The 72,089-nt window shown below is 44.5% G+C and overlaps 1 protein-coding gene across 1 annotated transcript; it reads left to right on the top strand.

The window, feature by feature from the left end:
• The first annotated feature begins 32,083 nt into the window (after window positions 1-32,083).
• Window positions 32,084-55,313, top strand: LOC142803769 (mitochondrial sodium/calcium exchanger protein-like). The gene is made up of 16 exons (XM_075889730.1): window positions 32,084-32,269; window positions 33,393-33,545; window positions 40,911-40,963; window positions 41,436-41,494; window positions 41,896-41,997; window positions 43,051-43,218; window positions 43,656-43,796; window positions 45,906-45,992; window positions 46,554-46,682; window positions 47,124-47,314; window positions 48,857-48,989; window positions 49,798-49,997; window positions 50,972-51,047; window positions 51,869-51,949; window positions 52,439-52,503; window positions 53,097-55,313. Exons 1-16 carry the CDS (start codon window positions 32,231-32,233, stop codon window positions 53,274-53,276), a joined length of 1,857 nt encoding a protein of 618 aa, XP_075745845.1. The 5' UTR covers window positions 32,084-32,230; the 3' UTR covers window positions 53,277-55,313.
• Window positions 55,314-72,089: the final 16,776 nt, after the last annotated feature.

Genomic DNA, 72,089 nt, shown 5'->3' with positions numbered 1-72,089 from the left:
TTCAAGCTCGCTACTCTTTCGAACAGGTCCAACCAATCTTCAACATCCTCGTACGAGTCGCCGTGGAAAACTGGCGGCTGGTGCGGTTGGCTAATGAATACTTGTGCCGGTGTTACCTGGCTAGTCATAGTGGTGGCATCCATCGTTTGAATTCCCCTTGCTGTGAAGTGAAGAGGACCGAACTCAGGTGAGTCACCTCGAAGACGGCGACTTGCCCTCTGGTGTACAGGAGTCACTTCCACGGGGTTGATACGCTGGTCGTCGGGGCTACGCTGTCTTGAGCTCGCGGGGCTTCGATTCATAACCCAGCACTTCCACCAGAAATGTAGCGATGCTGACGCCGACAGGTTAAAAAAACAAGCGAACTTGTGCCCACGATTCTAAAAACTATGGTCGTCAAGTTCGAGTAGCCGAGGGGCACAGATCCGACTATCTTCCTCTTCCTCGTTGTTGGAGCGTAGGAACGCGTGGTGCATGCCAGCCGGGCCGGGTCTTGCTGGTGCTGGTGCCACGATGATTGTGGCGGGCTACTTGAATGTGGCGAACCTCTCACAGCAATATGCAGGATGCAACCGCTTCAACTGTGCGGCTCTATCACCACGCTGTCCGCACGGTTCTCGTTCACCCCTCACTGTCATACTCTTGTACCGAACGTCCTCGTCGCGGACGCCAGTTTTGTTAAAAGCTGCCACTCTAGCGTCGCCAGCACGAAGTCGGCGACGGGAATGACAGCAGGTTGGTTCGTTTCGTACGCAAGCAGAGACAGTGATGAGATCAGAGACGTGAGAAAACAAAACAAACTTTACTCTAGTGATATTGCAGCACACGGGATCTAGTACAACACTAAAATACAACTAACAAAATACATCAACACTTGATACAACAAAAAAACATATAAAAACAATAAATCAGCTTACGCGAGAGAACTATTACAAACTACACAAACTAACAACAATAGGACTACGGAGGAGAAAGTTCGAAGATATAAACAGGTGAAGGCATACGTGTGATGACTGGCAGCGTTGCGTCCCCGACGATCGGATGCAAGAAGTCGAAAAGAGTTCTAGCACGACTGCGATGTCGGCGTTGTTGCAACGCTGGTGGCTCCGGGAGGCTAGTGCTTGCAGGTGACTTCGAGCAGGTTGAGCTAACTCGAGGCGAAGTCCCGATGTCTACGTTGCAGACGTTAATATCGCGTCACTACTAGACGAATAGCTAAGTTTAGGTGGCCAGCCGATACAGCGCCACACTAAAAACCTCTAGAAGAGATGCTTGTTGATCTGTTTCTACACCATGTTGGTCAGCGACTAGTCTGCCTAGCAGGGCAAAATCCTGCGCTTAAATCCCCCTCGTGTCTCCTCACTCCCTTCCTTGGGGACAAGAGACCTATACATGGGTCCAATCATGCGCGTTTATTTGATGAAAACTACGCCCCAAAAATATTTTGACCCCACCCCTTTTTAATTGGGAGAGGGCCCTCAACTAGCGAGAGTGACAACCTGTTGGGTTGTTGTCATACGGCTTGGCCCCCAGAGGGTTTCCCACGCTTTTCCCCGTGGGAAACGGTCAGACTGTTTGGCTCTCAGCCGGTGCGTCCCGCAGCCTAATCCTTGTTCGGGGTACATCGCGGCCTTCCACGACCTTGCAGACGCCGCCGCAGTTACAAAAGGATCAATCGTCGACGGTGACGTTCCAAGAAGAGCATCCCATTCTGCACTTCTCGGCTCCCTTTCATGCGCCCGCCGTTCCCACGGTCAGTGGGGAAGTACGGCGCCCGTTAATTGCCGTGACGCGGGGCCGCCAAAAATGGCCGTCCGTGACAGTCGATTTTTATTGGGCAATTGTGTTTTTTAGCGGCAGAAGTAACAAGAAAATTATGTATCACGATTCAATTATTAGAACTGTACAGACTTCGATGCAATGCTTACTTAGGTGAACCTAAGTTGCCCTGCTAGTGTCTATACAATTCTCCCCATAAATCAATTTGCGCGGAAATAACGGCAGGGCTGCTTCGACATTCCGGAGAAGGTCGAAGCACACCATACTCCCAACGTTTACGACACCAACGAGCTTTTGGAGAGAGCCTTCGCCAGTGCCGACCTCAAGGATCAACAACAGCTGATGTTGAGGGCAGTGGACGCTGCAAGACATTGTGGAATCGGGAAGCCTCATAAAAGTTCATTTCGCAAGATAAACATGCTTATTGGAGAGAAAGCCATAGGTGTGTTGTTGAGTGACCCCTTGAGTGAAACACATTAGGGCAATAACGCTGAACGAGAACTGTTACTTAGTATTTGATGGCGTCATGTTTTAATGTGCTCATGTAGCTTCATAATGAAGCCCCGTATCAAATTTTTCATATTACCATGAGGTCAGAAAATGGCATCTCCCATCACCAGAGGTGCGCTGATCACGAAGGTCATGCATGTAACACCACGTAAGATGCAGCAAGCTTCGGGTGGGGACTAACAATGCAAACAAATGCAAATACAAGGTAGGTTAAGGCTTGTGTCTCACGCAGTAGTTAATATTATCCGAGAAGTCTATTCTCCTATTGTATATAACTTGAGGCAATGCCAAGCGTGTTTTAGGCTTTCGACTTAAAGCGTTACTGAGTGTAACATTCTGCTGAACTTTTCTTTCCATACCTTCCTGCAACCAACATGTGGGGTAGCGAACCGGAAGTGGGCTTCTCTATGTAACCTTCTTCGCATTTTGTTTATTCCTATTCTCCGTCGCTTTGTGAAGGTGCGTGCATAACGTCTTACGACGTCCTTCAGAAAGGCGCTGGCCGCAATGCGGGCCGAAGAAAACAAGGCATACACGAGATAAAATGGAAGATAGGCATGCGAAGTGAACAAAGAAATGCAGAAGATGATATGCTTTCGAAATAGGCCCGCCTCAGCCGAGGTGTCCTAGTTATTTTGTTTGGTCTCACATCACTATCGCGTGGTGGGCCGTTACGTGGGGTACGGGACCGTGTTTGGCAAGTGTCTGTTTTATAACCTCACATTTCCGCTGTAAAAAAAGGTCTGGGTGTGCATGTGCGTGCACGCAGATCCCCCCATCTGTTTGTGCGAAGAGCAATGGATGACCTTGCGATGGAGCCCTGGAAGGGAAACGAACAGAAGGCTGGACAACAAGAGTGCATGGTTGGGTGTGGCGGAAAGTTCTCAGCCTGCAGTTTCCCACCGTCGGCTCATTGCGATTACCATAAATAAACCAGAGAGTGGTGGCTTGTAGGCGTCACCCAGAGCCTCATTGCGCATCAAACATGCACTTCGTGGTTATTGTTAGTGTTTCTTAAAGGAGGTGAGACGCCACCTTTTAGCTTCAAAAACATGAGCAATAGGCATCGTTATGTTATAAGGCAAGGTTGTAGATTTACTTGGGATAAAGTGAACAGCATTCGTACACTTGTAATCCACTTTATACAAAAAATGTATCGAGCTATAAAAGTATTCTTCACTGATTTATACAGAAAATAGACTTGTTTTTAATGATCAAGTGTTCTTCTTTGTTAGTAATTAGCACTTGCCTATCATTCACAGTAATAGGTGTGCAGCACTATAGGGGGCCAGGCTGTCGTATGCTGTCGTCGTCGCCTGGTGTAGTGCAAGCGAAACGACATACGGCATAGCCAGCTGTAACATATTGACCGTGTCCTTGCGCCAAGGAGAAGTCAGCTTCCTTCTGTTCTTCGAGCCGCTTCATCATTGCATACACTGCGGGGATCACTGCTATGGCTGGGGAAGCACGACAACACAGACCCCACATAAAAATTCAAAGCCGATGCAAACAAGAAATAGACAGAAAAACAAAGGCATAGAAAAGGAGTAGGGAAAACATTTCGGACAAATAGAAAGGAAGAGACAAGCAGGAACAGAGAAAAAATGAAGAGAGGAGGGAAGTAAAAGAAAAACTGGAGCACCCTTAAGGTTCATTTTGAACAATGTAACGCGATAGCGATATCCTGTCCTAGTGTGCAGTTCAACCACTTAGTGCATACGTTTAATTGTACGGTGTTACTTGAGAAGTTTAACCTGTGGATCACTACAATGTTATTGATAACGTTGAAACTGTCTTGTATCAGTGAATCTTTCACATATGGCTGCATTCTCTGTAACCGGTACCATGCCTTAAACCACGAGCAAGTAAACGCAGGAAATCTTTTCTAACTTGCTATGCACCCACTACGTGGTCCTATAAGGAAATACGCGCACAAACGTGTGTGCTTTTCGTAATAAGTAGTCGGCTTTAAACCACGCAGTCAGTATGATAATCCCGTGTTCTGACGCCCCATGGCAACGTACGCTTGTATCACACTATACCAATGCAATATTACATGTATTGTGAAGCCTTTGTACCGGACGCATATGTTTGTAAAGCAGGAACGTTAGTTTCACTGCCCTTCAGGAGGATGTTATTTGAGCAGCATTTCAAAGCAGGCCCGTGGCTGTGTGGTGCTTGCCAGGCGAAACGGTCCGTGTTATATACTCACTCAGACCCAGTAATTTCTATGTTTATTTTATATGCATCTTGCTCGGTTTTTAGGTCACACGATGCTGTATATTGCTGTAGGGTCTGGCGGATCATGTATGTAGACTCAACGAAGCAGAGAGGAACAATTTTTGGCACCCCTTCGTCCACACCGATGCCTGTTCCAACAATGTCGCAACACGTGGTGATGGAACTTCCCGGCCAATGGTTCCGCCCATTTGTCTCGTGGCGAAGAGATCACGCGAGCGTCGAGTTGCCCTTTGGATTCGGTATGAGACGTAGGCATGTCGTTCGCTCGGAGCATGAAAGGCGGAAGTTCAAGGGGCGTCACCACGTGCAGAAGTGTGAATGGGCGCGAAAACGATGTGAAGCTGCAGCCTCAGAACCTGCTATCCGCAGCCGCTGGATTCCATCTCTACAGTTTTGGAAGGGTTCTGGCTGTTTCTTTTATCACATTGTTAGCTTTAGATGAGTGCCCTATATTGCATCTCATAGATGTGTCCGCTCTGGAATTTGCAAAAAAGCTTGGCTGCATAACCAAGGCATGTGTAATTATCTTTTAAGAAGATTTTTTTTCGAATTATATACCTGAGAATAGCAGTCATTGATGTAGAAGAGACGTAAAGACGTGAAAGAAAACGAGGACAATTGGGAGGCTGTTGTGTATAGCACTGCCTTAGTGAGCACGCTAAAACAACTTTGGGTGTCTAAGAAATATTTCGATGCCCATGGAAGCACCTATAGCTACATTTCGAATGGCAAGCGTCGCTTGAAATTGTGAACGGATTGTGTGTGAATTGTGTGTGAAGAACTGCGGAAACTAAAAACACGGGGCGAAGAAGGAACACAGAGAAGGGCACGAATTCGTCACGTTCTTTTAAGCTTGCGCTGTTGGTGCCATCATGAATTACCAACTTGCACAACAAGCTTCACTGAGGTATCTATGCGTACGCATAAAAAAATGTAAAGGGTCTTCTTCGAGGCTTTTTTGCTATGTGGCTTAGTGCAGAAACCCTTCTGCTGCAGTGGCATTGACCTCAGGTAAGCTGCCGGATTACAAGAAGCCACTAGTAAGGTCTGCATTAGTTGCCCTTCACCGGCGCACAGTAAAGACCCACGAGAACTATACGTCTATCAGACGTTGACGGTGAACGCGTGACGGGACTTCGTATCGCCTGCCTGAGCCCCAGTGTAGCTGGCGTACATCGAATTCCGGGGTCTAAACCACGCCTCAGAGTACTCAAGCGTGGTACAGGCTGCATGGAGTCTACCAAAATAGGTACGTCCTTATGGTGCACTTAGCGGGACCTTTACTTGCTTTTAACTTACTGCTCGCCTAAGCAGCACTGCTTAATTGCCAAATGCACTTCACCACTGTCACAGTAGCGATCGATCAATGGCACAAACTGTCAGGCTAATAAGGATCGTGTTGTAATAAATTCAAATTAGTGCTCAAGCAGGATGTTCACAAAAAAGATGCGGCAGACAAGTACAGAAGCGTCTGTACTTGTCTTTCTTGTCTTATTGTGTCCATCCTCATCTGCTCTAATTTTACCTTATTACGCATCGTACCTAGTAAAGCGTTCCATCACCATGTGCGTAGTATTCCGGCAATGTGCATCTGATGTCGTGAAATGTCTTTTTCACCTGCGAAGAGTATTGCAAATTTCTAATGGGTTACATAGAAGTGGGCCAATGTCGTGAACATCAACAAAAAGGTTTATGTAGTCTAAGTGGCAAAGCATTATACATTTACATTACAATTATTTCTAATAGCATCCCCTATACATTACTTGGCGTTATTGTGTGGCGATTTGCGTTATATTGTATCTACCAAATTAAAAACAAACCCTTAAAATTACCGTTTCGTTCATTCAAAGCACAATAGAAGCAGACAAAACGACTTCTTAAATACTCTTCGGTAGAAATGTCTGAAAGCTGTATGTACCGAAAAAAAAATGTACGAGATTATGTAGGAGACACTTGTTGAAAAAGCAGTGAGACGAAGCTTTGGCAAACGTTCTTCCCTGGCTCCAACGCCATAAAGGGCGCAGGGAGGCATTGTGCCGACATTTTTTTTTTTACATATCTCTGCTGCCCTGACAATTCTGTTGGTGCCTATAGTCAAATAATATGTGCCTTTTGTGATTGTCACATACTGCATAAACACCATATTCCAAGCGCTGTTGCAATAATATTTGATCTTCTGTCAAAGCTGATTTCGGGTAGGGTTATTAAAATGTCCCGCAGCTTTCCTTGATATAAGGGTCTTTTTCATTGTTTAGTTGCACTGAATTTCTCTCTCCCGTTAAGTAGACTTACCCCGAGAGGGTTCACGGATGTGATGAGCCTTTCTGGGAACAAAGCTGGTGCTGTGTCAGGTATGATGATCATGACGACGATGATGATGATGATGATGGTGATGATAGCTTATCTGGCTTTTGGGGCCGAAAGAACGATATGAATATCAGCTAGGCTGATATTGTCTCTGTGTCGTCGTTTTGTTCTCGCGCTATAACTATCGTAATGCCATACCAACTAGCCCAAGCTGCCACACTTCTATGTAGTGAAGTATTTCTTGAATGTTGGCCAGACGGCTATTTAACATGCACCTGTACTTGAAGGTGAATATACACCTGCGACTACAGCCTCACTAGCACGACCACGTGTAACTGGCGACTACGGAGCGACTCAAGACGACTGGTGTTCACACCGGCGCACGTGTGATTTATACCGCTCCTCCACACAAAATTCATGTCTGTCCGCATATTGCTATGGTTCACTCTCTTATAGACCCGTAAGATATGGTGACGCCCACTAACTGCGCAAGTGATCGGTCCGGAGGTTTGCGACAGTCGAGCGACTTAGCCAAAGCAGTCGCTTTGTGACCAAAGCGGCCGTTTGGGAACATTCGCGGAAGCCCAAGCAAAAGCAAGATGGCGACTCACACAGTCGTTTGCGTCATCGGGGCAACAGGTACTCGCTTCTTTTGTATGTAACTACAGAGATAAGCATACGCATGATCAGTAATTTTTCACTTGTTAGTGCATAGAAAATTTATGCACAGGAAAAGAAAAAGCACTGAGGCATTATTGAAAAGCTAATCCACTTGGTAAAGCTGCTCAACAAGACTTCGCAGACAGTCTAAAGCTGTTAACCTTCAGCACTCACCTGCTAGAATACTCCGAAAACGTTTCCGTCAGAAATAAAGTAAACAAAAACTGCAAATTTCAACGAGACAACATAAACAAAGACAATCCATACCAATTATACTGCTGCTGGAGCATCCTTACATACAAAAAAAAGTAATGCAGTATCAACGCATACCACGTAAGAGCAGAATATGAACGTAAGCTTGATTGCTTCTAAGCTTTCTATAACATTAAAGGAAGATCCTTTGCCGTCATCACGTGTCATTGGGTGGGCAAAATACTTTTCATCCTTTTTTTTTCTAACATACGTATCAAGAGGCAATATCATTACTTTGCAGTACTATAGGATACTGCGAACAATATAGAAGTGTGGCCTTCACTATTATTTTAACTTCTTTCCGCCTATACTTGGAAAGACCTCATTAATCAACGTCTCTCTAATCTCCGGTGTGACACGAGGAGGGTAATGCTTCTCAGTAAATCACCTCCGCACAGGATGGCGCTGTTATTTCTTCCATTGCCTTTTTTTTTTTCATTCGTGAGATAGGAGCCGATGTCTTTCCACTTTATGCGTCAATTCTCACCGAATAATTCTCAGCTTTAAAGAAAAGACGACCTGTGTCTTTACACACAATTAGCAGTTTGTACCAAAAGGACATCTTGAGAACTTACACGCAACTTGAGCTAGGTATTCCGAGACAAGGACGAAAGGCCAAAAAAACAATAAGGAAAAAAACGAGCTCTAATTTTCAAACAATATTGACGACGAACCGTTCAAAAATTATCACGATAGCTTTCCTGATATTAATATCAGATGAGCAGCCTCCGCGCGTCAACATTGCGGTAGAAGGTAAAGAAAACATCTAGAAGTTTAACCTGATGTGAAGAGATTGGGACTGCCGGAGTGCTGGTGCAATTAATCCGTGCATTTGCAATGTCAAAGACTTTCGTAATCTCTGTTTTATAAGAAGCTGACTTCAGAAACTCAGTGTTTGAAGTTAGTCTTTTATATTTTCGTGATATAGTCATACCAGTGTATTAGAGACTCGCTGCAGGAACTTATCTCTTGAGAACTTATAACTTAGTTCCAGTCTCTGTCTCTCTTATCAAACACTTAAGGATATTCTAAAACTCATATTCACAGTAAGAGCAGTAATTAAGTGCTTCTCCACTTTATCATTATCGTTTACGAAAAAAAAGGACGTAAAATATTGGGGTGGTTTCTTTTAACCTTTACCGCAATGTCCGTGCTCTGAGACTTCATGTCAGGTATATTTTTTTCCACTCTCCTTTTAAGAGCCATTTATATATCTTGCTTGGACACTCAAAATAAACCGGAGGATGTCAGCGATTGTCTCTGTCTGATTGTTTCCCGGTTTGTCGCCCTCGCCTGGGTTGCTCTCAAAAAAAAATAAATAAAAAGCATGCTCATGTTCATAACTCAACTAATTCGCACCAGAGTCCTACTAGCTCACAGACGTGTTTTCGCATGGCTTGTCATCTGCATGAAGAACTAGATAGAGCACGCAAACATAATGATCTATTCACACACAGGACAGCGCTGCCAGCTGGCATGCAAGCGTGGGTTGCGAAGGAAGAAAACGCTAGCACCAGCTAGGGTTAATATATGCGTAGCATGACAGCTGCAATCACCAGATCCACCTGTGACATGTCAAAATTTGTTGATGAAGAGTGTTACGAATGAATACGGCATTAAGAGGAGCGTGACTAGACGTACTCAGTCGAAGATGCGGATGATCAGTGAGTTCCAAGTCCACATATTCTCTATGCACTATGCCACAATGGTAAGGTGTCAAATATAAATTTAAGGCAGGTAGTGGACGAAAATAACTTTTCGTCCACTACTAATAACATGCCCCGAGAATATAGAGTTCTAACTGCCGGGGAAAACTCATTGCGTGCTGAAATCAATTAACTTAGGGCCGAAATAAGTTTCCCCACAAAAAAGATTTTCTTTTTTGAAAGCATACGAGATGTTGATATTGTGCGTATGCATTTCAATTAGTCGATTTCAAGTCCTGGAGAGAGTGTGCGTTAAGGTTACTTGAGGCCGAGCACAGAACAACGAGAGACATCCGTTGTGTGTGTGAAGCGTATGGAGCGCGGAGACTTTAGGTCGTTCTGTTTCACGCTCTTTTGCATTAAAAATGGCATGAAGAACTAGAAAACTGAGACGTTTATTATTAGCGAATGGGTGGTCTATATAGGCTTAGTTCCTCGTGTGGCATATCCACTTATACACGTCACGTACGTTACTGATTTCGATTGTTTAGTTATCTACCCTGTGTACTTGGAGATGAAAGATTGGATGCTTTCAAATGCGGCATCTAGATATTTGAAATTGATTCACCAGTTTGAACATTGCTCTGTACGTAAATATTTATTACCAAGGCTGTATGCCTGCTTGTAAAAGACCTTAAATTACGGTTTTATTGAAGTTAATAGATAGATAGATAGATAGATAGATAGATAGATAGATAGATAGATAGATAGATAGATAGATAGATAGATAGATAGATAGATAGATAGATAGATAGATAGATAGATAGATAGATAGATAGATAGATAGATAGATAGACGATGTGTGAGTGCGTGTGTACGTACGCACGTACATACATACATACATACATACATACATACATACATACATACATACATACATACATACATACATACATACATACATACATACATACATACATACATACATACATACATACATACATACATACATACATACATACATACATACTGTCGAAGCACGTTTCGTTGTACAAGAAATTCGCATTAAAAAGCGATTCCAGATGCTCACACTGTCGCATCACGAAAACCTCGAGGTATTTTGATGCGGATTCAAGAGAATTCAATGCACGCTACACATGCTAACACTCTGTGGAGTGCGACTCGTCACTCTCCCTAAATCCTCGACCTACTTACAACGCTATTGTTTAGCGCCCTCGAGTTCGGGACAAAGAAAGGTAAATATGGGCAATGCAGTGCACGAGGCGTTCTAACAACGAAGGAAGCGGACCGGAAGAGCAGAGTGCGCGTGCGGTACAGCGAAAGTTGGATAAATTGCGATGGCAGGCAAGCTGCCAAAAAGTACAAAAATGCTAAGTGCGCGTTAGGACCAGCGTTCGATTGTCTTGCGCACGTGGCAATGATTTGCACTGCTGGTAAATGTAGCAAATATAGTTTTTCTGGCAGCCATAGTTATAAGTTGTAATGCTTAGGTGGTTGTAGAAAAGGATTTTCCGCTTCTGGTAGAGCTATAGTCATTATAACTTCAAAGCCTTCTCTGATTGATATGTGGGGTTTAACGTCCCAAAACGACCATATGGCTATGAGAGACGCCGTAGTGGAGGTCTCCGGAAATTTCGACCGCCTGAGGCTATTTAACGTGCACCCATGTCTGAGCACACCGGCCTACAGCACTTTCGCCTTGATTGAAAATGCAGCAGCCACAGCTGGGATTCGATCCCGCGACCTGCGGGTCAGCGGCCGAGTACCTTGGCCACTAAACCAACGCAGCGGAGCGCAACGACTTCTCTTTTCAAATAATACGGGCTAATTTTGGCGCACTAGTAAAACCCAGGTTACTCTTAGATTTTGGTATCTTGAACATGCTACAAATTTGTCATCGCATAAAAGATTTAAAAAAATACCGGTACACTGTTGCAGGTAATCTCAAATAGACGAATGAAATCTGCATAAGATCTGATGATGGTCCCCAAACACTGACGGCGTCCCTCCAGCGCGGCTACTCCTTCATTTTGTAGTAACTTTTGTTAGACGTTTCCTGGAGTCTTCATACAAAAATATGTGAGAGTCAGTATATTTTGTATCCATGTCTTGGCTTGATAGAAATGAGCTGAAGATACATGATCCGAATCACGTTGGAGAACGTGCGTTGGCGCTTGCTGGCGCCATCCAAAAGTACAGTGAAGGTCGCAAATTTGTCATTCCCTGCAACAAATCAGTTTACTTGGTCCTGTAAAACCACTATTCACTAACCACGGGAAGAAAGGACCGAAGAAAGGATGCTACCACAACTTTAGCAAATATCTTAGTGTCACAACATCATTTTTCATGTGGCTGTGACAATAAATCTGTTGATGAAATGTTTTGTTTTTATGTTACTTTCCCCTTTCTGAGCCTCGCGCGAATCTAATATTTTTTCAATACAGCCGATATTGTGGCGGGTGTTCACGTTGTCGTAGCTGCTACGCAAATACATCTGACTAAAAAGAAGCATGGTCAACCGAAGTTCGCATTATTTCTCTCTAAGTTACCACTCACTGCATGTGTTCGCAGAGCTCGCTATAACGGTGTTCAACAGTCCTATGCAAAACATGGCTACCCACAGCAGGGCCTCTGAGTGGTCACAGACGTTGCTGCAGTTACGGGATCATAGCATACCGATCGTAGCCTTCAAGTATATGAATGTGGCAGCTGGGTTATGACTAAAAATAGTGGTGTGTCTTGTGGTATCCCGATATGCAACGCTTATACCTTCTACACAATTAGCTCATCGTCGTCACTCTTTTACTACATTTATGTTTCATTTTCTTGCACAGCTACTCTCATGTGCATGACATCCACTTTTTCTACACACCATGTGCAACCCGCACCACATGTCTGGCAATCTTTGGCTGCAAATTCAACCATGCGCCAGACAGCACCGTTTACGCGTCACTTCATCCATCAATCGATCAAAGCAGTGCTTTTGCTGCTGCTTTCCCTTTCGTTGGTCGCTTGGCGGATTCAGGCACGTGCTCCACATGTGGGTTATCTAAAGTTTCTTGCATTCTTCTGTTCTCGTTCTCCCTTGATTCCGTCGGCCTTGAGTCATTGTATCTTGTGGGCTTCAGAAGATAATGCCACTTTTTTATTTACTTTGCCAACAGTAACTGCTCCCCGAGTCTAGCGACTGCTGATACCACTACACTTCTATCGAGAAAATTCTTGGAAACCCCATAGACGAAAGGAGAAGGCAGTCGAGCGGCAATGTGTTTACGTAAGAAGGTCTCTGTAGGCATGCCTTATCGATTTCTCGCGTGGCTTATCCATAACACTGTTCCATTAGGGTTTCCTGTGTATGGCATCGAGGAACTGAATACTGTTGGTATATTTTGCTATTCCAATGCAATTGCTGTATCTGAAGCTACACGCGGTCGGCTCTATGAAGAAAACATGTTTTCCTATGCAAAACAATGTCAATAAAACTGTTGTCACCGTTTCATGGCACCGCTGCTTTTTTTTTACGTAGTTATCGACTTATGAGTTGTCTACGTTGGAGGTTCTTCCGCCGTGTAACGCAAGAACTCGGTTTTATTTGCACTGCAATCCGCTATGTGCAAAGCAGCTCCTAGCATAGGATAGGCGCGCAGAGATAGTAAAGCGAGGAGATGAAAGAGGGAAGTGGGTATGAGGCGCAGTGATGGGGGAATGTAAGTAAGAAGGAAAAGAGGATGGGAGAAGGGAAAGCATGGCATCCAGCCTTGTAAAGCTTAGTACATGTTAAGCAGCTCCTACAGCTTATCTTAGCATAGCCATGCATAGTATAAAATTTCAAGAGGTTGCAAATGGGAAGTGAGGGTGGTTAGGAGGAATATGAGAGTGAAGAGAGAGGAAAGAAGAAGCAGAGATGGTGTAACATGGCTTAGCTTTATATAATATGCTTTAGCAAGGGTATGGAAAATGGAAGTCAGGTTGATGATCACTGTTACTAGAGTGAAAAGACAGATAATGATGAAAATAATTGCCAAGGCTTGCACAAAAGCATGCAAGCTATCGGACATCGGACAGCGCAGGCTGTTACTAGGCCTGAATATGCGATACAGCATATATATATATATATATATATATATATATATATATATATATATATATATATATATATATATATATATATATATATATATATATATGTATATATATATATATATATATATATATATATATATATATATATATATATATATATATATATATATATATATATATATATATATATATATATATATATATATATATATATATATATATATATATATATATATATATATATATATATATATATATATATATATATATAGGTTCGTAGGTTCAGTTCCTGCTCACGGCTGGTTATTTTTTCACCCACTTTTCTTTCTTCTTATTTACATTCCATTGGTTCTAATAACTTCCCCTGTACATTCCTTGGCATTACTGTACCTTAATTCTCATTATTATTGTGTCAAAACACGGAAAAACGAGCCCTTAGGTATACACTTCTTTCCCTTATATATATAAATATATATATATATATATATATATATATATATATATATATATATATATATATATATATATATATATATATATATATATATATATATATATATATATATATATATATATATATATATATATATATATATATATATATATATATATATATATATATATATATATATATATATATATAAACTGTGTTTCATAAATTTCCAGTCCGGGTTTAGTGGACAATGTCATTACATCTTGAGTATTACCTTCACAGGGCAGTGTCGTGTTGTCATTTTCATGCGCAAAAATCTGCATACAGAGAATAACGCCACTCGCACAAACACTTGCACGAAGCCATAAAATTATCCATTCCTTTTTGTGAAGACTTCACGTGTAGAACTTCGCAGTGAATCTGATATCGAAGGGCATTGTGTCGAACAACACAGCAGAGGCTTCGAGCAAACGAAGCTCAGTTATTGTTTGTCTCGCTATGCATTTGAATTGAATTATCTAGGAGGGCGTCCTTGTTTGGAACTGCGTTGCTGTGCATTCAAATACGTATAAAACAACAAAGTGCTTTTCACACAACCCCTCAAAATCTTCTAGTTTGTCACATGCCAAAGAAAGACTGTAATTTAAGCAGCCTAGAGAAGCACTTTTATATATCTATGAAATACTTCAAAGAGTCCTGCAACATTTTTTTCATGTGGTCAGGAAGCACTGTTAATCGGCAGTCAGGGCTCTTGAGAAAACTCAAGCCAAATACTATTGCTCATCACACGGCCTGAACTTTAAAATTAATTTTCAGAGTTGGTGGGAAATCTCTCCATCCTCACTCTACCGTTGATGCCGTATCTGCGACACCAACCATCTTCCGGCATTCCACGTCCGCCACTGATGCCTCGATGCACCTGAAGCCTACTACCAGATACATACTTAGCGATTACCCAGAAATACCTCTGCGATGAGACAGTCTCGCCCTCCAGATATACTTCTGGCATACACTCGCACCTAATCACAGCTTTGCCGAGACCACACTGTGATTTGGTTGGTTGGTTGTTCCTTAGAGTCCTGGCGCCACCCATTACGATGGATCGGCCATAAAACGGACGGTACCTTATCTTTGAGATGAAATTGTTTTACCACACGGGATGTTTAGATAGAAATGTTTCAAGAAAGAACAGATTGGTAAACCATGGATTAGAAATAGAATAAAAAGAGGTTTCGGGCGACAGCTCCTGATCTGCCTTCGTCTTTCTCTGCTTCGAAGTCCGGCCTATCCTATAGCGCGTACCAGCCCCGTAGCGGCGCTGTCATGCTTACACTCGGCCATTACTGGGACGTCGCATGACGAGCTACCGGAATGTCTCTGGCAGTTGGTACTGAATGTGCTTGAGCGGAAATTTTTTTGCACTTTATACCGTGCTGGCAGGAGTACTGAAGACTCAGGCCGCCTACACTCACAGCTTCGTTATGACCACAAGTCTCACCATATTCGACTAAAGTTCATGGCCGTTGGTTTATTTGAGAAGCGTGAGCGCCGTAGTTGCCGTGCCCGCCAAGGGATGCCGCCACTACCTGCGTACTGACTCGCGATCCCACTGAATGTTTTGTCTGACAGCAAGACGCGCGTTAGAAAAAAATAAAAATTGAGGTACTCTTAAGCTTCGCCTTTAGAAGTTGAACGTGATAGCAATATCCAGTTTGACTGTGTAGTTCAAACACTGAGTGAATGAAATGTTTTCGAACTTGCTATGCATTCAATGCGTGGCCTTTTAAGGGATTAGGTGCAGTAATGAGTGTGCCTTTTGTAGTGAGTGACCGGCTTTAAACAATGAAGTCACTGTGATAATCACATCTTCTGACAGCCGATGGCAACCTTCGATTGTAGCACGCATTACTACTGCAATATTCCATGATGTGTCGTGAAGCATGTATACAGGACGCGTGTGTTTCTAAAGCATTAAAGTTGCTTTCACTGCATTTCCAGAGGGTTATTTTCACTATACTCATATGCAAACGTCAGGCTGGGGAGCAGAACACCATTCTGCCACGCAAATAACCTGCGGTCGATCGCCACTTGGACCCGAATGACCCGGGCTCGATCCTTACTCTGACACAGAATTTTCCTATCATTTATCTTATTTGCATTGTTCTCGATTTGTTGGACCCGCAAAATTTGATTATTGTTCGCTCACAACCAACGACACCGATGCTGGAATTTCTGCGAAACGAGCTCTGTAACGCTATCACGTTAAAAATAAAGTGTTCAAGGTCATGCCACGTGTGCATGAAACAACAAATCTTCTTACTCCCTTCTCAGCCTCCTTCTTGCATAGCTTTCAGTCCGCTCGCTGGTACGAAAGCAAAAAGAAAGTGATCTAAGCGTGTGGCCGATCCCTGTCACATAGCTAGTACTCGGTTGCTTGTGAAAATTTCTGTCGAATTTAATTGCTGAGGCAATAAGCTCTTGTAATAAAACTATTCCATGATTATCTGGAAAAGTGCTGTGGGGCTCGTTTTGAGGGACTCGATCCCTTAGAAAGGTTCCACTTCAACTTTTCTTGAAAACAATAATGTCGTGGATCTGATCTCCACTACCGGGAAAGTGTAAATTTTTTTTTTGTCTGAGTACCCTGCACATACGTTGATGAGACTTGCTACAAAAAATTCTTCCATGACATTGTCAATATTTCATAACAAGTGAAAGTTACGATATAATAAAATCTGATAATTGAGTCCTCACCCTATTAAAGATCAAGAAGGGAATGGAATGAAAAAACCTTATTTTTCTCCTACAAGACGAACTAAGCGGGCGTCTACAACCGCTGGACTGCCATTAAAACGCTTTTATTTTTATACCTGTTTGAAACTGTCCAAAACTATTTAGGTTCGCCATTCGTCAAATGCATGGAAGCAGCAGAAAGCCATGACGCGAACTGCATTCCAAAGTTAGTTTGTCTATAGTGGGTGATATAATTGCTTGATATGTTGGGTTTAACGTCCCGAAACCACCACATGAATATGAGAGACACCGTAGTAGAAGGCCCTGGAAATTTCGACCATCTGGGGTTCTTTAACGTGCACCCAAAACTGAGCACACGGGCATACAGCATTTTGGCTTCCATCAAAACGGCAGCCGCTGCCGCCAGAACTCGATCCCGCGACAAGCGGGTGAGCAGCCGAGTATCGTAGCCACTAGACCACCGCGGCGGCGCTTAGCGGGTGATATAAAAAGACAATATTTTTAAAACATCTATGATATAAAAAGACACTATTCTTAAAACATCTACTACATTTTTAAGGCTTATGTTAAAGCTAGGTTAGTTAACAAGTTCTGGCAGGATGATTAAATGCGCGGAGTGACGATTCATTATGTTGGGTATCAGCGCATACGTCCAGATGAACAATGAAACATTGGGATACTTCCGTATGCAGTGAAGGAACGACACGCAGATTGATTACAAAACAGTCAACGCAGGCATTGTACGTTGTTTGCCAGTTATTCTGTATAAGTTAAAAGCACTTATTCGAAGTTGGGAAGCAGTTACAATCGCAGCAAGCAGCACTCCTGGCATTTTATATTGGGGTGATAGCGCTGCACATCGACATCACCAAAATTAAAAACAAAAAGACGACGACGAGGTGCCTCGTTCAGGCGTAAGCTCTTTTAGATGCAAAGCAGCCCTTTGACTTGCCTGCGTCAAGCTGTCCATCCGTGTCTCCAGGGCAACGCGCCGCACAGCGTTCCCCTTGCCACAGTTGTTGGAACGATGCCAAGTAGGTGAAGTCACAGCTGCGCGTTGACGCCATTCTCTCCCTCACCCGCAGCAGCTGCCGACTCCTCCCAACACACCTTGATGATATTGCTCCTCCACTCGCTTGCAACACACTTCTCTCTCGCTTAACCCTCTTCACCAACCACAACGCTCAACCATCGAAGAGAACTCTTTCGGCTCGTTTATCTGCGATGAGACTTACACCAATACCAACCCGCCTACCATGTTTTTACGTTTCAAAGAGACAATTACACGAATAAAAGCTACATGGAGTTTCGCTTCAAACCATTCTTCGAGCATCCGAGTCGACGCCCGTTTAAGCTGAGTCAACGACGTGCGCACCCCTGCTCATTCCACCATGGTTCCCTTCGGGGAGATAGTTCATAGTATTATTTATTTATTTATTTGCTGGCCCTGCACGTTCGTTTGATGCCTCGAAAAGGTGACCTCTAAAGGCGCGTTTACACTAGAGCGACACGACACTGACACGAGCTCGCCGAAGAAACGAGGCAGACGCAAACCATCGGCCGACGAGTCACCCGCCGACGAAGTCGCCAGACCCCATGGTCACACTAGGACGACGACGACGACGCCTCAAAAGACAGCATTTCATCGTAGTGTAACATGATGAGAGACCGAAAGCACCAGCAAAACGCATCGGCAGACCTGTCGTCGGCGTGTCTTCGGGAGATCGGCGGCTAAGCGAAAATTTGCCCCATGCCCTTGCTTCAAACGACCCCGAAGCGAGCAATCTTGGGGGAGCTAACAATGCCCTCTCTGAGGCTTCCGCGGTGTCTGGATAGGCAGCACCCAACGGAAGCCTTTTCCTCTCTTCCCTATTGTGAGCATCACCCCCGTTCCTCGTTACTATGGATTATGACGAGGGCTGCGCAGCTTAAGCCGGAGAGGGACAATGGCAGAGCGGAAAGCATGGTTGAAAATGAGGTGCAGGTGTGCAAGTTTAGTCCGTCTAGCGGCGTGGGCCTCCAGTGTGACTATATAATTGGCCAACGAGAGACCGTGAGCATGACAAAGCACGGGCGGGGTCTTCGAAAGATCACTCGCGAACTGTTTGGGTCTTTGCAGTGTACGTACTGTTATGCCAGCGAGTCCTCGTCAAACGTCCGTGCCTCTGAAAAAGGCAATCTGGGTCAAGGCCAGCCCGCAGTCCGCCTGGCGCGATCAACTCGACGGCGTGAACACGCGCGGCGCCCTCTGGCCCACGTGCATTGAGTCAGCTGCGCACGAGACAGCGAGCCGGCGTCCTCGTGTCTGGTGGTCTGACGCATGGCGCGGCGACCCCATTGGGGGAATCTGCCCTGACGACCAGCGGCGCTTCTGATTGGACATTTTGATTGGACCCGGTGTAAATAAAAGAAGCCCTGCGGCGCGTCGCGATCGGCGGTCCTACGAGAGAGGAGTCCCCATGTCGGAGAGCCGACATGTGTGTGAGTCGGCGGTCTTAGGCGAAAAGTTGACCTATGTATTAGAGAGGAGAGCTCGGCTCTTCGAGTCTCTGTCGGCCCCAGTGCCGAATTTGTAATGCCTCTGTATATATGCTGTACATAAACCTTGTTTAACTCACCATCGTCTCGCCCGCTCGTCTTATCAGCTCTGCGCAGAAGCAGTCGCAAGCTGATAAACATACGCTACCAAACGGCTGGTGACCTTCCCGGCGGAGTTGAAAGCAGTGGCGCCTTCGGGGCCGTGTTGGCGTCGCCGTCTTTCGCAACAGTACATAGGCCGATGACAAGAGAACAGACACTTTTAAAGACAGTCCGCAGACCAAAATTGATGTCGAGTCTCTCAAGTGTAAAAGCCCTAATAGGGAAGCATGAAGTCGTTTCCACGCTGTTTTGTGACGCCGTGGCTCTCAACCTCTTGTGAATGTCTCACGGAAGACCATTCGTCGCTTTGTGCTTTACGACTGCCAGTTCTTTATAAATGTTTCCGACAAAGCTTGTACATCTATCGGCACACGTGCCCAGACTTCTTCACATCTACTTGCACCCTCTGCAATACACAGAACACGATCCTGGACCACATTATCAGGGTATTCAGACCACGATACTTTGCCCTCCTGGCAAAAAAAAACACAATGAAGGCTAAACTATGTCTACAAGGCCATGTTTCACTGTCGTGTTATACCGATTCGTGAAAAGGGGGATTAATCCCATTTTTGTACGTCACTTAAGTTGACATCGCCGGCGGGAGACACTGACGCCGGACGTCGATCGAAATTGGCGTTTGAAGGGGTAGCTAAGGCTAAGGCCTTAATCTGGAACATCACACGCGCTATGGAAAACAATCGCATGCGAAGCAGTCAGCGAGTAGCAGCCGAAGCTGGATTTTTCGCTTTCAAACAAGTATTGCGAGGTAAATCGGTGTCCTTGTGTAAATTGGGCAGTTGGTCTCATGAGGGACTCACCAGACATGCTGACTACGCCGTCATGTTAACGATAGATTTTGGCCTGATATCACGTAAGCACTCACGTTAGAGCAGGGACGTTAGGTTTGCTCGTAACAAAGGGCAAGTTATGGTGCGATGATTTGCAGGTCATCAATCGTGGCCGAGAGCGTATTCAAAAAACATTTGAATATAGTTTAATTTAGCTTGCGGATATATAGCTTGCGCAGTCTAGGCGTCAGTTTTCCAAGCTGTGCATATGTATTGCTCATGGCATTGTTATAAAAGCGATTACCCACCCTACGAACACAATTGGCGTCGTTCCTGTACGCTTGTATAGGATCTTATTACGAAGTATTTTGAAGCACTTGCGTAGCTGTCGAGCTGCGATATTTTTATACCTCGCTTCCGCAAGGTTTTTTTTTTGCTCATCCACGACGCCGTCCACGTCGGTACCGCCACTTCAACGACACCCTCTCCTTCACGCTCTCTTGGTAAGATTTGCAACGTGTGGGTTATTATCATCTGCGAATCACCTGTGGCTCATACTAGCATACCACGGCCAGGCGCAAGTGGGTATGTGCCATGCGATATTCGTTAAGGAGGTTTCGGGACTTGTGCTACAAGGAAGTCAAGTTAATCAGGTTATAACTTGCGAATCATATTTCTCGCGCACTCATGCACTCCTATACCAATGTTTTTTCAAGTGTCGAATTCAGGAGACGACTACAAGAGCGTCATGACGTACACAGATAGATAGATAGATAGATAGATAGATAGATAGATAGATAGATAGATAGATAGATAGATAGATAGATAGATAGATAGATAGATAGATAGATAGATAGATAGATAGATAGATAGATAGATAGATAGATAGATAGATAGATAGATAGATAGATAGATAGATAGATAGATAGATAGATAGATAGATAGCAATGAATTGTAGGTATTTCGCTGCGTAAATCAGAATTGAACTTCCACCTTCATGTTCTTTTCCACCGATAAATTCTAAATAATTCAATTCAGCGCAGTGCAATATTCAAAAAAGTAAGTAATCTTTAGCCATAATTATTAGTAATCACTGGATTTCAACATCTCGATACACTGTGGTGGCGGGCTCCGTAAATTTCGACGTCTGGGGTTTTTCAACGTGCCCCAGAATCTGAGCACATGGAAGTTTGGCATTTCGCCTCCATCCAATAGCGGTCGCCACCGTCGGGTTCTGGTCCCGCAACTTTTCGGGGCAGCTGTCACGCACCATGACCACGTGATGGCCACTACGGGAGCTGTCAATGAAAATGTGCCGGCATAAAAAACCTTGGGGGTAGTAGCACAGCCCAGTCATCCAGTGGCTTGTCTGCTTTGCTGCATTAGGCTACATAAAGGCGTACACTGTGGAAAGGAAAAGCGCAAGAAACAAGCAGTTTTGTTCAATCTACGAAAGTGTTCCATGCTTCATACAGTACACTATTCAAAAAAGATCACGTCACTTTTCAGAGTCTCTTTAAGATAAATCTGCTACCCATTCTGGAGAACAACTGCTGACATAAGGTAGCTCGACTTCCTGCTTCAAGTCATCGACAGGTAGGCGAGAAACAAGCCCTGGTTAAGCAAATTAAGAGGAAACTAAAAGAGAAAACTTAGTAGTTCTTTTTTTTTCTCCTCAAAGTGAGCTTTGGAGAGAATTGCTGACATAAGGTAGTTCGACTAACTGGTTCAAGCCATCAAGACGTAGGGGAAGAACATGCACTGGTTAGTAAGTTAGGATGAAGTTGAAGGACAAACTTGATTAGTCCTTTTTTTTTCCCTCAAAGCAAGCGTTTGGAGAAAATGGCTGACATATGTTGAAATGGCTTACTGGTTGTAGCTGTCGAGACGCAGGGAACGAAAAATATTGGTTAAGAAAGTGAGGACCAAGTGAAGGGACAAACTAGTCGTTTTTCTTTTCGCAAAGCAAACATCTCTGTGAGATAGGCTTATTAATGGGTGACAACAGAAAAAGCAATAGCGAGCTCAGACATCAGAGGCGAAGAACACTGATCTGGCCTAAAGAAAGTATATATATATATATATATATATATATATATATATATATATATATATATATATATATATATATATATATATATATATATATATATATATATATACGACGTCTGTATGTATATCGTTTCATGAAGTCTTTGTGTACGTTTTTGTTTTCTGTGACACTGTATTCACGAATAATTCTAGTCGATACGCCTCCTAGCGGCGCGCGGGCGAAACAGCCTATTGAGGTTCATGCACCAGGCGAAACACACTATCGCACGTGCGGACGCATTGGCGTCTGATGGCCTCGTCTTCAGCCAAGAAAAAAGAACTTCCAAGCACTTTTGCAGCGTGCCGCAATGCACATTGGTTGGAAAGATTAAGCAGGGTCTTTTCACAAGTTTCCCTCTATTCTGAATGAACGTTGAAGAATAACGGCATCAATATCCAACCTACACATCGGCAAAGAAGCGACTCAGACGATGGCTGTTTGTTCACAGCAGTTCACGAAAAGCGATTTATTTTTTCCAGGTGTGTAGGCGTGTGTCGCTGCACTGCATATCCATTGCTCTATTCAAATGACGCCTACTAGTCTTATAAATGGAAGAGCTTGAATAAACTGGAACTGTGGTAGCGTTAATGTGAGCCTGCTTACGGCGTAGAGTGTGTTTTGCAATGCACAGTCCGTGTTTTGGCGCAGGCAGAGGTCAAGAAATGCAGTTTATTTTATTTGCTGGGCGTTCGAGAGAATAGCTCGGGTAAAGCGAGCAGAACGAAGGGCGACAATCGTCTGTCGTCGCCTTTCGAGACACTGTGGGCATAACGGCCCTATTCTAGACAATGCGGGACGTTATGTTCGCGGTGTCCAGAAAGTACTGCATCCGGCGATGGCATCTGTGCCACACAGGTATTCAAAGCTAGCGAGTAGCACGTATGCTTGCAAGTGATCTTGGCTTATAGATTGAATGGTGCAGGTGAAATAAGCAGTAGTTGTTTACACTTGAGAAATAACAGGCTGCTGTCAACATATTTACGAAGAAATTTTTTAGTGAAATAACACTGCTCCATGCAGGCCTGTCGCCAGAAGGGGGGGGGGGGGGCACCCAGGCTGAAATTACGGTGTTTGTGCCGTGCATCCGCAGCAGTTCACATCAGCAAGTGTGAGGAAAAAAAAAGGCTGGCATGGTTATTACAAAAGAAACAACAAAAAAAAGGAACCTATAGCCCCTTCATGATTCCCGAGGGCTTTCAAAATTCGTCCACCAACGCGTTGTTAGTTAGCTCAGGGAAAAAAGAATGAGAATGTGGTGCAGTGGCTTTCTCGCGCACTGAGGATGTCGCATAGTTAAGAGATGCTTGTTCGATTACGCCCGCCGAGCAGTGCACTGCTTGTGCCTCGCTCTTCAGGTACTGCTCGCTCAGCTTTCTTGACTTGTGAGCTTACGTCGGATAATCGCGGCTTACGTGGGATACAGAGTGATAAATGCGGGTAAGCAACAACATTTGAGGGCGCCACGATTACAAGCAAGAGCACGGGTCAGCTGAGATACACGAGAAGCCCCTGCGCACCTCTAGGCATTAAGCATGCCCATTGTCGAAGAAATACTGCGCATCTGAAAGCGCAGAAGCGCTTACCTGTAGCAGTAAATAAGCACGGCTGACACGTGCTTGCACTTTGCAGAGAAGCCTGCAGTGCAGGAGCACTGGCCTTCGGCAATTCCAGGCTCCGTAAAAACACCTCGCATACGCTCTACGATCTCGTGTGGGTCCAAGTTTACGCTGGACGTCTGGACCCACAGAGCAGCGACACCCCCTTCGTCGTCAAATGTGTCCTTCAGATCAACCAAAATAAGGTTCTCAGCGCCAAGAACTCGCTCGCCTGCAACAAAACATCGCGAATTCACGTCCCAATCTAAGAAACGCAGTATTTCTCCCAGTGATAATCTGCGTGCCGACCTCACTGCACCCGCTATTACTGCCAGTGTTGCCTAACTGCACAGCGCCCCCTGGATTTCATTTTAGTTGCGGATTGCTTTGTTTGCATTTATTGTTGTGTACATGCCGATTATTCATAGTTCGAATTGCATCAAAACCATGTGTATGCATATCGAATTCGCAAATGAGTAAGAGCCTCTGTCATGCCACAAGGCCTTAAGCTCTTACTCCTCTTCTTGTAAAACAAAACAACTAGTAAACTTCAAACTTCAAAATACAAATGAGAGGTATAACCCATGGCTTCATCTGGGGGTCACTTGATAGTCTCCGGTCTATCTACGTGAATACCACCATGTTCACGGACGCAGGCACCGCAGAATTAGCTACAACGAGGTGGGTCAACCGGTGTCATTCTCTGATCCTCTCTTGATTTCGCAAGTTCATGTACTAGGTATTGCTGCATTGTACTAAGCGTATATTCAGAAAATTCAAGCAGAATTTTGAACAGGTCGTCAACGCGAATTGTATGTTAGTTAGCCGAGCCAGTAACCTTCTCATTCGTTTGTTTCTTTTTTTAAGAAAGGGGGGGGGGGGGTAAAGACTACTCTGTTCATTGGGCCTGCCATGAAGGATGGGCTAAGAACCGCCAGGCTTTAGGATGAGGAACATTTTCCACTTCTAAAGATGTGTTTGCGTTTTCTGAACTGACAGTTTAACTCGGGAACTGAAAATAAAGAGGTCTTTTCGGGTGCGTCCTTGATGTGGCTTTGATGGTGCACTCGGTCGCTTTAATAGCTCGAATTTGCATTGCAGAATACACTGTTGCGGCATTTGTAATAGCACAAAAACACTGGAAAGCTTGAACAGTGTCATATCATCCCCTTTTGAAGGGCCGAACACTGCAAACATAAAAAAAAGTGTCCATACAACGTGTTCTCTATAATCGCCACAAAGTGAAAAAAATTGAATACCATGTTTCATGTACCTCTATCTAAAAAAAGCCCCTATAAAAGAAAATTATGAGACTTGAAAAAATACTCAGCCAGTGTTTCTCCTATTTTAAGCCAACTGGCAGTTTCAGTTTGATCTTTAAGGCTTCTATCTACTTTATTTTGCTAACCTTGTATCATATGCCTTCAATTTCAACTATAAATCTTGTTATTCTTGAGTGACTTTGGAGGACTCTGCAGCGTCAACTTTAAGAGTGAAATGCGATAGCGCAGTAGGGCCCCCTTCGCATAGCCTTCGCAATCACTAGCCTAGCCTCGCTTCTCGATTGACTGCTGAACTGTACTACAAATAAATAACCGCATATACAATTGCGGAATGTATACTAAGCGGTCGTTTTCCCCTTTGAGAATCAGCCAAGGGCCCACCACACGTCCGCAATACAACACACGCATTTCCACATCTGCGTGCTTTCTTGGGGCTGCTACTATTGATAACGGTTAGTTATGGCTAAGTGGTTTTTAAACCAACCACCAGTTTGGCAATTTATATATTTTAAGCCTGGTGACATTCTACGTTTTTGTACCGCAATGTGGCATACTGTGTTTCAACAAACTACGCCACACTCTTATATAGGCTTTCTCGAAGCATCTTTGAGCTGTCACGTGGCTCCTGGTAGAAATCCGGCTTTCCAGGCAGAAAAGCTGGGTTCAGTTCCCGTTCGAACAAAAATTATTTTTTTATTTTTTATTGCATTCCTCTCGAATTTTCGTTCACGGACAACGCTGTTTTGCTCACAATCACTGACGCCGACGCAGGAATTTCTGTCAAAAGGGTTCCCTGTCGCTATCGTGCGAGAACAACCGAAAAATTCCGGGGGACCAGCACTGAGCCGTACACCTATGCCCCCTCCTTGTCGACTACACTATGCGGCATGAGAATAAAAAAAACTTCTAATGCAAGAAAAAAATAAAAATGAAAATGAGACCATAGTAATTGTGCTGAAGTTGTCCTAGGATCAACCCCGTCCTAATTAGCATTGATGCCTCAGCGGTATGGCCTCAGCATGCTTAAAAGTTAAGCAGCAGTCAACCATCTACGATGTTCGTATAAGAGTGAGTGAGAGACAACATTAGACATCAAGGAAACTGAGGAATAGGAGGTATCAGGACATGTGTGCTGTCGTGACGTGCTTCTCAATGATGTCCTCAGCTCATGCCATGACCAGTGTGAAGACGTCTCGGTCTGTGCTGAAAAAAAAGGGTCTACCATTGTGCTCCTCGGTGTGGGGTGATGAGACGAGGTTGTTGGGTGCAAGATCTTCCAGGTTGAGCGAAGCAACGCCTTCGCATAGACAGCAGCGTGAATAGATGACACCCTATTGGATGTAATAGTACAGAAAGGTGCACGGAAAAGTGCGGGTTCGCAGTCGGCACTAAGCGATCTTGGACGCCACGGCAGGGAAGGCCTTAAGATGCTTTGCATGTAAAACAGGTTAAGGGTAAGACAAGGCCTTGGGTGAAGTTCCAGCTGGCGGGCTGGGAATCGCTCAATATGATAGAAGAATTCGATTTTTGGGGTAATAAGATTTGCATATAGTGAATTCGCATTCCGATTTCTTGTTGTTTCATGAAAACCAGTAGCCTGTAAACACCCCGCGATGCCTTTGCATCACCACTTAAGTTCACTCTGTGGGCCGGCGGGTAGTCTTGCATCTGCATGAATGAACCAAAGGTCATCTTTTTCAGCTTAGAAAAATGGCTCCGGAAACTCTGTTATATTAAGAATGCCAGCTTACCGATGGATTTGACAACACCAGAAGCTTCGAATTCACTGTACGTAGTGTTGAAATCAGTGCACCTCAACCCAGGCAAATTCCCGTCGCTGGCAGGGCACCACATTTTGTGCCCTTCCTTTGTAAACACGAATACGCAGACGTTGAACATATTCTAAGAAAATGACTACATAGTGGGAAGCTTCTCGATTACAAAACCCTGGACCTCCTTGAGACGCGTTGGCGCAACTCTTGGTCAGCTTAGAACCTGAAGATCTAGTTTGGGCCATCCAGCAGGCCCGGGAAGTGGCGGAAACGCTAAACCTTACAGCGACGATCCGGTTGGCTTAGGCCAGGCTGCCAACCTGCTGGTTTTAAATGGAGTTTGGTCCAGTCCACTCCCACGAGGTGCGAAGAAGTTATGTTTTATTGAACTCTCGCGTAACTTGCAAGGCTTCAAGTCGGACCTAATAGTCACAATTCCGGAGGTGTTGCATGAAATAACTAATGAAGTTTAATTTTTTAAAGTGCTTGAAATGACGTCTTTGTACCTCGATCCACGTGCAGGTAGCGGGTCCAAGTGATAAACATTTAAAATAAATATGACGAAATCATACACCAAATTTCGTAAACTGTTAATCAAGAAATGCAAGATTTCGCTATACCATAGTCTATGCCTCCACTGCAGGGACCAACAGCTTCTAAAAATGCTCCATTTAGTCATTCTGAAGCTGTTTGCGACGGCATGCTCCATTCGCCTCTTGTTATGAACCGTAATCCTAGCCGTCATTTTCTTTCTGTTTTGTCCTTCGCTAGACCGTTCTGGAGGGAGCGTGCGCGCCTGCCGGCAAATGTGAGCTGATAGGGGGTAGGTGTATGGCTGAGGGAGAGAGAGGATGGTGTGGAGACTGGGAATGTGGTGAGGAAGACGCTATCTTCTCTCCTCCCTTCATTCATGAAGACTTTCTAACTAGTTTTACTTTGTATCTTTCCCCATCTTCACTGTGACGAAGACATTAGGTTACTTTCTACACAATAGACCTTCTTCGACAAAAGTGCCGTGGTTAGGCAGGGCACTACGCGATTGTTTAATTCACAACGCGCAAAATTTAGAGATTTATCACTACATAAGTCCCCACTTCACCTGGCCACAAATAAGTTGTGGTCTAGCAGTGAACGGCACTGCCCTTCAATTTAGAACGCGCGACGATCGGAGAATTCTCCCTATGTAAGTCCCCACTTCACCTGGCAACAAATAAGTTGTGTTCTAGCAGTGAACGGCACGGCCCTTCCATTTTGAACGCGTGACGCTCGGAGAATTCTCCCTACATAAGTAGCCACTTCACCTGGCAACAAAGAAGTTGTGACTAAGCAGCGCGCTGCGTGGTCCTTTCAGTTACAATGCGCGACGTTTGGAGATTTCTCACTACACAAGTCCCCACTTCACCTGGCAAGCCCGTCAGGCAGTGATAAGTCTCATCATACGCGCACACGCCACTCGAAGTGGTTTAGCTCGTCCGACCTTGTTTTCCTTTCTCTTATACGCAGACAGTGCATGTCGGAGTCGGAAAGAACGACGGATAACGGGTGTCGTCGCCTTTATCACCACTTACTCCCCTTCGCTCTCAGCGCAATGCACGAAATAGGGGCGACTACGCTAGCATGAATGAGCAGCGAGCCACGAGCACTCGCGAAAGCCGCGTTAATCCACAGCGGAGGCGGCGTCGCTCGGAATTCACGGCGCTCCCGTGGGCTTGCCGGTGGCGCTTAACGTTACGCGTCGTCACGGTTCCCCGCCGCTCCATCCTCTCCGATACTGTTGACCGAGATGCTTCCGTTCTCCACTGCACGCAAAGAGAAACAAATAAAAGCTGCCTGATGCTGCCTGGAAGCCACCGGGGAGGGAATAGGTGGGGGAGTGTAGAGGGTACAGAAGCGGAAGCGCAGTCCGCTACGAACTTATCACCTTGTCTCTGCTCAGTTGTTCTCTTCCTGTTTCGGTGCTCGTAGTACGAAACATTCATTGTTATTCCTTTCCCGCGGATTGACGTGCCGAACTTATCACGATATGTTTACCAAGTCGGGATTAATTCTAGACTTTCAAGGGTTATACTGTGATGTTCACCTAAATCGAAGTATAGGGCTGTTTGTATTTCGTTCTCATCGAAATCTGGCAGCCGTAGCTGGCAGTCCAACCTACGTCCTCAAGGACATCACCGCTTGCATCTTACCGTTAACTTATACAATGGCGGGTAGCAGAAAACGTCGATGCATATAAGCGAAATCAATCACCAAAATTTAAGTCTCGTTCATATTGAAAGGCATGCTGTGTGGACTGTGAGACCGTTGGTCAACCTTCATCGATGGTTCTATTATATCCTGCTTTGATGAAATAGACAGCTGGCCGGAAACGCGTCTGGACAAGAACAAACATGAAGACAATTAAAATAATATGCTGACGACGATAAAAACAAATAAAAGCAAGAAGTCCTGGTTCCTGTGTTGGAGCCAAAACGTCTTGCTCTTAAATATTCTATTTTTCCACATGCTCAATAGCGTGGCTGCCATTTACGCAAATGTGCGCTGCTTTGTGCATTCATAAGGTAACGTTCGAACTATCCGTACGCGACTAAATATTTATATATTTTTTTCAGCATGTGTGTGTGTTTTTGTTACGCTTGCAAACCATCGTTTATGCAAAAAATATGGGACACGCAGAATTGTTGATTTTGGAGGCCGCAGGGTTCCTACTAAGCAAACTAAAAGATCATCAATGCTAACTCATAAGAAGCAAGCACGTCACATATCACTTATTTAGTGCCTGGGAAGCTTCCATCGTTGGATGTATTCAAACGAAATGGCATGTGACCAGTTCCTGCTGATTACCATAAAAAAAGGTATTTGCAAATTGGTCTCTTTTGCTCTACTTTCTATCTTGTCGGACACGTTTGCGAGGCAGCATCATTTAGTAATTTTAAAATATGGGCAATCTGTCGTCTTGCTCTCCCCTCTCCTCCTCCTTGTTGTTTTCCGACACTTTCGCAAGCACTTCAACATGATTCGCAATTTGACTCGCAATTCTAACATCGTATTTTTACATTTCTTAAGCTTTTTGTCAAGTAACACTCTTACAGAACAATACTGATCACTTTATTGCTCTTGCTCTTGGTGTTGCGTGCAATATTGTTGCGTACGTCAACGTGTCAGCATGCATAAAACTTTATTCCGCAAGACGAAGTCACTGTCCTAAATGGAAACCTACTCATTTACTATACATTCAAGAATAATGCGACCTATATTACTGAAATTTGCCGCACTTTCAACAATCATATGACGCATTCAGAAAAATCGTGCATGAGCTACACTTTTTAACGCTCTGTATACGATCTACTCGTACCTTCGGCTTCGTATCGTTTTCCTGTGATGAGTTTGCTGTGTTTGTATTGAGAACGCCCGTTGGTCAATGGTCATTTCTTTGAAATATTTATTTGTCTTCCCGGAATGTAGAGAAAGATTTTCCGGACGTGAGAACCACAGATTGTCAACAGAATAGCAGCCAACATTTACTAGTGTGTGTTACCCCCACACCGACGGATTAAGTGATTTTTAAAAACCAGACTGCAATAACTCGGTCTTCTGAATTTTTGCTCAACACTCGATTTATCTGGAACGGTATGTGATTCTACTGACTCTATTCGCCAGTTGAGTTTCTTGTTCATTTGTCTTTTTCCTTTCATTTGCTGCTTTATTCAATCTCTTATGACGCAGTGGAAATCAGTGCCTGAAGATGAGTCCAACTTGCTGACGCTCTATACTGTACAGCGATGGCCTTTTTTTTTTATTGAAGTAGAAAATAAACGACGAAGTTTTCCTCGCTGTTACTTGACGACGGTTACCCGTTTTCACTTGATTGTTACAAATAAAGAAAAAGGAAAAATAGCGTATATACATATATGTAGTCCTACATGAGTGAGAGCGAAAGTTCTCCTCTGGGCAGAACAAACACGCAGTCGCCACGCTCACTTTTACCTTTTGTCCGCTCAGTAGTGGTCACAAATCTTCGTTTCTTTGAAGAAGTGTTGCGGCACCTTCATTGCTTTGCCGTTTGTTTTGGATGGCCATGGGCCTAGTATTTTATTCAACGCAAATGGCCGCTCGGAATCTAACTTATGGAGTTCCTGTTCTAGTCGCCTTCAGTGTGTGTCGTGTTTGGGACAGTCGAGCAAGAGGTGACAGGTATCCTCGTCGTCGTGTCTGCACGAACATGCTGACGATGTTGCACACTGAATACGAAGTAGGAAGTGCTTTGTGTTAGCAGTTCCATTTACCAGCCGTCAAAATTCAATGCATAGCTTAATGCAGTGGCTAACACAGCTGGCAAAGTCCGGCACAAATTTTTTTCTCGCTCTTCGTCCTTTCTTTATGTTTTTATTTTTGAAATTTTTATAGCGTCCCTCACTTACGCATTATTTAACTATTGTCACCTCGCTGCTTCGCGTCGCAGTCATAATAGGCGCTTCGCAGTGCGGAAAAACAACACTCGAACGAATCTTAATCGGAGAACAATAAACGGGATTCCACGGCAGTTGCACTGTCGTCGCGCTCGCCTATCGACGACGAGGCACTGATCGAGAACGGGGAACGCAGTCTGGCGCAGCTTATCTGGCGTGCCGGCTACGTATACATTGCACGCAAAAGGTACAGCGGACGCGAACGAGACCAGACGCAGCAGGATGAGGAATAAGGCGAGCGGGGTTGGACTTATCTAGCGCAGATACATGTTACCTACGGCATTGCGTTCACCGTCTCGCACTCGAAGCGGCGATGTTCGCACTTGTTTCGCGAGGTGTCGGTGATAAGACCCGCAATGCACGGACCGATGACGTGAGATTGTTGTTTTTACAACGTCCCCTAAAACAAAGAAAAAAAATCCTTCATAACGGCACTTCATGGGCTATAATTCTGAGATAAAGAGAAAGAGAACGTACTGGAAGTTGAGCAGTAGGGGAGGAGCAAGACACTTCTGTGGCGTGGAAAGGGGGGAGGGGGATCTATAGCGGAACAACAAGAACGACATATCATCTCACCTCCCCTACGCATTGCGTTTGTTTTTTCTCTCGTCGTCCAAAGTACAGCGTTGCAATGTCGTGATTGGCACGCAGGACGACACCGGATGTGCAGGAGGACCACGTGATCGCTCATCCTGGACCAATGAGTGAGCAGGCAGCGCTTCACGAGGAGCACTACTTAAGCGGTGTCCCGGGTCCCGCGACCTCAGCACGGGTTCGCCCTTTCAGCCGATGCATCCGCGCGAACGAGTTTGGAGAGACTTCTACATCGTGACTTTTCGTTCGGACCAGTTCTCAGAAGCCACCTCGTGTTTGAGACCTCGCGTTAGCGTCTACCATACTCCGGAATGGTGTCCACAGCTGCGGTCGAGTTTATGGCGGCATCGGTGAGTCGGTCGTCCTCTTGCTCAGTTTTCTTCCTTAAAAAAAATGTCAGCAACTCAAACCTTACAGGCCGAGCTATGCTGATAAGGGGAAACACATTAGGCATTTACTTTCACTTTCTAGAAATGAGAAAGTTGTGGGCTTTGCTTCCTAAACCACATCTGGGTATCTCGTATCTCGTATATATGTGAATTCCAGTTGTTACATGTGCAATCAATGGTATACACAATCATTTGTTGGCGGCATCAGGAGAACACAATGAGCAATGCGATGCGTGCCGAAAATAATAACACATAGTCATACGCCCCTTATACGATAGCGAGACTGTAACAGTTCAGATAACAAGCACAATCATTTCAATATTTTAGAGCTGCGTGCTTGAATATAATTGCCCTTTACGGGAAAAAAGGAGAGTGGCATAGATACCTTGTTCATTGTCTTCTTGCTAGCCATATTACGCAATTTATTGTGTGTGTGTTCTTTTTTTGTGTGCCCCAATACTACCTTCTATTCTATTTTGCAAGCAGTTCTTGGCAGTTAGTAACGCATGGCCAACCAATACTTTGGCTCTATTAATTAGTAGAAATAAACATTTTTTCCCGAATAAACACTGCTTCCAGTTTTTGTGTGGACCTTCAAGTGGGCTAGATCAAATTTAAATAAGTCGTTTTGTAGCACTGATATACATATGTAGATACACACACACACACACACACACGTATATATATATATATATATATATAAGTTTTTGAACTGTCTTGCAGATACTCGCGTGGGCCTAGAAATAAATAATACGTAAATGCAGGCTGGTCCATATAGATGCATAGTGGAAAAACTTGCGCACAACAGATGGGGCACAACAAAGAATTTCACAAGAACCAGTGATCTGCACTGGTCTTTATGAAATTCTTCGTTGTGTCCTCCTCTGGTGAGCTAAAATTTGCCACTATTAACCCTGATTTTTACTGAAAATTTTATGAATGAATACCTAAATAGAGTGGCTAATTCGATCACTTTAACGTGCTTCTCAGCCCTGATCCGCTTTGTTTTTTTTAACTGTACAGTACTGAAGAACAAAACGCCATACGTCACGGTCTATAACATTATCGCATACCTTTTATGCAGTGTCGGGACGTGACGAGCTTGAACCAGACTGACAGGTGTGAGTTTGTTCGTTCTGATTCATCATGTGCCTCCAACATGGGCTACGTCAACTACATAGAGGGAATCTACTGCCTCTTCGGCCCCGCACACTTCGTGGAATCTCTCATGCTCACGGTAAGAGCCCTGTTCAAAACAGCGGAAATTTTTGTGATCACGTTGAATAATGCATAAAATAAAGTGCATAGAGTTTTGACGTAACAGCGCTCGTGGCTTAAAGTACAAGAAGTCACTGCGATTATGAAATAAATGGGCTTGTAAATTTCTAATATTCGATACCGCTGTGACGCGGACACTTTTTATCGCGACCGGGAACTCATTGGAATGCCGAATGGTTCCTTTGCGCAAGCTAAAAAAGAACGCCAAGCGCTGTCGAGAAATTCGATCTTGACCGGGCTCGATCGCAATCGGCAATGCACCATATGTCGCCGGTACAGGTTACAGTCACCGTCAATGCTATCCACACCTCCGCTTCTGGTACCTTCGTACTGCGTCAGACAGATACATCTCAGCTGTCAGAATTTTCTATCTTTATGAATAATCGCAGTGTGCTACCACAACACAGACTTCTCGCTTCTTTTTACAACGATTGTTATTTTATGCGCACTTGGCACAACAGCAATTCTAGAATTTCATCCCTTCATACCAATATTTAGTATTTTAGCATATTTTAGAATACGTTTTCTCTACAAGTTCTTTTTCGTTTTCTAAAGCTACATGTTTCCCTTGACGAATGCCCGCGGCAACAATCTAACACCTGAGTTATGTTACTTCGAAGGTGTAAATTTGCCATTTGCCTCTACAGTGACGGCAGAAATTGTACTTCTATATAGAGAGCTCCAAGAAATACATACAGTTATCATATATTTCTTCAACTAGTTTTCGATTTAGAGATTTATTTTGCTATCTAAGCCTGTGAGAGAACTGCAACTCATGGAAAGCTGGATCTGCTGGATTTTCCTTTCATGCTTACGCACGCAATAAACAGCTGTGTCCGTCGCGTCACGTCGTAAAAGCATCCCGCGCCACATGGGCATGACAGGAATTGCCCCACTTTATGGATGTCCCTCAAACAGCGTCGCAGCCGCAATTATACGTACTTGTGTCGCAAACAAGGTGCGATGAAGCATCCTCAGAGATAAGAGCCATTTCAACGACCAGATGTGGGAAGGGTAATCACGCCACAGCAAGCACAACAGTGACGTGTATTGCATCATACATTTGTCCCAGTTAAAGGTAAATCAAGATCAGGCAATTCTGAGCGTCGACACCGCGAGCGAAAACGGGTTTTCATGAATACCTGCATTGTGCTAATAAGAGAAGCTTTGTTGGTGACTTTGGTTGCCACGTTTAATTGAGCTCTAAATGTATACAGTTCTTGTGAACAGTGAAATTGGCGGCGGGTCCTAGACGTCGCCCGGGGTTCCAACACTTGGGCCAGGTACTTTTTAATGTCAGAATAGCGCGAGTTAAACTAGACACATGAGTTTGTAACCGGCTAAGGTTTTACGAAAAATGACGCCATATGCATGAAGTGAATGATGGTGAAGAAGCTTGCTCCGGAAGTTAAACCTGGTAAACCGTGAATTATTATTATTAATATTATTATTAGTAGTAGTAGTAGTAGCAGTTGTTGTAGTAGTAGTAGTAGTAGTAGTAGTAGTAGTAGTAGTAGTAGTAGTAGTAGTAGTAGTAGTAGTAGTAGTAGTATAACGAACGCCCGTTGCAGCGCCCCCTCCCTACTGCGCAAAAATCGGCGGATTTGACTAGCATTCGGAAGCGCCACGTGCCTTGGAACGGTGCTAACTATGGGAGCACCCACGGACGCCGGTCGCGTCGGTTGCGTCTCGCGTCGGGGCTCGCGTTTTGATGGCGTAGCGTCACTGGCCCAGCGTGCCCTCTCGTCCAAGAAGAGAGACGCGCGAATCGCGTTCCATTCTGACCCTGTCATTTGCTCCAGACGAAGCGTGGCTACTACGATGAAATGGATGGGCAAGGCTCGAGCATAAGGAGCAAGCTCCCAAAACATTCAACATTACGACGGAAAAAAGGCGGCAACAAATGAGTTTTTCAATATTGCTCCATTTGATTTTCGGCTCATGGAAGCAGCAAGAAACTCTTGGTAGTTAACACTGTGATAGTGAAAGTTTGCAATCTTTGACCATGATAACTTCTCACCAGACTAGAGGCTGCTAAGTTTGAGGACACGTATTCAATGTGATTATTAGCAGCTAATCACATGAGCAAAACATCGTCATTTTTTTTTTGCCTTATTGGCCTGAATTATGGGTCCACCATGGGAACTCGTTGAGTTTGGCTCTATCTGTTACTGGCTGTGGTAATAAATGACTCTATATAGCAACCCCGCTTAACCGATACCTTGCTTAGATACGGCTGAAGTTTGAAAGCACGTTACGCTTCTGGGGTCTGACTTGTCTTTCATCCACTGTCTCATAGTACCTGGTCACATAACGGCCAGCGAAAGCCTCAAACAAGACTATACTCGTCGACAGCTTTTCTTGACAGCACTGTGGAAGCTATGGAGCCGAACCGCCTGCATGCGTGCGCGCCAGGAAATAGTACCTATTTTTTTTATTCTAATAGCTACTTGGCCCGAATAAATAAAACTTTCTTCATTATAAGGATAGAACAAGTATGGGACGCTGTTCATGAAAAAGAAGTTATCGTGCGCCCTAGTTTTTTTTTTCTTTTTTATTTCTTGGACGGCACCACGTTTTCCGCACGCCGGCTGCGTCTGCTGCTTGCTCTTGCAGCGGCGAGCACAGCATCGGCCGTGGAAAAGCTGCTCATCGTTGGGACGCGCCGTCTTTAATACATCACGCATCAAACTTTCCAGCCTTATCACTGGTGGCTGCGCAAGCTTTGAAATAAGCTTCACTGTTCGCGTCTTGCGCGCAATCTTAACAATGATCTACAACAATTGTGAGGCTTCTCGAACACTGAGGCGCAGTCTGCGCCGATCATTGCTGACAGCCTTTGAGGGCGTAAACCGAATACAGCAAAACTGAAACAAGACAGGCCCGTGGCCGGATCGTGCCGCAACCGGCCTTCCATTTCGCTTGTACCAGGGCTCAATATCGTAAACGTTAACATTCGATCACGTGTGGCGCGTACCCGTATATACTGGGCTGAACACGGAACCTAAACTTCACTGTTATAAAGGCTGAATAATGCTGGGAAAACGTTCTGAACAACGGAAAATTTTATATGTACCAGTATATAAACAGCACAGTAACTAGCTCCATGTATGCACTCTCATCAAAGTTTAACTCTGACGTTCCCATTTTGCATGCATACATTTTGCTAAACACACTAGCGCAGCGAGCAAGCGAAAACCGAAACTGGAACCGAAATCGGCTGCAAGCTGCCGGACTACTTGCGTAGTAACACAGATGTGCGGAGGCCCCGCCTCCGTAGCCTTCACTCCACGGAGGAAGGAAAAGGTAAGGAGAGGCCCTGACGTCACTCGTTGTGAAGCCGCGATGAAGCCGGAAGTCGGCCATATTGAGTAGGCAAATTCTCCTCTCTTGTTTACATATGAATGCGAAGCAGAAGGCGCGACTCCCTCTCCGGTTCGGAAAGCACGTGGGCTGCGCAGCGCGTGTGTCGTGACGATCCGAAACTAATGGAACTGGGCTCATCACTCAGAGCCAGCGGGACACCTTCAGCGAAATCGCTTCGTCCGAGTAATAACAAAGAGTAACAGCTCACTGACAACGAAGCAACTGCGAAAGAACGCGCGCTAGATGCACTGACAACGGCGAGTGCTTTCACGTCATTAATTCAGCAACTGTACAGACAACACGATCGGTCGTGCGCCTTCTACGGTTGCATTCCGCCACGCGACTGACGCAGCGTCCTGCCACTGTGTCCGTGTTCCGCGTGAAACTCACCTGCGTCAGCATTCTGCGACCGTGGTGACTTTGAGCACGGTGCTAGTGACAGTTGAACGTGGTTGCTGTTACGTTGAGATTACATGCAATGCTGGTGGAGAGTGTACCAAGCGGAACAGAAAAGGTGTTTTAATACGCACATGCAAGTTGTTACTGTACACACACAACACGAAACTACGTATGTGCACATGGTCCTCACGGCGTCTTGCTGGGCTCAACAGCGTCGTCCGTTGTCACAAGCAGGAGCACTGCTCAACCGTCACTGACCTGCAAGGCGTTCGTCGCCATTCAGCTTCGTCATGGTGCCCAACGCCATTTCGCTGAACACTAACTGCTTCATCCGCGTCATCCGCCGCACGACACATGGATATGCACTTGTTCTACGCACTGTTGAAACCCCATGATGGACAAAGAGATTTGTAAACGTTGCTAAGAGTAATGTAACAGCCAGACGAACACTGCGTAACCAATAACGCGGCGCAGAGCACAGATATTGTCCGCCACGGCTCAGCACGAGACCTGGGGAGGCACACATTCCGCCGCCAGCCGCGGCCGCTCACAACTAGATCAGCTTCACTGCGCAACACGTAACCATAACAACGCCGCCATTGTGCCTACTGAATATGGCCGCCATGATGTCATTTCCGCCACATTTTTTACGCCCTGCGCCGTCTGGGCATGCCCTCTCCTTACCTTTTTCCTTCCTCCGTGCTTCACTCCAATGTCAAGAAAAGCTGTCGCCGAGTATAACAATAGAGAGTTTTAGTACTGCGGAATGGTGCTGCGTACGCATCGCGCAAGCGCCTTGCGTTACGTGGTGTCGTTTGCCACTAATCGGCTTCTAGTACGCAGTAGTACCCACGTACGTAACGAGCGTGAAGCGTGTTGCGCCATCTGGTAGATCAAAATAGAAGCACGTGTTGTTGACAGCGAATGTGAGCCACTCCAAGTGTTATAGCCAGATTATGGCCGTATTTTAAGCCACAGAGCCGGTCGGTGCTTGCCACGGAGGAAGGAAAGGTAGGAGAGGGCATGCCTAGCCGGCGCAGGGCGTGAAAAGTGTGGCGAAAATGACATCATGGCGGCCATATTCACTAGGCACATTGGTGGCGTTGCTATGGTTACGTGTTGCGCAGTGGAGCTGGTCTAACAGTGAGCGGCCGTGGCTGGCGGCGGAATGTGTGCCTCCCCAGGTCTCGTGCTGAGCCGTGGCGGGCAATATCTGTGCTCTGCGCCGTTATTGGTTACGTAGTGTTCTCCTGGCAGTTACATTACTCTTAGCAACGTTTACAAATCCCTTTGTCCATCACGGGGTTTCAACAGTGCATAGAACAAGTGCATATCCATGTGTCGTGCGGCGGATGACGCGGATGAAGCAGTTAGTGGTCAGCGAAATTGCGTTGGGCACCATGACGAAGCTGAATGACGACGAACGCCTTGCAGGTCAGTGACGGTTGAGCAGTGCTCCTGCTTGTGACAACGGACGAGGCTGTTGAGCCCAGCAAGACGCCATGAGGACCATGTGCACATACGTAGTTTCGTGTTGTGTGTGTACAGTAACAACTTGCATGTGCGTTTTAAAACACCTTTTCTGTTCCGCTTGGTACACTCTCCACCAGCATTGCATGTAATCTCAACGTAACAGCAACTGCGTTCAACTGTCACTAGCACCGTCCTCAAAGTCACCACTGTCGCAGAATGCTGACGCCGGTGAGTTTCACGCGGAACACGGACACAGTGACAGGACGCTGCGTCGACCACGTGGCGGAATGCAACCGTAGAAGGCGCATGACCGATCGTGTTGTCTGTACAGTTGCTGAATTAATGACGTGAAAGCACTCGCCGTTGTCAGTGCATCTAGCGCGCGTTCTCTCGTAGTTGCTTCGTTGTCGGCAAGCTGTTAATCCCTGTTATTACTCGGACGAAGCGATTTCGCTGAAGGTGTCCCGCAGGCTCAGAGAGATGAACCCCGTTCCATTAGTTTCGGATCGTCAGGACACACGCGCTGCGCAGCCCACGTGCTTTCCGAGCCGGAGAGAGAGTCGTGCCTTCTGCTGTACATTCGGATGTAAACAAGCGAGGAGAATTTGCCTAGTCAATATGGCCGACTTCCGGCTTCATCCCGGCTTCACAACGAGTGACGTCTGGGCCTCTCCTACCTTTCCTTCCTCCGTGGTGCTTGCCTTCGATGCCGCCATTTTGCTAAACGAAGTCTCGCGCTGTCGCGAACTTGTTCGAGAGCGGCGCGATCAGCTCATACGTACGCACGCACGCATCTCATGCGTGCGTACGTAACGCGATACGTGCGCGTTGCGCTCTGCGCATGCGCACTACGCAGAACGTGGCGTCCTTACGTACGCAACGCCGCCACGTACGCAGCGTACGCAGTACTAAAACTCTCTAATGCTCGAAACCAATATAAATAAACTAGGTCTAAAGTAATATGAACTACAGCAGTAACCAAGAATTTATCTTGATATAGTCAAAGTTGCGAAAAGCGTTTCTGAAACATCTGGCTAATCAACGCGCCACACCAGAGAGGGTGCCACCGCCTCGGCAAACCCACGATTTCATAGACCTGGGCATTGACAAGAGCGTGAGAACAAAGGGAATCACTGGATTCTCCATTTGACGCACTTCCTATAATTTCACGGTTGGGAAGCTGCAGTAAGCGTAGAATTTAGAGTTACACCAATTCCTACATAACAACATTTTTTTAAGTGCGATAGCCTTTCTTGGGGACCTCTGACACCAAAATTTTGGTCCGTCTGTCTGTTTGTTTACAGTAACAATTTTCTTAACGGCACCTAACGATATCTTAAATGGCCAACCTCATCCGCAGCGCCCACCAGTATTGCTCAAGCTTCAGCGTTCATACATGCGCGATTGTCAATTAAGGGGCAATTATTGCGCATTTTGAAGCACCATAATAACACGTCGATGTTTTGTATGTGTTCCTTTATACTAGAGAATGCACACGCAAGTAACTTAGGACCGTAGGGTTTATCACGCTGTGCTTACAGTGCAACGCGATGCTCGAAAAGGCAAGTGTTTCCAGCGTTTTGCTAAGACGAAACGGTGGTGGCACCTGTCCGTCGCTTTGCGTTCTACACCTTATCGCCTTTTGAGACAGGCACGCATCTTTCTCCATGGGCGCGCACGCCTTCCTTCGTTTTTTGAAGATAACTGCCAGATGGCGCTCGTGTCTAACTGTCTCAATGCACTAGTTAGCCTTCACTACACAGATCCAGACTCTCTAACGCAGCACTTTAAGAATACAATTCACCGATTTTATCGTGCAGAACATCCAATAAACGTTTTGTTCGCACTCTCCACCCGCAAGATTATCGTCTTTAGACGACATTTGCAGTCAAACATGCAGATACGGAACCATTTTTTTTTTTCATTCTTCTTGTAAGTACTGCGTAAACGTGACCTGCTCTGTATTAGGAGGAAGGTACAAAAAACAGGTTAATACTGGTTGCTTTGTGGTATCTGGAGTTGCCTTTATGTTCCATTTTCTACGCATCTCTTCGTTTAATAATGTATTACTATTTTCTACTCGCAGGTGATGTGGTTGCTGGTGTTGTTCGTCGCTCTCGGCGTCACGTCAGGTGACTTGTAAGTGATCATCACTGCACCTGTTTGCAATGACTTCCCCTCTTCTCATACTTGTGTAGGGGTGATCGTTTACCCGTAGACATCTAGTTGGTAAAAAGTCAGAGATAAATTTAAAATAACGGAATTATTACCGTAAAATCAGTAAATATATTGTATTGCCTTCATTTAGGTTGCAACGAGAACATGCATGAAAATTTTAGTTAATTCTTTCTCGGCATACTTAATAGGCCATTTAGATAATAGTAAAGAAGAAAAGCTGAAATGCATAGAATGTGTTTTTATATTGCAACGTAGACAGGATAGCTCAATTGAAAACATTCGTAACACTTTTTTAACTATGATAATTTCTCTCGGTCTATTCTTGCTAAGTAACAACAGTGTGTCACACTGTGCTCATGTGATAATAAACTGCTTATATCTATATACACAACAATAAAAAGAAAATTGACCTTTCTAACAAATTTTTTTCCAGCCTGACCCCAGCGTTGTTCGTCATCTCAAAGACCCTCCGCATGTCCCAGAACATGGCAGTATCCTTTGTGCTGCAGAACTGTGACCTACGTTTGCTTGACTAAAATAGCTCATCATAGTCGAAATTGTCGTCTTTCTCGGAGTATTTCTTCGTTATACCATTTGTATTTTTTTTTAATACGTCTCATACTGAGACAAACTTCCGATGTTCTCTACGTTTACAGTGCAATTATTTGCCATTATTCACGAATCTATTTTTCAAAACTTTTCAACAAACTAATTCTTCTTTAAAGCTGAAGGCACTAAGAAAACATTTTTTGAACATTTGTGCTGTTAAATACACGACTCACATTAGTGTGCTGGTCACTATGCCAAAATGTTCTCGCCTTTTAATTGCGGTGGTTTCTAATAAAGCAGTATAACGTATCTTTATATCAAAAATGCCTTGACTAATGTGCATGGCGTCACACTCCTCGCATTCGGCAATGGTTCGCCGGACATCTTCGCTGCCCTGGCGGGAGTGAGACAAGGATCATACGAACTTGTCATTGGAGGCCTTATAGGTAGGTTAAGCTCGATAATCCTTCATAAAATTTGCTTAATGTACATTGTTGCACTACTAAATAAATGAAATATATTTCACGGGTTAAAAGACCGTTGTATGTGAATAACACGTTCATTTACTTATACATTGCATTACTGAACGTTATTCACTACAAATTTTAAACTGTAAGGAGATTGTGCTTCCTTGCAGGTCAGGCAACATAGTCTGTTTTCACGCCATTGACGTAAAATAGTCGGCGGGAACAGTCGTGAACGTAAAAACAAATGTCAAACCAACCATCAGTCAGCTCTGCACTACAATTGAACATTAATGGAGCGTAACGCATGCCCCACCCCAGTAAGCTTCAATTGTTAGTTTGGGCATAATTGTCTGTGAACGAAGCGTCATTGCTTTGTTAATCAAAATATTTATGCTATAAGAAATGACTTACTCATAAACGTTCAATATTACCTAACCAATGCTATCAGCGTCAACTGGCTTTATACAGTTCACGTTATTGAGCTCGCTCATTAACAACTTCAGGAAACGTATTGTCATGACTGTTAATGGCAAGCGTTAATCCCGCTTCGCATAACGTTATTTTAGGGGCGAAGCTCCTTAAGGCGTTGGTCTGTCCACCCCTTGTATGTATGTAGTAGTGCGTAGCTTCCGCTGGCACATAACCGCTCGAAAGCCTGTATGTGCCACAGGGGATGCGAGATGAGAGATGGCGGTACTTGGAGTGTTCGCTAGATGGACGCATAGACGGATGGACAGACAGACTAGTAGACAGACGGACGGATGGATAGACGCGCGGATGTATGGACGTATGGATGCATGGACAGACAGGCAGACAGACAAACAGATTGATGGACGAACTCATGAACGGACACATATACAGACGGACGGACGCATAGATGGATGCACGGATGGTGGCGTGGACGGACGGAAGCATGGACGGGTTGACGGACGCTTCGCCTCCCTCATCATCATTACTCCATAGATATTCTGTGTTTTTTTTTTCCAGAAGGAATAATTCTTTACTAAGGGCAAACCGTATTCATCTGCGCAGGTGGCGGTATATTCGTCACCACCGTTGTTGCCGGTTCGGTGTTCCTGGTGGCACCCTTCAAGTTGGCCTCCCGACCATTCATGAGAGACGTCGTGTTCTACTTCTCCGCCGGGGCTTGGGCCTTCTACTTGTTTTATACGGGATCGATCACCATGATGCACGCTATAGGTACGGCTAAATGTTCGTTTTACTGAGATGTTTTTATACTACATACGGAAAAATATTAATATGATAAAAATGACGAATTGAAAGGGATCAGTTAGCTTACACTTATTGTCGACTATCCACGATGTTTTCTCGTGTTTCCGTACAGCTTCCACGCCTATTGTGGCATGGACTTGTGTAATATGAAGAACGCTCTTAACGACTGTATCATACAACTGCTAGGTACTTTCATACTATGTTGTCAAGCTAAAAGCAAGAATTCAAAAGCAAAATCATGAACAAACTTTTAGTAAGAATTGTGGAAGAAGGCATGCTATAGTGGGCGTCAGTAAAGGGAGAATTCCAGAGTAGAGTGGTCTTTAAAAAGAAAATTGAACTTCAAATAGAAACAAAATCAGCAGGCAGCCCTTCAAGACGGAGTTTTCTTTCTGAACACGCAGGTTTCATCTGCCTCTACTGCGCATACATTACTGTTGTCGTCGTGAGTGGAATAGTTTACCAAAGGTACCTGGTCAAAGAGCAGGATCGCCAACAGCGAGACACAGAAAAAGCTGGCCACGATGAAAAGCCTCCTAAGAACGGTAGGTGCTTCCCCACTCGACCAACGCTTCTGGCGCTGACGGTTTGCAGGCTCGTATATACTGCCAAACCGGACGGGCGCCATGTCTTGCGTCGGCAGCGCCATCTCACCTTGGTGCCTGTCACCGGGATCGTGCGCGTGGGATGCAGAAACCCGCCTCCGAGCTTTTGGCAGACGGCTTCACGCTAAAGTGCAGCGCAAGTGTCCTTCTCTCCTTTGGGTAGGAGACGGTCTTCCGAGACCCGCGTCGGTAGCGCGCACTTTCACACAGAGGTGTGGCTGCTAAAAGACGGATTCAGCGTTTCTGTGCCTTCACAACGCACGTAAGGTATACAAAAGCTGTCCTTTTGAACTTTTGTGATGCTACCACTTTCACCGTACTGTTACCGCACAATTTGATGGTCCTTGGCACCGTTGTCTCGCTTCTTGCAGGACTACCTCGGGAGTCGTAAGCTCTCCGAGTTCTCATTTTTTTTGTCGTTCTGGATGTTGATTTTTGCGAACTCGTTTGTGCTTTTCAACCCAGAACTGTATATATCTTGGTGTGAGAGCTTTGTACTGTATCCAGAGCTCATGAGAGTCTTTCGTGTTTCACTCATTTTTTGGCATTTCCTATTCGTTTCGATATCTTCAGTCACCTGCTCTGTCTTTCAGTCCCCAGTGCTGTCGTTCATCGTCTATATGTGTACAGTTTTGCAAGAGGACTGCTGTTCTGACTTACACTAGTTCAGTGCTGTCCTTGTGTGAAAGTTGTGACCGTTTTCTTCATTTTAAGCTGTATGCATCTGCTTGATATCAAGGTGTAAGAAAGCAGCCTTGGTGCACTTCGTTTTCGAGAGGCAAAAAAAAAAAAGCTATGAGCATTCGACTTTGCAAGCGTCGAACGAAGCGCATGTTTTGCATGGAGACTTCTTATTTGGTTCTGATATGTCATAAGCATGCAGCCTGATCATTGCGAATCACCTGCATTAAAGCATGTCACTGTCGACTGTAGCAACCTTTATGGACATGAACGTCGTTCAGCTGGTGTGTTTGTACTTTTTTGCTTGTTTGCGAAAAGACACTTTGACAGAGCCCCTTAAGCCTGCGGCTCAAGAAAAAAATGACAACATTAAGATGACTAAAGTTGCATGAAGAACAACGTGCCTTTAAAAAATCGTGTTTTTCTCCGTGGTCGCGTTGTTGTACTTTAAAGCCTTAAGTCTTCTGCATATCCTGCGTTCGAGTACTGCATTTTGCTAGCCAATTTAGAATGCTATTCATGCGTGGTTTGTATTCGTAGTCCTAAAGAGAGCTATGAAAAATTCTATTTTTTGTATAGAGACGCTGTATCTGTGTTGTGATATGATAATTAAGATGGTTTTAAAATCTAGACAAAGAGTAGAATATAATCAGGACTAGCTAACATAACAAAGTGCATGCTAACTTCACAAGGAGGTCATAAGCACAGTGCTGCATGTCACTGGTGCTTATGCAGAGTGAAACGAAAGGGCTCGTTTTATTTCAATCGCAGAATTAATGCGAAGTGCTCGAACGCAGGACAAATGCCTTAATTCTTGGGTCTTTGTCTTCCAGGCCCCCCAGCGCTAAGGTGGCGCCTCACCGCCCACAGTGTGGTGTCCCGCCCAAGAGCGTTGTAGCCCCCAACAAAACACACGCATGGCAAATGCCACCCGTAAAGCTTAAGACACAAAATGAGTACGTACCACATGGCCAACCCACCCCACAAAAAAAGAGAACCACCAGGTATCACAATCTTGGTCACAAGAACAGGTACATCACTACGTAGTCAATTAAAAGGCAACGCAGCAACGTACTTTGTATTTAGCATAAAGGAACCACGAGAAGGCCAACGCAAGGGCACGTCGGACGCAAACGCTGCCGCCTCTCCGGATCGAATGTGTAGGAAGATTACGAATGCGAACGGAGACTGCGTGTGCGTCCGGAGTGGTCTTGTGGAGGTCTTCCCGAGTTCGTTTATGGTAAATCTTTACTGGTACACATCCTCGAAGGTACCTGTTCTCGCAATCTTCTATCTTACTCAATTAGTAGCATGATGTCTGCAACTATATTTCATGTGCATCTCTTTGGCACTTCGTTTCGGTTACAGAAGCGTCCACAGTTGCAAGCGAACTCACTTTCAATGGAAGGCGGCACTCCTTAGATGACCCGGAGCGGGCCTATGTCGTGCCAATCGGTAAGTGTACTCGGTGTAATTGGCAACTTCTATTTGCGTCCTGTTTTACAAGAATCAGAACGTCGTTTGCGGTTCCGTGCGAATGCTTTGTCATATTTACTCCTCTATTTAAATGCATAGTGAGCAGCAAAGCGACAATAGTAACGTAACAGGGTTTGAATTTCATAAAATGTATTTGCTATTGGCTAGACCACTGTTGTAATTTGAGTGGCTATGTTGAATCTACGTGCATGAAAAATTTAGGGGTCTAGTACAGGAAGAAACTAACAGCGCCTTGTGCCTGACAGAGGCCCCTCATAATGTGAATCGAACATCTGGAGATCGATGCACAAAGCGTTATGCCTATGTGTTTGCCCATTGAAAAGACGCAGTTAGTAACAGTATAGATAGTGGCATCAAGGTTGATTAAGACTTTCTGTGGGGAATAAGTCTTCATTCACTGAAGCGACATAAAGGGACTTTCTTGGGGGCCATATTTATGGTCGCATGCGTTCCTATATAGCTTAATCGCAAGAGTGTTGTTGCTTGGCAATCTTCATCCAATATCATTTTTTTCTGCAGCTTTTAGATATTTGAAAACCGAACCAAGCAATGACATTGAAGCTGCCCGGAAAAACACAGAGCCAGATCCTGATGAGGGCGTCTATTACATCAACCTCGGCGCTGACAGCCTTGAGGAGGAAGTCGACGGTGAGTTGATCGTTTTGCATCGAATAATGTCAGATCAATCTCGTGGAATGCTTCCTTTTTTATTTGTATGGAAAAACAAGAAGAGCCAGTTACGTGAAAGTACTGCCTTGAGCTGCCACTGTTGTAAAAATGATTGTGCATTTCTCTGCTCTGCTGATGCAAGCAATGTTTATTCAGATCATGTATGAGAACACCCTGTACATCAAGCCGTACCATCAGTACTTGTCTCTTGCTGGTCAGTGTTAATTGACTAATGGGCAATGTTGCGTTGCTGGTTAAAAGATGGCTAATGCAGCGTACTGATAAACTGATCAGTAATGTCGCCTATTGAATGTTTTAACAGCAAGGTTGTCTTCCTTACATGTCAGTACAAGGTTTGACTTGCCCACCTAATTTATACCATGTTTATGCTATTCTACCTTCTTCTTCTTTTTTTTTCAGTGGACACACTTACCATTGCCGTCGACAAACCAAGGAGATCTTCAAAGCCGGACAAGCTTCCTTGCATACCAGACGAAGAGGAAAAGAGTTCGACGGGCCTTGTACTGGACGTGATCAACAAACTTCTCTCCGTTAATTTGGACGAGAAAGAGAAGGAGCCGTTCCTGATGTACCTCGTTAGCATTTTTAAGGTAGCTGCTTGTTCTAATTTTATCCTAGAACTGACACTTTGGAACAGTGTGACATTACAGGTGCTTCGACAAATGCAGTTGAGTCGACTAGTCATGGTTAAGGGGGAGCTGTCTATGACAAATGATGGCCCGCAAGACCAGCATGCCTGGTGAAAATTGGGATTTACTGACTGATTTACTAGTATGGTATTTATGTTATAAGCAATGATGGGTCATTAATGTTTATTTTTACACCCACTTTCCTTGCCCGGTTTGCACGTTGGATAAAACATGGTACGATAACAGCATGAATGCAGCTAGCAATTGGTTTCCATGACCCCTTAAGTCTATTGTGCATGTGTTTCTATGCGTCCGTGTACACAGCATACAGATGAAAAATTTCTGGTGTGAAAAAGTTTTGAAGCCCCCTCGCCCCGTCTCTTTTCGGTGCCAGCGGTAGACAAAATAATAATGTTGGAAGCCTCCATGCAAAGTTGTTTATCTCTGTTTGCTCTCTTTGTCCCTAGTCAAGCCAGTGGCTGTTATTTGGAAGAAAATGTCACCTTCACATAGGTTTCTAATGTGCATGATCACATTAAAAAGGGAACAGACAAACCCACTCGGGAAGCTGATACAACGTACAATGGTTGAGCGTGCGACAATGCCACATATGCGTTGGCAGTCATGTCCACAATGTTATCTGCCCTTAACATGCTTTTCAACATGCTTACTTGGTAACAATGCTATCTACGTTGTTAATGAGTCGAATCGAGACCCAGGGGTTTAGAAAAACTACACATGAGCAATCGGTGCAATAGTTAAACATAGTCTGCATGACTTTGTCATCCTTCGTCGAGGCAAGAACTTCCGTGATATGATGGTTAATAGCTTGCCACAAAACCGCGTCTTTTCTTGTTTAGCATAAAATTTCAGGAACGTAGCCGTATAGTACATGGTAACTTGAAGTCACCTTAACAATAGAACAATGCATAATCATATAATTTATTAATATTTATTGCTTATTGCTGTGCTATTCAACATGGTGAAGACGAGGTGAATGGACGAGTGCATGATAGTGTGAACACCCTAAGGTATATACACAATAACAATCCACAATTTCGGTTGGAGAGGCTAAGTGCTGGTTCAGTAGCAGCAGCTCCTACTAATACCTGTTTTATCAGGTAGTTTAACTTACCTCTGCATTTAATACCGATGGTACTGGGAATGCGAAGACTGTTCCGGTGCTCCTTCCTATAGTCATAGCTGCTGCATCAGCATCCTGTTGTTTTAGAGACTACGGGATATTCTAGACAGGTACTCTTGAAAATTCCGCTAAATATCCGCTGGTTCCTGCCTTAAAATTGCACAAGTTGGTTATATGACAAGATCATAACATCAATGATGTATAGCACCGCATATGCTCGTAAGCACATCAAAAGCGTGCAAAACGGAGGCGGTGTTGGTACTTGCATGCTGTTTTACTTTAGCACGTGCGTGTAGTGTCTGTGCGCAACTATAACTAGGATAAGCAAAACTGTCTGTGTCGCTCTTCGTCTTCCATAGATCCCTGTGTTCTTCACTTTGGCAATAACGACCCCAGTGGTGGACCTCACCCAGAAGAACAACAACTGGTGCCGCCCTCTCAACGTCATCCACTGCATTACAGTCCCTGTGCTCCTAGTCTGTGTCTTTGGGCGTAAGTATTCATCTTTCGTTTTGTACATTGTGTAGATTGTATAGCACCACCATATTATTTAGTATCATTTACGAACTTTTGTACGTTTCGTAGTGAAAATATGGAGGGACATTGCGTGGACTCTCCTATTCACCAATTATACAGTCTTAATTATTAGTAAACGGATCGTTTCCATTTTCCTTTGAGGCTATGCGTAATGACCCGTAAATCTTCACAAATATTGATCCCGCTACACTGTGCTAGACTTAAGTTCAATCCGGTTAAGGTTGTTCATTCCTACGTTTGCATCAAGTAGCACAGTAGGCCCCTTTTACAAAGACTAATTTAAAAGTGGAGGTCAGTACTATATGTAGATGACTCGAGGTATGCATGCACCGTACAACTTTTCATAGCCACAACGCTGCCAGACAATCGGTCGCATACACTTCCAGAACTTCAGAAAATTTGTATATATATATATATCCGCATCGTGTGATTCACAGCTCAAGGTCTTAGCCCACTTTGTGCACCCTAATTAATGCCCTGGAGCCCAGTAGAATAGAAAATTGTAGTGTTGTGAAGCTTGTTAGCAATAAGGTACGTTTCGTTTCCTCGCGAGAGATTAATACAGTGTTAAGATCTGCAGGAGCTACAGGAGTGTGCGTGGTCTGTAGAGTCCGAAGTGGAGGTAGCTTTTACTCTCTCGATAATGTACATGTTATATTGGCATTATGGTAAAAGCTTACTGAAAGCTGGGGGACATGATCTTCAACGACCTGTTCTCGTTTTAGACGGCAATTGCAACATTCTAACTGGCTTTCACTTGCAGTGGGCAAAGTGGAGATCGGCGGCGTGGTTCCCCTCTGGACGGTTGTTGCCGCTGTAGGTGCCCTGATTGGAGTGGTTGTGCTGTTAACGTCTGAAAATGACAAGGCACCCAAGTACCACTTCGTATTTGCCTACGCCGGCTTCTTTGTTGGCGTCGTGTGGATCTACGTCATCTCCATGGAGATCGTCGTCTTGTTGCAGGTGAGAGCGATGCCGGAAACAACTTAATTTTGTTTTTTCCCCAGTGTCACCTCTATTTGGTGCAACCAAGGGATACACCACTTGACGGGCATTCGGTTTATAGGGCTCGCTTAAATGTTTTTGCAGAAGCGGTTGCGAAACAAGCTTAGAAGTAAATGTTCTGAACCTTTCTGGCGATTTACATTACCTTGTGCTTTGACATGTGTTGCTAGCACACTGTCGAATAGTATAACGACATATTGCTCACCGAATGCTATTTTATGCATTGTCGATCAAAACTACGCTTGAAAATTCGCAGGGAAGTGCAGGGCGGTTAAATTTCTGTGAAGGACTCTCGTGTATCTTCTGCCGAAATTCAGGACAGAGTATTATTCAAAGTTTATTAGGTTTGCATGAGAATTGACATGAATGCTGGTAACATCACACCATGCATTGCTAATCGGCATACAGGAACCAGTGACTGCGTATAAATGGCAAATGAGTCACTGCTGATAACGCAGCACTACTGCAAGAACCTGTTTGTGCAAACCCTATTTTTGTTGCGCAGCTGAAGCACAGAAATGAATGAATACAAAATTAGTGCAGCTTTCACTGAGTCACGCAAGGCTGGCTTGGGTCATAGCAGAGCTGGTGGGCACCAGCTCTGCTATGAACCAACAGAGAACCTGGTTTCAACTGCTCTTGTTAACCATCCATACAGAATGCTTTGATGGTTATCGAGGGCTTTCCTGTTCATACTGAAGACATCGTCTCCTACGACACGCCACAAACCTAGGCCATAACTTCTCTGCAGTAAAATGAACAATTATAACTGTGATGGTCATAAAAACCAGAAACAATGGGGTGGTTAATGGTAGTGGTTTCACTGGCACGGCTGTATTGTGAAGACGTAATTGTCAGTGCGGGAACAATGTTAATCCCTGTCATATAATTTTAGTCATGTGAATGCAATGTTCTCGTTTTTTTTTTTGCAGGCCGTTGGCATTGTGTTTCGCATTAGTGATGGAATACTCGGACTGACAATACTCGCATGGGGAAACGGTCTTCTCGGTAAGTGGCTGGATTGTTTTCAAGTTCAGGCAAGTAGACCAGTAATGTAGCAAGGATTAAGTGATGTCCCATGCATTGACTTGACAAAAAGGTGCTCCCACTTCATATCTACCACTCGGAGGGATGACATCAAAGACGTGCTTTTTTTGTAGATCCAAAAGTTTGAAGAACTCAAAGTCTTCTGGAGTGTGAGCAATGATGCTATTTGTTTGCAAGCAAAAATCATTCTTTCCAGAAAGAAAGACAAAGCTGTATTGTATTTCATCTCTCTCATAGAAACCGACTTGCCGAATAAACGTACATGCTCGAACCCATGTGCAGTTGGCGCTTATCACTAACACAATCTTTCATTGAATTTTGTAGTGACAGTTTTGCGATAACAATTCTGAATAAACAAGAAACTTCTATGAAAACCAATCATGCAACGCAAGATGATCTAATCTGTATGGCCTTCAAACAAAATGGCTTTCAACGACCCGCGTGTCTTAAATAGTTGGTTGCATGTCCACCCAGGCCTCTTAAACGACGAGACCTTGTTATAATGACTCGAAATTATTTCAAGTAATTTATGGAATAAGATTCTCAGGTTAAACTTATGGGCATTTCGCACAGCCTCATTGCTTAACAACGAGGTAATGATAATTATCATGTGTGCCATTAGCCTTTCAGTCAAATGTTGGTGAGCAAGGCATTAAAATATTTTTAATTTTGTAAAATGCAACACTATCTTCATGCCTGTACCATGTTAAATATTATCCTCCTGAAACTGTGATGTATGATTACGTTTATATTGCTTCCTTCTCCAATGTCTTCATTTCCAGACTTTCTTGCCAACGTGAACATCGCCAGAAAAGGCTACCCACGCATGTCTATCTCGGCCTGCTTTGGAACACCCTGCCTAAGTATCCTTTACAAACTGCATGATATTCAAGTTCATCTATTTTTTTACGTATGCGTACTCATCTTCACGATTCGTTAAAGTCCACCCAGTTGCTGTTTTCCTAATTGTATTTCACCCGCAATAGGCATCGAGAGCACACGATGAAAGCCTGAAGGAAATCCATCAGGTCTTATATTTTATAGCTTATGTGTATATTCTGATAACATTGAGAAAGAATTTAAATTCGCAGACAATATACCTTCAAGAACACAGTTCTTGTTCAGGAAAATGACTACATGATAGGGCAGCCGATCTAAATTTAGACTCTATCGTGCTTCCCGCCTGCCAATCTAATCCGCAAAGAAATTTAGGGGCCGCTATCACCGACATTATGCTTGCAGCTCATTTGCTGTTTCTTGTGTCAGCATATCACCGACATTATGCTTGCAGCTCATTTGCTGTTTCTTCTGTCAGCATCTATTTGCACGCTCTCCTTAACTGCTTCCTACAGCTCTTCTACTCGGTGTTGGAATTCCATCTATTATTCAGTTAGCCGGAACAAACAGCGTTCTTGTGGTGAGTATTGGAGTTATTTTAGATAATATCTTCCATGCCATCATGTCTCAGTGCTACAGTAGTGGCTAGAATATCTCGTGATGGTTCTGCAAGATAATTGTTCTTTACAGCCGTCACTGAGGAATATTGAGCACTACTTCTCATGTTCATTTCTTTACCTGTTCTTCTAAAGCGTAATTAAAGAATTAAAGTCTAATTGTTGTATTTCGTGACACACACTAGTCTTCATCGTAGCAGTTAAGCAACAGTGAGCTGCATTCATCTACCAAATTCATTTGTGACGAATTCCACAGAAAATATATGACAGACAAAACCTGATTAGGTTGTGCTTTTGTCGCCCCAATACTGCGCCACACATTCTGATGGGCTTTGCAGTAAGTAGCGTGCATTGCCGCTCATCTTCTTGTGTACCATGAAGTGACGTAAATATGAAAAGTTGAGACTTCTTAATTTCTCCCGTATCAGAATTAGATCTCAACAGCCTGAAAGCTACATGTTTCATTTTATACTTTCTTGGAATGCATCACAGGGTACACCTGCTTTCTCTTTCTAAGACTTTCTCTTTGTTTTGTTTTTGTGTTTTTCATCACCAGCTTCGCTACACCAAGCTCATCACAGTGCTCTTCTCTGGTCTAGCCACCAGCCTATTGTCTTCAATGGCCACAATGCTGGCAACACGCTTCGAGAGCAAGCGCTTCTACGGTGGCGTGCTTCTTGCCATCTACTTCACGTTCCTCGTCGTAGCCGTACTTGTTGAATCTGGATTAGTGTGAAGAGACACACACATAGAACACACGTGTCACACGCGAAGCACAAAGTGCTTAAACTCAGTTTACTGCTGCCCTAAATTTCACAACGGAAGGAAACGCATGGGCAAAGTATGATGAGACGGTTTGCACAGCTTTCATGCACGTGTCCTTCGAACCACTTCATCAATCTCGCAGCTGTGGTTAACAAGAGGGCGTGGTGGTAACTGCATCAGGTTTTGGCTCCAACAGTGAGTCCGTGAGCGGAAGCGTGTCAAGCTCTGTGGACAGAACTTACCGGGCATTCGTGCTCTCAGCTAGTCGCTGTTTTTTTTTCTCCTGGTCCAGAGAGCCGGTCTTCATAGCTGGTGAAACTACATGACGTCCACGCTTTGCACGTGGCAACTGAACACAAGACACACGCGAGTCTAAGAGCCACAGTCGTTGGATCTTTGCATTCTTTGGCAGCCGCCTATTGTGAGCAGCTTAACTCGCACGGGTCGTCCCACTGAATAAAAGTCATGGCGAAACTACACATACACAAATACCACACGAGTGCTCGTTTTTTAATGCAATAATTTTGTACAAAGCAGAAAACCATGACGTCTGTCTGCTTGTGCATGGAGAGACTGGCGAAGGGGAGGTTGATTTTTGTGTGTGTGTGTGTGTGTGTTTTTCGCGTTCTGTGCACCGAGTACTAAGATGCGCGTTGTATACTTTTGTATTTAATTAGTTTTTGAGAGAACTCTTTGCTGCTGGTGGTGGTCTAGCATTTGCTTCTGGGACGGCATTGAAAAGAAACCCTGAAACGAATTGGATGATAATATACAAACCTATTGACATGCAGCGGCAGTTGTTCGAATAGTAGCAGACTGATTCATGGACTCTGAGTTAAGCGTGTAATTACAAGGCTTTAAGCACCCACTCTATTACAGCTCACCGCTGTGCCACCACGTTGACTTTTCAGCCAACTCTTCATTTAGGAAGCATTATGGTTTTGTGATGTCACCCATGCCGCTAATCATATCATGTTCTCGCCTTCTGTATACCGGAGGAAAGAACGAGAGTTACAGCGGTTGTGACGGCACTTAGTGGCGTCGAGACCAGCCAGGCAAGCGTGGGGCGTAGCCTCCGCCATCTTCCGTGCGCCGGCGGAACATCGCGGAAGGCAGGGCATAGCCCGTCAACTCAGTGAAGTTGTTGAGCAAGAAAAGCACGGTTTTGGAGGACTGTGGCCTTCCAGTGTCCCATAGTTCCTTCCATACAATGTGCTTCCTGTGTTGAGAATAATGTACTCTAGATCTGGACTAACCATTTACAAAATTTCCAAAGCCGTTTCAGGGACATTTTAACGTCGTCATTGTGGGAAAACTACATAACTATTTATTTGCATTTTCTTAAGGCTGAAGTATACACACTGATTGTTCCTGAAGCTCTTTTGAGCATGTATTTGTTCCTTCAAATGTATACACGTTATTTATGTCGCACGTGATAAATCCGCATTCTTCAAGTTACCGGGCTTGTACGACTCCAGTCAGTGGCAACATTTCTTGTTAGAATGATCTTTTTTTTTTGCTTCTTTTCTGAAAAACAAACTACATCGTTAGATCTGAAACGCAATCTTCTTTTCGGCCATCTTTTCGCTTCTTTAACTATGCTGTTCTGAATCTCTGCCAGTTCGGCTTTAGGTATTGGTGGCGTTGTGCATGCGTTGTACACTTCACCGTCGATACAACCAATAGTGCTGACATTTCTCGCTCCAATAGTGCCGTTTTGTTTTCGCGGCACCATTTTTTATGAAAAAGCTGGCTGTGTTGACACCTAGACTGTGGTGAATAAGCGAGGCACCTTTGAACACAACGAACACGAAGATGATTTTCATCCCCCGGTGCCGCCATGGTCTGGCGTTTTCCGAAATCTCTTATGTGGATACGTATGAGCCGTAACGGGGAGTTGCTTGTTGAGACTATTTTGCGCATGCATTTCTTACTTTTGTATTATTGTAATACTAGTTGCAATCTTTGTTCTGTACTGATCGCAATAAATTATATTCCTTGTTCCAAACGGCTTCGTGTTTTATTGATCAAGCTCTGCCTCTTCTGAACATGTACAGGGGCATTCAAAAGTCCCCAGACTTCGTTGTCATAAGATTACACCGACCTTTCACCACCTCTGCATGAACTATTGACGTGACCTCTGTAAAGGCCCGTCAGCAGATGAAACTTTTGCTACCTGTTAAGGAGCAATGAAGACAACCATATGCCACATTGTCATCATTGTGCAAGTAAACAATTTCAGTAGCTTCAGCAACTTTCAGACTTCGGTAGCGTTGGAATTGCCAAACTATCTATATAGTGTCATGCACTCGTAAGATGTCCACATAAAAATAGCAACACTCTTTAAATGCTAAGCGTACCTAAGACATGCATGCTTTCTAGTACTATAATACCACGAACAAGACGTGGCACAGTTGTTTCTCATCTAAGCACTTCCGGTCCAGCTCGTCTAGTTTTCTAAAATCAGGTTTTAAAAATAAAACTGGTAAAATAATTACAGTTCTGATTCAACACCAGTTTTATTGGTTACATATGGTACCGCAGCCTAAATAAGTGTCAGCATAATAAAATTATTTGATTGAGTTCTTTAAAAACGAAGACTGCTTTCTTGTGAGCATATGAGATTGTCGCGGCACCTGGTGGGTCAAATATCAACCTCGCTTTTCTTTCTACGCAGCCTCTGAAATCCACTTCAGCAGTGCCATAAAAAACAATACATATTCAAGGAATATACACCCGCACATTCGAACGCCGAGATGCGAGTGCCACCACCGGGCACTTAAGTCATGGATTAAAGCAGCCTTCATTCCCGCACCTTAATCCGTACGCCAACTTTCTGCAATCTGACGGGCTTAACAGACGTGAAATGACAAAATGGCCAGAATGAAGCCCAACGTATCACACGATGCCCTTACATGTTGGCGTACGAAAATTCTGAATTCACTCGTGAGATCCGAGCGAAGCTTGTATTAAACACGCCGTTGGTATTAGAGTGGCAGAAATGAATGAAAAGAAAAACGCCGGGAGGCTAACCTAGTACAAGTGACCAGTATGATACCCTGAACAGGGAAATAGTGGTCGTAAAGAAGACAGAAAGAGAAATCAAATAAAAACAAGAAACAAAGTACCGAAATCAGCTTCCACATTTGAACACAGATGCCTGAAACTCACTTGAGAAAAGTATTTTTTCTGTAAGTCTCCTATTTGAAGGCACCCTCTTGAAGTGTTCAAGTTTTCTTTTTAAGTACGTTAAACATCTCACATTTTGTTTTCTTGCCAAGCGAGTTCCCTTACCACAAAGAGTTAGCTGCTACAAGCTACTCAGAGCTGTCAATATAGCCGGCTAGCAATAAAATATTTGATGGTTGGTCTTGTTCTGTAGCCTTACTATGCCTCCAAATAAAACTTAGTGCTGCGCGAGTTGGCTCATACTTGCAACGAAAAAATAAATGGTTGCGCACAAACTACACAACGGCACAGAAGACACGGATTACGGCGAATAAAAAAAATGCTTTTGTCCGTGCCTTCTGCGTGCTCGTGTAGTTTGTGCACAACCCTTTTTTCCTTAAGATGCCGTATCCTCTTATACACATAATCAGGGGGTACTTATAAATCCGCAAATGTGTTTCGCGCTTAACCTATAGCGGTTTGTCAAACTTTTTAGCGCCCCTTGATGAACACGCAGACTCGTTAAACTTTTATCTGACTTCTCACTCGTGTAAGCTACTCGGACACATAGTTTACAGACATATCACGATTTACTTGGAAACCAATTGTATACTAAGCAACTGTCAGTGTGGTTTTCGTCATGGTGTTCACGCAGTAACTCAGTTAGTGGAATTCACCCATGACATCACCAAACTGCAATATCTTGGTATGAAAGTTGACGCAAGTTTAATAAATATGTCCAAAGCTCTCCACACTGTCAGGCAACATAAACTACTACTTGAGCTTAGTCTCATTTTTAATAATCTTAAACTAATCAACTGAATTGCCGGTTTTGTGATACATCACTCCAAATATGTACACTACAATGCTTCTGACTCCCCTGTTGCGAATCTATCTTCAGGCGTGCCACAGAGTACAGTCCTTGGCTCAATTCCATTTCTACTTTACATAAATGACTTGCCACAAAACATAACTTCAGAGATGGGTATATATGCCAACAATTGCGTTATTGACCACACTATTAACTCTCGTGACGACCAAACAGTTCTTAACGACGTGTTTTCCCACTTTTGATTTATAGTGCAATACACCTGGCAAATGAGTATAAACTTCACCAAAGCTGTTTCAATGACATTCACTAGGCGTTTAGCTACCTCCGTTTTCTCGTACTCTTTCAATAATTATTTTAGACTGAAAGTACCAGAATACAAGGATCTAGGACTTATATTTACGGACAACGTACTTTAGAGCAAACATATTCAAATACAATGTAATGTATCGTTAAAAAACTGCATTATATCCAGTGCACCTTTCGAGCAACTCCTCAAGAAACCGAACGGCTCACATAAAGAAAAAACACTAATACGTCCAGTCCTATAGAATATGCATATATTGTTTTGAGTTCCTTTCGTTCGAACGATATTACAAGGACTGAGTCTGTTAAAAAAAGCTATTTGTTTTATATATCATTGGTACGATAGGCACTTTTCACCCTCTTCCAAACTCTCTAATCTCAGTCTGAATACTCTGGCAACACGTCACCGCAACTAAAGTTTAAAGTTGTAACATGCCTTGATTGAGTCCCCACGCTGTGCCAACTTAAACCAGTACTTTCAGTTTGCTCAAGTTCCGCCAAGGTGATCTAGTGTCTAAGGTTCTCGACTGCTGGCCTGGAGGTCGTGGGATCGAATCCCGGCAGTGGCGGCTGGATTTTTAATGGAGGCTAAACTTCTGTCGGCCCGTGTGATCATGTTTGGGTGCTCGGGAAAGAACCCCCGGTGGCCGAAATTTCCCGAGCCCATCACTACGGCGTCTCTCATACTCATGGTTTTGGGACGTTGAACCTCACATATCAATCAATTAATCAACCAGTTCGCTCAACCTTCCTGTAATCATACCTCGCTTATTCTTATCTTTTTGCAGTTTAGATGTAGAACAGATTTGTACAAGTACAGCTACTTTCCCGCGACAGTTGAGCGTTGGAATGATTTCCGTTGGTTGGTTCGCGCTTTGCAAATGACCGATTTTCCCCTCCGTTTTGAACGTGATGCTTTCGCGCCACTGCTGCCATAGCTCATGATGGTCTGTGGTATGCACAAATAAAGATAATTATTCTGTAACATATCAGCCAAGACATAACTTTTCGACAATATTGTGATCGCTATCAATCACGCGATCCTCATACAAACATGATATTGCACGGTTATTGGTGTAATATTACACTTCTCCGTAAAACAACAAAATGTGCGAGGTGGTCGATGAGTTCAATCGGTAATCTACAAGGAACGTAATTGGTAGCATAAAAATAGAGCGAGAGCGAAAAAAAAAAGAACTGCAGCGTGGGAGGGGCTCCACCAGCGCGTGTTTCGAGCGAACACAGGGGTCGTATATTTTAGATAAAATACCGGTGAGCACAAGCACGCGACTGATTACGTGACTGATTGTTCAGCCAGTTTATGGAAGCAACTTTAAACACTTTACACACTATTTCGCCTCCCTGAGTCCACAAAGGACGCATAGGCAACGCCTACTAAACCTATATTATTTCTTCTCTGCAAGCACAAAATTCGAGTTCATTACTCGGGACTCGCACTGAAGCCGCCCTTTGCTATGCCTTGCGCAACGTTGATTAATGAGCCTTCCTATCTCTACCATCTTTTTGTTAGAGCGATAACGCATGCAGAAAGTGCCCGTCGAGTCACCATTCGAAAGAAAGCGGCGGTTCATTTGTCTCGACTCTGACGTTTGCCGAGATTTGCGCTGTGAATACGCAGGCTCTCGTTCAGAAGCCGGCACTGCAGAGCGGTTCTTACTGGTTATCGATCGCTTGCTTTTACCTTTTCCTTCGTAAATACTTGCCAGAAATACGACAATAGAAGTGGCTGAGGAAGTGGCAATCGTTTATCCAAGTGAGAAAAAATTAAGGGAAATCGGTTTTCAGACTGAGCAAGCATGTGTGTGCCCGGAAATCATATATCGCGATACAGTTTATCGAACCAGAGCATACTTACCCAAAGCGTGCACATGTTAACTACGGGGTTTGCAAGCAACTCGAAAAAAGGGGGCCTTGTCTTGTTATTGCGGTATCTGTGATATTTCGAAAATGCGACATGAATTCACGAAGCGGGGCCAGTTGTCACTTGACCTGCCAACTTCTCGTCATTTGCCCGCTAGTTGTGTAGGCGCTTTGTTTTATACTTCTGTAAACAGTGTGAGATTTATTCCGTGGCAAACGCCGTATTTATTTATTTTTTTCGTGATTTATAGCTCCACCTTTCTTTATAGTAGCGGTAAATCATATTTCGGGAAGTTCGCGAAATGAAGCGAGTGTCGATGACAGAAAAGGTGTCCCACGTACTGTATAAGAAAGTTTTAAAATATGGTTGGTGCACGTATCCAGGAGAAGAAACTTTACAGCTTCAACAAGTGTACCTTGATCCAAGAGTCGCACTTCGCCCCGACACTTTTTTGGCGTCGGTATACAAAGAAATAAATACGGATGTGTACATCTGTAGCGGAAAAAGATTTACCGCCATGTGTTCGCATTCAACAAGCACTCATTATGCGCTACATTTCAAGAGAGATGGAGAGGGAGCACACACACTCGCGTAAAATACTTTCGTTGCATCAATTCTTAGTACGATCACAGTCCCTTAATACCTTTCTGGTCACGAAACTTCTCCGTCACTCTATGGGAGAGCTTGATATGGTGCCAAGAGCGGCCGCTACGCGGCGCAAGCCGTCCTAGGGGGGCCATCGCCCCGCTGCGCCCGGCGGAACGCACTGGCCGCGGCGTCATCCCGAAGGCGTTGTGTGGTGGCAGCTCGCGGTTTCTGCATCACCGAAACGCGAACTTCATGTGCCAGTGCACCGTGCTCAAGGTGGACGGCATGAAAATTCGAATGAACAATGCCTAAGACGTGCTGTGTGACGGGTTGCAGCTCCGGATACCGAAGCAACAAAGAAAAGGCGTCGCTCTTCTGTTTCCCAAGTAGCGCCGAACTCCGAGAGAAATAGAAGCGAGCTATACCACGGTTGGAAGCTGGCGGTTTCAGCTTCGAAAGTAAGAACGTTCGGGAGTGCGAAAAGCATTTTGATGCCAGCGACGTTGTGAGAACCGACGAGCACATCGTGAACGGGGTGGTCGTGTCGCTTCAGCGAGAGAGACCGAGGCTTCGCACGAACGCCGTTCCAAGAATTTTTGACGGGCTCCCGGCGTACCTAACAAAGCCGAAACCGCGTTTACGGCCTGCGACTCAGAGGCAACCAGCGAAGAGGCGGCGCGAATTGTCACCGGAATGCGCAGCAGTGGAATGCCAAAATGTCAACACCGACTCGGCAGGAGAAGCCAGTGACGGTAAGCTCTTGAGCCGGTTTAGTCTGCGTGGAGGACAGACTGCGTGGAGGACATTGGCCATCTTTCGACCAAAATACTCCATTTTGGATTACCTCGGCGGATATGTGGCCAAGAAGTTTTCTACTTTGGATTGCTTAGGCTGCATCAAAACGATGTTGAGCACAACACGTCAGCCATCTGCCTTGATCCGAACGAAATTGAGGGGCTATTTGAAAGTACCTAGCAGCCGTCTTCTTGCTCTCCTAAAAATTGTTGAAGAACATGTAGAGACGTACACGGTGCAAAACATTGCATGCGGTGACGTGTACGCGAGGATTGTTGAGGGCATTTTGCTCGACAGCCGCAAAGCGTCAGCAAGTGTAGGTTGTCTGTTGCACTTTTTAGGGACAACAGCTGAGGTCGTACACTTTTTTTTGAGGTGTAGATTACATTTCTTCACTCGAGAAAAAAACAACCTCGCGGGCAACTGTGCGCAGTTCATGCCCTGCAAGTGGTGAGCGGAAGCCACAGTGTTAAGCATAATGGCTGTGTATGTGAGCACGCCTTCCCATTTGTATATAGTGTTGTATATCTTGTATACATTACACTGTAATATTTTCGTACTATTCATATTTATCTGCATATAGTGTAAATAGTGTATATTCAAATACAGTTTATTTTAGGCAGTCAGCTAAGGCAGAGTGCAGGTGTTAATGAAACGAAATACACATTGTACAGTGGAGTCACAGATTGTGTAACATTGCTCAGAACAGCTGCAATAGTTTCTAGTGCTTTTCTTCTCCAAAGTGTTGTTCTCAGTGTATTTTGTGTAAATAAATGTTTTCCAACTTTCTCCCCATTACATGCACCATATGTGAATCTCCCATTTATAAGTACACACCTGACTACTAGGTGGCGTATCATTAGCACCAAATTTAAGATTTATTGCATGCCTTAAATCATAACCGCCCTTCCCCCCCCTCCCACTCAAAAAATAAAAACAAATGTGTGATGAGGTACCTCGGTAGTGGCAGAGGCGGCCAAGCGGCTAACACTGGCATCAAAAGGAACTTCCAGATTAGGCTTCTGTACTTCCGTTCCCGGAGAAATCATGGGTTGTCGGCCGGTAAATAATAATTCCCTAAACAGTAAACACAAGGAAACGTCAAGCGGCGGGTGTCCCGTGTAAACTGCGGGGAAAGAAGTGATCAGTCAAATGTTGGGCACGTTTAGAGCGGTCGCGAAAGCCCTCGGCATCGAAAGTCCCCGCGTCAAAAAAGCGATCGGCGCTCACAAACGTGTGTACAAAACAAATGCGCATTTGGGTATAAACTCAATTGAAAGGTATGGAATAAAACTTCTGGCTCAACCATTCAGTTAATTTGAATACTTGGGTAGCAGTGCGCGAGAGGCGAGCCCGATATAAACCAATGTGATTGCTCCTGTACTACCCAGTCGTGTTTCATTTCGTTCACCTTCCTCCCCCTATTAGCGGCCCTACCAGAATATAAAGCTCACCTACCGCATAAACATAATCGCCCTTTGGCTGGGCGCAAATACAAACATGTTGTCGAGCAGATCAAGCAGTAGCTGCTCGCATCAAGAGCATGGAGAGTAAGCATCGTCTTTCAACACTTGCGAGCTATAGCTCGCAAGTACCGCTTCGAGGCATCGTAAGTATGCATATAATTGGGCTATGAGACAATTATTGACACAATGCGTTATCGCGCGGTGTGAGAACACTTTTAATGCGCTGCTGTAAGGTGAGCCCGCACTTCCAAGTAAACTACGCGTGCGTTCCAAAGTAAACAGCTCTCATTCGTCGTCGACACTGGATCCCGTTTCAACTTATTTATCTGGTGGCATTGATGCGTTCAGAGACGTTTAAAAAAAGGTAACAGGAAGAACAGCACGCACATAATCACGTCGAAACGTCGGCCGCAGTGCGCATACAAGCCCAGCAGTGGCGGCGGCTTGTGGCCCCCATACGACAGGTGGCGCCTCTAGCGACAGATTTTGTCCCTATATCAACCTTCGGGCGGAGTTTCGTGACCAGAAAAGCATTGAAGGACTCTGGTACGATCACAAAACAGTGCGTGAAGTGAGCTTTCCTGTCTTGCCACAAATTTTCTCAGTCATTTTCTTCACCGCACTACGCACGGCATTGCTGTGAAGCTGTGTTAAGGGGGGAAATGGGCATGCGTTTAACTCCGTGCGGTCCACTATCCCTGTCTAAATAAACAAAAAATTGTCACTCTTTAGCCTTCTTCTCCTTTTTTATTTTTCACGTGCAGACACATGATGTTCTGTGCTTCAGTCAATGCTTATTTATGTGGCGCACAAGCGTCTATTTCACAATAATGTTTCATTAGGTGCTGCTTTAGTCCCTTCCACGTATGTACATATAGGCATGAGCACAGGGTCGGCAAGGGGGGTAAGGGTGGGGGTGTTGGGGTGTGCACCTCCTTCAGGCTCAAGCTCATCCCCCCATACACTGACATATTAGGAATGGAGGAGGCCGCTGTGATGAACCCTAGCCTCACCTTGGAGGCGAACACTGCCCACACCTATGTATGCGTGCAATCGTTCGAAACACCACTCACCAATTGAGTGATTATTGTGACATCATCATCATGCAGTTCCTTTGATTTCAAGCACACCAGGTTGTAAAACATCTATGCCATCCGACGCACATATTGACGAGATCTGGCGAAGCGTTTACATCATCATCATCATCATCATCATCATCATCATCATCATCATCATCAGCCTCACTACGCCCACTACAGGGCAAAGGCCTCTCCAATGATCCGCCAATCAACTCGGTATTGTGCTTTCTGCTTCCACGTTATACCTTCCAACTCTTTTTGTCTCTCATTCATGCGTTTGCCTCCTTTAAAAATCGAGTCAGTTACCCTTTATGACCAGCGGGGTTATCCTGCCTACATGCTACGCACCAGACCTGTGTTCATTTCTTCATCTTGATTTCAACTGTACACATGACCTCAGTTTGTTCCTTGACCCACTCTGCTCTCTTTTTGTCTCTTAAGGTTACACCTATCATTTTCCTTTTCACCGCTGGCTGCGTCATCCTCAATTTAAGCTTAACCCTCTTTGTCAACCTACAGGTTTCTGCTCCGTAGGTAAGTACCGGCAAGATGCACCTGTTATATACTTTCCTCATGAGGGTTGGTGACAGATTACCATTCATGATTTGATAATGCTTACCGCACGTGATCCAAGCCATCCTTATTCTTCTAGTTATTTCACTCTTATAAGGTGTGGCTCCACGGTTGCTACCTGTCCTATGTAGACATATTCCTTTACAACTTCCAGCGTCTCTCCACATATTGCAAAGGGCGGTTTTCTCTCAGGACTGCTAGATATTAGTTTAGTTTTGTGCATATTAATTTTCAGACCTGCTTTTCTGCTTTCCGTGTCCAGTTCAGTAACCATGAGCTGTAATTTATCCGTTTAGATGAAGCGTTTAAATAGAACGCATCAAAACTAAGCCATTAATTGCAGTAGGTATGCATTTACCTTTAAGAAAGCGCGCAATTTTATAAAACGTATTTGTTTGCTGATTTCGCCACTGAGAAGCTATACGCTGAAATGTAAACAGCAGCTGTTTTCGATACAAAGTTTTTTTACTTATACGCAGATCTAACACCATGACTAATGTTCCAGTTTTATCGGTATGGAAAGGCAAAACGGGACGGCAGGCGTAAGCAAAGTAAAAGTGCTGTTGTTGAAAGACTTTTTGTAGTGCTCTTAGGATGTAATCCAAACCTTTTACCTAGACAAGCAATATAAAAAGGCAATTAACAAGGAAAAAAACTTACAAGGTGTTTGAGCTTTTCACAGGTCCCGGATACTGGGTGCAAATATGGGTTTCAAGCAACATACTCGCTCGCAGCAATGCCGGGCAGAAGTAAGGTTGCTCTGGACGTTGGAATTAATTGTCCTTCTTGAGTCTTTACAAATTAAGAAACTTCAATGAACTCTACTCTCTTTTTTGTTCATTTGTCTTTTTCTTTTGTGAATTTCAAACCGGGCGAAGCACGGAAACTTGACTTTTTTGTTGGTACCGATTGTCTCGAATCACCCTCGCCACTCACTCGGCGATATTACAAGTTGGATCGTGCTCGGTTTCATCGCTCGTTTGGCGTGCCAAGTGTGAATGCGGGAAAGATAAGACATTTGATGCAGCGTGCCATGAACGGAGGCCACCGTGAGCTGGCTGCGTATAGGTCGACGGTGCATCAGACGAAGTTGGCTAAATCAAGCATCACATGTTTTGTGTGGCTCTTTTGTGTCTTAACCCACGGACATCCAGTTCCGCGAACATTTGTCCAATTTCCTAATGACAACGGGTGAGTGAAAGTATTTCTGTCTATTACTTGACCAGGTATTTTACCTGGTTCGCATGAGAAAACCCAGTTCTTTGCAAGTCTGACTGGACGGACATAAGCGCTACACTAGTTCTCATGACCACGGTTTTCTTGTTGCTGGAAAAATACGTTTAAAGAAAAGCCTGAATGCATGCTCGTTCATCTAGATAGTTTATTCATCCTTTAATACTGACATATAGTGAAAACAATGTGAAGCAATTATAGGCTCCTGCCTGTTCGATGAAATGCATGCATGTGGCCAGTTTGAAATCTTGTGGATGTTTTTAATCATACTGTCCCTGAAATGCATGTGATTAACTCAGCGGTTTGAGAAAGCTTTTAATACGGAATGTCGCTGCAGCTGACGTTTTGGCAAGCGAACTTATCTTGGTCAAGGCAATACTGCTGCTGTGACAAAGACCATTAGGTCAATTTGATGAAGCATCACCTCCAGCAAGGGGGCGTAGGCACAATTTATTTTCAAGTGGGGGGCAGGGGGGGGGGGGGGTCACTTTCTTGATTCAGAGTAGGGCCTGGCCGGGAGATCTAGTTGGCTGCCGTTTTTTTGGGCTCTGTATGTCATGGTGAAAAACACATTAAGAGGGGGGATGGCATGGGCGTGGTTTGCCACCCTCGTCTACGCCGCTGTCTCGTGCGGCATTCCCTGCTGAACGATTTTTCAACCCTTACTCCTCCATATTTTTCTGAACTTTGGTCTTGTGTTATATTCAAGTTTTCTTGAGGAAAAAAAAAACGCACGTGCGTCATCATAGCTGACGTGATTGCGACAAGTACGATGTGGCCTGCTCGTAATTGCTAACATTTCTTGCACTTGTTCGGATTCTCTGGGTCCAACGTTTGCTCATTATGTGTTTACTTCAGTTCTGAATTAAAGCTGCTTTCTCAGAACGACACTTTCACACTGCGCGTATTCCTCTGCTCCCTAATATGAAACACGTGATTGGAAAAGTTATGTTTACTCGAGTTGATCGAATTGTTTTCTTGTTGAAAAGCAGACAGCTTATGCTTGTTCACTTCCAACACCCGAAAAGAAATTTTAATAATAAATAACTAAATTTAACGAATGGCCGCGTCAACGACGCGGACCTGCAACGAACCCCTTCTCCTAGCATGCGAAGTGGGAAAGGAGAGCTTCCGTGGCAACCCTCCTCCTCTCTAACTCATGCCCTTTCCATATTTTGTTAATCTCGCCGGTGACATGATAAAAGAAATGATTTGTCTGCGAATTATTTGTAGTTGGATACCCGCCAGCGGGCCCGCCAGTTGTCGAAGCAGCGCAGACGCAATGCATAATCATGCAAGAGTGCTTCTCATATACAGGAAAATTCTGCCCCCAGCTTCGCCTTTGAAAGTTAAACGTGATGGCGTAGTCGAGTCCCGATTGCGCAACGTTCTCATTCGCTAGCCAGACTTCGCTGCTCGGAGGACGCCACAACTACGTTGCGTGGAAAGGAAAATTTCGTCGTTTTTAACTGTACCAGAATGCCTACTGCCAATATAGATGTTGCTGATGGTGATGACTAATTAGACCTGCACGGTTTGCTATGAGGGGGCTTTCAAACCTCCTACAAGTTGTGCAATTCAGTTCCGATGTGAAACATGAGGCAATTTTACGCTTGTGCCACACAGTCCACCTCGGTGTACCAAGGAATAGGGTACTCGGCTGCTGACCCAGAAGCCCCATGTTCAATCCCGCCCGCGGTGGTCCCATTTCGGTGGATGCGAAATGGTAGACGCCCATATACAGTGGTATGTCAGTGCACGTCAAAGAACACCAGATGGTCGAATTTTCCAGAGCTCTGCACTACAGCATCTCTCATAATAATGTTCTTGTTTTAAGATGTAAAACCCCATATAATAAAATAATACGGCATAGTATTGCGTTTGTGCCACACAATTCTACATATGGCACCGCAGCTCTTCACGCTGCCTTACAGCAGTGTAAGATATTTTTTCATTCATTCTGACGAGGACTGCGATGCGGGCTTCTTGCTTTAGGAAAGCTTTCGTGCGATACAAGGAAAGTTACCGAACACATTCTCACGTGCTGGCGTGGCTCTGACGTAAAACAGCTGCTTGTCATGTTAAAGGCCCAGGTTCAATTCCAGCTGGAAGCTACACTCTTCTTCATTTCTTTCCGGATTTAATTATCACTCACGGACAACGCCGACGTTTCCCTCACAACCAATGACGCTAACGCCGACAGATGAATTTAATGAGCTGATCGACGCTGACTCCTTAACAAATAGACATTCATATCGCCAGCATGTTCTATGACATGGGGCAGTCATCCATCACACTGGACGGGCATGGTGCCCCTCCACATATCGCACGTGCACACGCTCTCATTCAACTCCTTTCATGCAGGCAAAGCACGCAATATTCTTAGCTGCGCGTCAATATAGTCCCTAAAGAAAACATTACCGAGGATTTTACACTTGATAGTACAATAGAGAGACCTTATCTAGACGATCCCGCTGTTGCAGGCCACCAGTCTGGTAGAGTTCTATCAAAGTCGAGGAATATGCTCTTTCAGTTTGTGTGGCTTAATTAGCGCGTTCACAGTCATTCACTGTCTCTGCTGTGAGGCAACAACAGTACGTGCCAGTATGTAGCTGCGATTCTGTTTGCGGATTTTGAATGTTGTGTAGCACGGGACTTTGATAACTGTAGAAACGGGCTAGTTAGTGCACATTCTCGTTAATACCACAAAAAAAAATAAAAGGACAGAATGGCATTAGTGTTGTGCTGTGTATCTAAGTATAGCCTTGCGTTCGCTACCAAATATGCGATGTCGACTTTTGTGCAAGAGAAGGGGAGTAGCCAGTGCTACGCATTCGCACCAATCTCTCCTTATATACATCAGATAAAAAAGAAGTAAAAAATGCTACAAGATGAGCACTGAAACATCAAATTTCAGACTGAAGGCTGCATGACATGCCCAATGCGAGCTCTTTTGTGGTCAGTTTATGCCACCTTAGAAGAACGAATGTGTGTCATATGCCTTTATATCTTTTCTTTTTGTTTTTGCACATAAGTGTCCTGCGCTCAGCTTAGCGATGTTTCAGTTTGCAGAATTTCGGAGAGATTCAGCTTCAGATGCTAATATTACTGGGACCTGTAATCCAGCAGAATACTCGGTGAATTGTACTGCTTGATACAGAGCGGAAATACGGCACAGTGAGCTGCATTGACGAAGGTGTGGAAATATTCTACTTTTGTTCATAAATGGCGCTATGCGCGAACCATCGATGTGAGATCTCAAAGTCAATGTTAAATAAAAAGCGACCCAGCCGTAAGAGCAGTCACCAGAGCAGCAGGTGCCTGTAGTATATTTAGTCAGCTTTCGGAATGCAAAAACTGATGTTTCTTGCTCAACCTTCGCTTTACGTTGTTCTTTCTTTTTTCGCTTTGCTTGCGCATAAATGTAGAGGTAATTTTTTTTTTCTTTGAGCCACTCAGAAAAATAAAATGGCCGTAACAAAGCGTGTCTTCTCGCTTTAGTTGTGTGTTTTCTCAAAAATATTGGTCAATAGAATCAAGACAACATTACAATCACTCAGCCAAAGGACCAAGATGGATTTTGTACAGGCTAATCAACAATATATACTATACTCATACGAATTATCAGGAGACAGAGAAAAGCGCGAAATACAACCAGACCCTATATACATTGGCTTCATATATAGATTGCGGGTAGGCATTTGATTTGGTCGAGATATATCAGCACTCATGCAGGCACTGCGGAATCACGCAGAGCATCGACGAAGACTATATAAACCTACTGGAAGAAGTAGAGTGGATTCACAGCCACCATAATCCTCCATAAAGAAAGCGATAGGATCCCAATAATGAAGATTGTAAGGCAGGGTGATACGATCTCTCCCATATGATTCACCGCCGTTTACAGGAGGTTTTCAAACCCCTAGACTGGGAAGAGTTAGCGAAACGAGTTAATGCAGAACACCTTGCTAACCTACAATTCTCTAATGACATTGCAGTGATGACTTACTCACGAGACCAATTACAGTTCCTTATTCTTGAATTGGACCCGTAATGCAGAAGCATAGGTCTGAAAAACTCATGTTCATAAAAGTAATTTGCAACAGTCTCGGCAGAGAACACTGCTTTTCGGTATAGGTAGCGAGACACTGGAAGTTTAAAGGAATTTGCTTATGACAGGTTGTAACCGTGGATACGTACCATGAGAGTGAAATAACTAGAATAATAGTAATTCAATGAAACATATTCGGGAAGCAATCTCAAATCATGAATAGTAGTCTAACACTATACCTCATAGAGATGTATAATAGCTGCATCTTATCGCTACTCATGATGGAGCCGAAACCTGGAGGCTCACAAAGCGGGTTCAGCTTGAATTTAGCATAACGCAGTGAGCGACGGAAAATAAAATGATACACGTAACCTTGAGACAAGAACAGAGCAGAGTGGGTCAGGGAACAAGCCGGGCTTATGGATATCGTAGTTGAAACCGAGGAGAAGAAACTCGAGATAGGGAGACAGAAAATTGGGTGGGCAGATAATATTAAGAAGTTTTCAGGCAGAACATGGCTGCAGAAAGCACCGGACCGGGTTTATTGGCGGAACATGGGAAATGCTTTTGCCCTGTATATTGGACGCAGTTAGGCTGATGATGATGACGACGAAGATGATGAAAGAACCTTAGGCTGTAAAAATATCAGGTACCCGCTAATGCAAGACTTTTCTTGATAATATCACGGGTTTGGTACGCTAAACACCAACAAATATTAAAAGCTTTCGTATTAAATATTAAATTCTCAGAGTTTTTTGAAGTACGTCGAAGTTCTGCGTGCTGACGGGTCGAGTCGAGTGTTTCGTACGTTAGGTGGTCGTGGCTGCAGCCGGAGGTTTGTCGTTTTTGGTGCTCTCTCAAACCAAAACTTATATTAATCGGTAATGAGGAGCTTGTAACACTTTAGCAATCACGCGCTACGGCGAACGACCTGCCGCGTTGGGACTAGTGGCCGCCGGCAACACAAAGCAAAAAAAATGCGAGGCCCGAATTTTTTGGTCAGTTCCCCTTTAAAGCGTGGCCATTAGGCACCCGTTCCAGCATTGAGTGGCTTCCGCAATGGCGTCGGTGGAGCAGCCGGCGGTAGGTCAACCGATAGCGCAACACAGAGAGCGAACACAGAGTCTGTCGATATCAAAGGCCGCTGGCCTCTAAGGTTGCGCTCTTCTGCGAGAAGACGTTCATTTGATAAAGAAGGCGTTGTTTCAATCAGTAAGAAGGCGGACATAACTGCAGTTATCGTTTGAATAAGGCAGCAACAAGACATGAACATGACACTACCACTGCAGCACGAGCGGGTGCATGCGATGGTTCGGAGTTTCCATGGAAGGTCAGAGGAAGACGAAAGAGCATGTACACCGTCTGATAGCCGAGCTCATTGCCATCAAATTAAGGGGGGACACCTGCGTAGGCGAACCACCCGTCCCGATGAGCAAATAAAATTTTGACCAAATCCCAGCCACCTACTTCATTCGCACAAGTGTAATAATGTTTTCGTTTGGTGGCTGTTGCCAATTGTATCGTGCAAAAAGGTTGAAGTTCCGGGCACCATGCTTCCCTGTCCACTTTTCTTTACATTGCCTTGAGGCAATAAAACTTTGTCTCGTTAGTGAGCGCTTCTTCCGCGTTTTCATTCAGTCTACTACGCCAAAGTCGCGCCGTTTTTCGTTTTTAAAGTGTGCACGACCAACGAGCCACGCGACCTTGGCCTTTTCCCTCACTTTCTTTCCCCATCACGCGCGTTATCCCCTCGGTCAGAGCTAGGCACAGAGTTTCTCACGAACTTAACTAGAGGGAAATCTGGCGCTAGTGAGCTGCTGGATGCAAGGGGTTGATGGTATATGTGAGTTTCGAAATTTACTTGGGTTTGTATACCTCAAAAACACGTCTTGCTTCACGTTAAAATAATTGACTTCTTACTAAAAGATCACGTAATCATCTGTTTATTTTTGTCATTGCACAGAAACGTGTTTTATTTAACCCTAAAACTTTCTGCGTCGATGTAAAATCTTACAAAGCGTAAGAGGTGACCTACAGCCGTTAAACTTTGCAGGCAGACGACAAAGGAAGCGTTCCCTCCAATACTTTTATGTCGTCTGTTTCTTTCTTTCACCGTTTGCTTGTGCAGTCAAGGTGAGTGTAATTTTATTTTAGAATGTAATACGCGAGAATGAAATCTGCTCATAAATGTTTTGTTCAGAGAAGCTTTATCTACGCAGTCGTGTTCATTTTTTAGCCGGAGCCTCGCTCAACACCAGCCAACACAAGCCTCGCAGACACATATACCGTCCTTCCCAGCGCTCCAATGGTGCCCCTTAGGAAATTTGCATAGACAGTGGTGCCACACTTTCCTCTAGGTATTATTGTGAGAAACTCTATGGAGCTAGGGTTACCAACTCTTCTATTAAGGAAGCTGAGACGAAGGAGGGGAGTGCGTACACTAACAGCGAGTCACCAAAAGTAGTTTTCACTATTCCAGTATCTTCCAGACGAATTCGTTGTTTCTTTACGGTTCTGGCCACTTGAAGCACTTCGACTGGCTACGCAATGCTCTTGACAGATCCACTTGATAGACAATGTACTCGTAAGAGTTGCCGCATGTACTTCACGGGTAAGTTCAGCTGAAGTAGCTAAAACCACTCGTAGCCTTCACAACTCCACGAAAGCCCCCAAAGCTTGACATCAAAACGTTGATTTGCGTGTGCGATTTGTGTGAACTTCGTGTCTCTTGTCATGAGGTACGTTGTTTTGTGTGCGTTGTATCGCATAAAAATGTATAACTGGACGATCTGGAACGAATTTGGGACAAGTAAC

This window comes from Rhipicephalus microplus, chromosome 3 (genome assembly GCF_043290135.1).
Source record: "Rhipicephalus microplus isolate Deutch F79 chromosome 3, USDA_Rmic, whole genome shotgun sequence".
NCBI classification, from domain to species: Eukaryota; Metazoa; Arthropoda; class Arachnida; order Ixodida; family Ixodidae; genus Rhipicephalus; species Rhipicephalus microplus.
This window is presented reverse-complemented; position numbering and strand designations above follow the sequence as displayed.

Excerpts from the sequence above, each read along its gene's own strand:
- LOC142803769 (XM_075889730.1), top strand. The coding sequence starts at position 32,231 with ATGGTGTCCACAGCTGCGGTCGAGTTTATGGCGGCATCG. Across the intron at positions 51,048-51,868 it reads ATGGGGAAACGGTCTTCTCG|ACTTTCTTGCCAACGTGAAC; the intron begins GTAAGTGGCTGG and ends CTTCATTTCCAG. Across the intron at positions 52,504-53,096 it reads GAACAAACAGCGTTCTTGTG|CTTCGCTACACCAAGCTCAT; the intron begins GTGAGTATTGGA and ends TTTCATCACCAG.